Here is a 72,089-nt window from a genome sequence, read left to right on the forward strand (position 1 = left end):
GCCAAGCTTTTGCTCACAGTGGTTGGTTCTCAAGTTTCACTCAGTGATCTCTCAGCCTAGCCCAGAGCCAAGACCATTGAGCAAGGACTCTGGAAACCCAGGTTCCATACTGATACACAGGACTTAACCTCTCAAGACTCAGTTTCCTCAGCAGGACCTCAGCAAGGTCCTTTCTATCTCTAAAGGTATACGAATCCATGATTTACTGTATTTCCTTAATCAGACAACACCAAGAGCAGGGGTTTCCCACCAACATCCAATACACCGGCCGTGCAAGTAGAAACTGCATATTGCCCCAGAAAATGCAAGAGAATCAACTGAAAAAAAGATATCAAAATTCAGAATGATTCTGGGAAACAAGCTTAATATACTCAGCATACCTAACAACCAATGAGAAGAGTTATACTAACATCAAAAAGTGTAAAACACCTAGGAACAAACTTCCCTGGAAACATGCACAAGATCTACATGAAAAAAAGTTTAAAATGTTAATGAGGGACACAGAAAAATATTTAAACAAATGAAAACACACACTTCATCTTGGACAGGAAAACTTAACAAAATAAAGATATTAATTCTCCCTAAGTTAATTTAAATTTTTAATATTATCCTAGTAAAAATACCAATGGGACATTTTGTTAACTGAACAATGGTTCTAAATTTTGTATGGAAAAATAAATAAACAAAAATAGTGATCAAACTCTTATTTTTAAAAAGAAGGCGCTAGCCCTCTCAATACATTGCAAAGTATGATAGTAAAGCAATTTGATATCAAAGCTTGAATAAACAGATTATTGATACAGAAGAGAAAAATCCAGAAATAAACCCAAATATATATAAAAATTTATGTTAAATATATATCCACATAAGAATTTATACAAGAATACATAGACATATGAGAATCTACATTTTTTTAATTCCCATTTTGAATTAGTGGGAGGTAAATAGATTATTCAGGAAATGACACTGGGACAATCAGGTTGCCATTTGGAAAAACATAAGGTTGAATATATGTATACTCTACATATTACAAACAACCAAAAACAAAAATTCCAGGTGAAAACAAAATGTAAACCTTGAAAGCAAAACCACAGAAGTCCTAGAAGAAAACATGGGATTTTTAAAAATAATCTTAACAGTGGAGAAGGTTTTCTCAAATATTATACAAAATTCCAAAATCATAAAAGAAGAGATCGATGAACTGAATTACCTTTAAAAAAAGAAAAGATCATCATGATTTTTTAAAAACATAAAGTCAAATGAAAAACCAGGAATAAATATCTTTAAAGTATATTTCAGACAAAGGGCTAATTTCCTTCATGCAAAGAACTTCTCAAATCAATGAGATAAATAACCCAATAGAAAACGGAAGTAAAAATATGAACAGAAATGGGCAAAGAGTTCACATAAAAGGAACTACACATGGCTCTTATCATAAGAAAAGATGTTCAATCTCAGTCACAATAAGATAAATGCAAAACAATTCTCAGAGATACAGAATTGACAAAAACCAGAATGTTGGATAACAGGCTCATTTGACTAAGGAAAAAAAGGCACTCAAAATTGCCTGTGAGAGTGCAAATAGGAAAATCCTCTAAGAGCAATTTGACAATTTCTATCAAAATTTAAAAAGTAGAGATACCCCTTGACTCAATAATGCCACTTCTAGAAACTCATCTTATAGGTATATTTGTATATGAGTGAAATGACACAGATATGGGATAATAATTGCAACATTGCTTGAATAGCAAAAGATTGGAAACAAATGTTCTTCAGTAGGGCACTGATTAAATAATGAACTACTCAGATATACTAAGTGAAAAATGCAAAGCAATGTGTACTGTACACTACCACGTGTGTTTAAAAAAATATTGAATACTACTTACATATGCTTGTATATGCATGGATAGTCAATGCATATAATCAATACAAAAACTAAGAAGTTTTATCTGGGACAGGAACTGAGTAGCTAGGAAACAGGCATGAGAAGGGCAATTGTTTTTCACTGTACTCGCATTTATAACTTTAAAATTTTGTACTATTCAAGAAATTTCAATTAACGCAAAGGCCCACAAACTGCAGATTCTTCAGCCTTGCACAGGACCTGCAGGATCAGATTCTCTGGGGAAGGAGCCAGGGGCTGCAATTCTAACAAGCACTGTGTGTGATTCTCATGCAGAGAAGTTTGAGAAGCCCCAACAGAGAGCATCATTGGTAATGCAACCGGTAATGCAACTTATCAAAATAATAATAGCAACAGTGATGTAAGCAGTAATGAACACGTATTTAAAAAGATAAAGCCTAAGACACCACTGCCAAAATCTTGCACAAGTTTTCCTGAAAAAAAATGCTCTGGCACAGCCTAGCATAGAAAGAGTTTACACCACGACGAAGTATTCCTTGTTCTCGCTGGTGTTTGGCTTCAACCACTGTTAATCATTTCACTAGCTTTTTATACTTTGCAAAATGCTTTACCCTAATCCTTTGAAATAGGTAAGAGCATACCAAGCCTTACTTGAAGTTACAGGAAAAAGAGATAAGTGAAATGTTCAAAAACAGCACACCTCCAAATTCACTACTTTCCAGCTAACAACTACGAACCCAGCTGCCGTGTTCTAAAGAAACTTACGTCTAGAAGAAACGTATACATTTACTAGGTTTCTTCAATCTAGGCATGGCTTGTGTTACAAATCACAGTTGTGTATTTCTGAGATGCTAGGGGAGAGAGAAAGGGCATAGCCCCAAGTCTCAGACAGCTCTGGCTCCCCCTCTGTGTTCTTCAATTTATTTCCCTGTAAATCAAGGTGAAAAAACAATATGGTGGAGTGATTAAGAGCATGTGCTCTGGAGCTAGAATGCCTGCGCTCAAATCCCAGCTCTGCCACTGTGTAACCTTGAGCAAGTTACTTAATTTCTCTGTGCCTCCACAGACACATCTGTAAAATGGGGATGGTACCACCTCACTCACTTGGTATGGGGATTAGATAAATTAATACATGTGCAGCACTTTGTATAGAAACTGGCACATAGTAAGTGCTAGATAAATATTTGCTATTATTATTTCAGACCAGTCTTGGCATACTAAAGGAAAAGAATTCACAAAAATAATGGTAAACCCAGGGAAGGGGTGGAGAGACAGGGAGGAAAACTCTGTAATGGCTAAAGAGAAGACACAGAAGGCAAACAACAATGAAAAGTTGGTTGTTTCCAAGAAATAAAAAACCAACTACAAGATATTGAAGCAATGGGCCAAGCAAAGCAAAGCTGTTTTTTCCTAGTTCTGTGGACTGCTCGGCAGCCAGACGTTTCCATTTTCCTGTCTGGGTCTGTATCGCTGTATAAGTTTTATGTCAGGAGCCCCAAACCAAGCAGGTTTGGCATTGGGGGTGGCAGCACCTCTTACCAAGCCCCTGTGCTCATAAGTATGACCAGGACTGTCACCCTCACTGTCCCCTAAGGCAACAGAAGGGCTTTGCCTCCACAGAAAAACCCGGGTGGTGAAGGGACTGGAAGAGCTCAAAGGGAATCCCAAACCCACCAGCTTCCTTGGTCATGGACTCAGGGAGCCCAGACCAGACCACAGACCCACCATCACTTCATTGCAGACAATCTGCGCTTGGGACTCTGGGCAGCAAATGCAGATGGAAGGGACCCCTGAGACCACACTGCCTGATTTCTCCATTTTATGGTTGCTGTGGAGACTGAGGTGCAGAAAGAGGAAACGACCTGCCCCAAAGTTCAGTGATACCTAGATAATTATCTTACCACAGGGACCACCGATAACTGAAAGAGAAGCCCTTGTACTAATTATGCATTATTTCATCTTTAATTGCCATATTTTAGCCATTCTTAAAACGTTCATTCTTTAAAAACAAGAAAAAGCCCACTACGTAAAATAAGTATCTCGTGAAAATAGTGACTTCAACTGTGGAACAATCTCTTCCCTGTAACAGCTGCTGAGCAGGAAAAACGGTGAAGTAGCAGCTGTCCCCCTAGTTCTCCAGGGCAGATTTGGGAGATGCTATACAGTGCTTGGAAGTGTTGTCCACTCTGACCTGAATCTCAGAGCTGCACCTCCATCAACCTAGCTTTCATTTCGAAGCTGTTTGGAACTACCAACCATAATTTATTTATCCAAAGTTCCTATGAACTTACTTAGGCTCTTAGCCTAATATCTTAACCAACCGAAAACACCACGATTCCTTTCCTCTATGGGTCCTCACAGCCATCACTTTGTCCCTGACACACCCTTCCTCAGAGGCCACCGCAGAGAGGTCTGCTCAGAACCAACCCCAGCTAAAGAGTCAGCCACACAGAATCCATCCTGGGGTCTCAACTGGACAGAGCTGCAGGTACCAAATTTTTGCCCATGGACTGTGTTTTGAAAGATCTGGCCTAGCAAATTTATTCATTTATTTATTTTTAACATCTTTATTGGAGTATAATTGCTTTACAATGGTGTGTTAGTTTCTGCTTTATAACAAAGTGAATCAGTTATACATATACATATGTTCCCATATCTCCTCCCTCCTGCGTCTCCCTCCCTCCCACCCTCCCTATCCCACCCCTCTAGGTGGTCACAAACCACCTAGCTGATCTCCCTGTGCTATGCGGCTGCTTCCCACTAGCTATCTATTTTACGTTTGGTAGTGTATATATGTCCATGCCACTCTCTCACTTTGTCACAGCTTACCCTTCCCCCTCCGCATATCCTCAAGTCCATGCTCTAGTAGGTCTGTGTCTTTATTGCCGTCTTACCCTTAGGTTCTTCATGACTTTTTTTTTTTTCCTTAGATTCCATATATATGTGTTAGTATATGGTATTTGTTTTACTCTTTCTGACTTACTTCACTCTGTATGACAGACTCTAGGTCCATCCACCTCACTACAAATAACTCAATTTCATTTCTTTTTAGCAAATTTATTAATATTTGTTTCTCCTTTTAGATAATCAAACATATCTGACGGCCCATCGGAGCTTCCAAACAACAGAAGGTAACTCGTTTTGTCATCAAACTGACCTGCTATTTCAACCCAGAAACAAAACGCATTTTAATTAGCCTGAGCTGCCTTATTCTAAATAAATGTTTGATTCCCTGCTCTGCCCTCCCGCCCTCTCTCCACACACCTTCTCAGAGTCACGGGGATCCGAAGACCCCGTGGACGATGCCGGTATATATACTGAAGCCACCACACTGCCTCGAACTGAAAACAGCCTGGAATCTGGCAGAGCCAAAGACTTGCTGTATTGCCCTCCCAGCAGCAAAATTTATCTACAATCTGAAATTACATCAAATTTCCAAGGACTGGCGAAAACATTTCCCATGAGCAAGAAGTTAATTTATTTGCAGGGGGAAATGAATGGTTCCTCTGCTTTCCTGACCCTCCCATAGGCACCGGGAAACAACACGAAGTGACCCTGAGGAGAGACCCCAGACAGAGCCCTCACTTATGTAAGATGACCTAAAATCAGCCAGGGCTGACAGAGGACATAAATTCTGCAACGCACAGTAATGGGTCTGAGGAGTCTTTAAGCCAAGATCCAGACTGGACCTCTATTTAAATGTACTCCCTAGGGCTTGCCTGGTGGTGCAGTGGTTGAGAGTCTGCCTGCCGATGCAGGGGACACGGGTTCGTGCCCCGGTCCAGGAAGATCCCACATGCCGCGGAGTGGCTGCGCCCGTGAGCCATGTCCGCTGAGCCTGCGCGTGCGGAGCCTGTGCTCCGCAAAGGGAGAGGCCACAAGAGTGAGAGGCCCGCGTACCGCAAAAAAAAAAAAATGTACTCCCTAGTGAGAAATAACTTGTTTTTTTGTATGTTATACTTTGGGGGAGGAGTGCTGAAATTGTGTATTTGGAAAAAATTATCAAACTTATGCCTTATACAATTACAGGTAAACAAGTTATTGAAAAGGCCCAGGTTAGTGGAGTTCATTGTGTTAGGACAGGCCACAAGAAGCCCTCTCCCCCTCTTTCTGCCCCTTGTAATTTATTTCACAAATTCCTTCCACTTTGTGTTCAAAAAAAAAAAAAAAGAAGAGGCACTTTAGAACCTAATGGCATCTTAGGATTAGAAGCAGCACTGTTTGCGACCATCCCCAGAAAAAAAAAAAAGATCCTTTGGAAGACCCAATAAGAAAAATTCATTTTCCAATCAAAACATATTAACTCTAACATCTCTCAACCCACCAGAAACCACTCAAAGTAATGAGAACCGTAAGAAGAGGAAGGGGGGGGAAAATGAGTCAGTCGGGGTAATTTCCCTCTGCTGTTGACCATCCCTGTTCTGTTAAAACAATCTGCCAAACTCAGACTAATATCTCTGAAGCAACCTTCTCTACCACCACCTGGACTGGTGGGGATCCCTCATTTCATTCTCCCCAGCTTTGTTCAAAAGTGCAGGTAGGCCAAGGGACATCAGACTCTCATAGGCCATAAACTTCAGATACTCCACATGGAGTAAGACATCCAAACACCCATGTGCTAAGAGCTCACGCCACCCTCCTTCAAAGTCAAGTTAACACTTAGTGCTGGCTATGTGCCCGGCACCATGCTAGGCACTTCACATGGATTATCTCACTTAATCTCATGAGTTATATGCCTTATTTTACAGATGAGGAAAATGAGAGCTGGGTAACTTGCCCAAGGTCACAGAGAGCACAGATTGAAACCTCGTGGGCTGACTCCAGACCCTGCTTTCTTAACCACTGTCCCAGCCCACCATAGGGTGTCAGGGTACAAGCGAGCTTTACCGACTTCCCCAGACACACACGCGCGCGCACACACACACACACACACACACACACACATCCCAGGCCTGAGTCTGGCTTCCAGCACCACCCCACCACAAAGGAAGACTCCCCTTCTCCTGATTCAGACTGGACGCCATAGACCGCTGTAATCAGTACATGAAAAATGAGCCACAGTTAGGGAGCCAAAATGAAATGCCATCATTTTGTGCTGTGAAACAGCCTCCCAATTTCCTGAAATCCATGCAGCAACATAGAAAAAACAAAGGGGCTGTTCAAATCATTTTATATCTTCGGCTGAATGTAAAGACTTTAACTTCAGATGAGCTGAGATATCACAGCACTTTGTAAAAGGGAGGAACTAGAAAGGAAATCATTCTGTTTCTGGGCCACAGAGTATTTTTCATTCAGAGGAAAAGAAACTCTGGCCTTTTTAAATGTTTTTAAGGATTGATCCTAAACAGAAGGCTTATAATCACAGAAATGTCTTATAATACTGGGTCCTTTTCACTTATAAAATTGTCCCCAATGCAAGTTGAAAGTTGATAACTTGACTCCATGTGCCAACTTGAAATGAACCAAGGTATAAAACAGCTCCAAAAGGACAATTCATTGAAAAGAAGGCCGTAAGGCAATTTGCAAACATCACATGCACTTGCTTTATATGAATAGCTATAGCCACATACAGTATCAAAATGAAACTATAAGGGAAGGAATTCACTGTACAGAAGACAAAACAATACCCTTTTTATTTTTAAAACTCTGGTGAAATAGGTTTCCATATGACATCCCATTTTTTAAAAAATTAACGTAAACCAACCTGCCTGTGGGTTAGTCACGCTACAGAGACCTCATCATAGTGTGTACAGATGCCTAGAGTATTTACAAATGTTATCTGTTAGGTAGTAAAGTTTTGTTGCCATTTTTCCAGCACATATTCCACAGTAAAATAAAGGGGAGATATTGGTGTTCTTGTACAAAAATTCTTAACAAATGGATAAGGCAATTTACCTGAGAGAAGATTTGTTCTTGAAATATTTCTCTTTTCACAATTGGAAATATAGAAATGGGATGTAGTTGTAAAAGAAGCATAAGAATGTCTAAGTTTACATTTTTTCTTTTAAATTATTTAAGTACCATTAAGTTAAAATGTTTACATTCATTATAAAAAATGTTGTTAAATCTTATGCAAATGATTTAACACTGATTGCTGCAACGCAAATTGCACTTTTTAAAAAAAATTATTGTATACATGGAAGAAAAATATCTTTTGTTTGCTACCCTGTTTACAAATTCAGACTGACTTCAGGTCAGTCACACAATATGAACTTTGAGAAACGTCAGTCACAGTGTATGTTACAGTTACGATGCAGTCCTGCAAACCGAGTGATATTTTTGACAGGAGACCTCAAGAACCGACTCAGCCTCCAGAGGCGTGTACCAAACGAATGGTCTTCTCCACGAACGCATGTGAAATCTGGGGGCGGAAAAGGTATGAAGAAATTCTGGAATAACCAAAACCGATTAGAAGATGCACAGGAATTGGGGCAATACACATAAAACTTTTGTTTAAAAATCTCTCTCAATATTCCTTAGCAGGCAAGGCCCCGGTTCCTAGTCCAGGTTTCTGGAAGTGGCACACTGGACATCAAATCCCCTGGCCGACCCCGGAAGTGGCCGTGGCCGGGGAGGCTGTGGGCTGCTCTGGCCCTTCTCCCGAGCCGGTCCATCTTCTCCCTGGGTCTTCAAGACAGGGCCAGGGTGCTAAAGGCTGAGCAAGCCTCACGGGAGATACATCTCTTTCAAATAAAGGCATGGAAATCCTGTGTCAGAGGAAGATGTCCAGTCGGCACCCTCAGCCCAGTCCGGACTGCTTGCCAAGAAGATCACGAAGGCGGTCCCGCGGGCCCTGGCCGTGTCCTCCTCCTGTTACCCGCGGCCGCTCAGGCCAGGGCCAGGGCGCACCAGGAATCCTGTCTCACCGACGACGTGACTTCGGCCGGCGAGGCCAGGCTGACGCCGATGTACAGCCCATCTTGACCTGAGTACTTGAGCTCGCTGTTCTCGGGATTAGCGCTCTCCCCGGCTCCAGACATCACTGAGGCGCCTGCCTGATGGAAGAGGGGGATGGAGAGGAGAGAGAGAGGGGGAGAGACAGTTACCAATAAATTGTCAGGCAGCTGGTCCCTGCTAGGTAAACATTCGGGGACAAGTGAGACGGTAGCACAGCTGGCAGAGCTGCTCCCTGGGCGGTACGGTGCCACTGACCTAACTCGGGTGATGTCTGCTCTTAGAAACAGCGTCCTATTCACGCCATTAACTTGCGGCAGGAACCACCAGGCAAGATGCGCAGCTGGACGCAGGTAGGAAAGGGGAACTGGAGGTGGCCTATTTGTAAAAAGTGCCAAACACTCAGATCTCCGACAGTGAAACAAACCACACCACGTAGGTCAACAGGCCTTAAGGATGCCCGCACAATCTAATCACTGCAAAAGAGAAAAGGCAGAGCACGGCGCGTACACACACGCGCGCGCACGCACACACACACACACACACACACACACACACACAGCGGAACCACGAGGCTTAGCAGTTCTATCAAAGTCTGAGAAGGAAAGATACACAGTTCAGCAAGACCTGATAAATGAAATTTTTGAGCACTGACTTCATGGAAAATTAACCCATGCATACACAGGATTTAATTCTTCCCTAAAGCACAGGCCATGTTTGAAGCAGACCATGTGATAAAGAAAATGCTACCATCCTGTATCTGTCATGATCGTGGCAATCATTTCTTGAAGCAAAAGGTCACCTTTCTCTTGTTTCATTCCTTCCTTCCTTCCATCCAAATAAGAAAAGCCAAATAGCAAACATGATATAATTTAGTAAAATCAAACCAAAATAACTAAAATCATGTTTAGACTATGGTTTGAGAAAACAGTTGCATTTGACTTTTTTTTCTTTTAAATCTAGCCATAATCACATACTTGTGAAACATGCTTTCTTTCCTTCTAAAAGCTCTGAAGCCCATTATTTCTTCTGAGCTTTCAGGGTTCCATTCCATAAACTACTGGATACTTGTTTTTTGACACAGGTAGAACATCTTGTACTTTTCAAAGCATTCCTTTTCTACATTCACAATCCCATTAAATCCTAAAACATCCATCTGTCTGGCCAAGTTGACGGTACATCCACTTCAGAGAAATACAGGGCACCAGACACTGAGAGAACTGAATGGAAGGGTCCCAGACCCTCCGTGGCTCCACACAGGAGCCTAGTAGTCAGCGTGGTCCTACCCTCTCCCAGAAAGGATCTGGTTTTCTCTCTGATGCTCACAATAGCTGTATGGGACTGAGAGGTAGGATTTTGGGAAGTGTGACCATGGAACTTCCTGTCCACCCATCCCAATTCCCTCCCAGCTGGACAGACCAAGTGTGGCCCCACCACAGGTAACGAATCCTTCCCTTTCCTAGCAAAAATGAATGTTTGTGCAAATCCAGCAACAGTCCCTACCCCTGCCCCCAAACTTCTTTTTAAATAATACAAACTTAAAGATGTAAACCAAGGGCTTTGGGTGCCTAAAAAAGCAAATTTCACAAACTCACTGAGATGTCTAAAATTTAAAATAGATTCTTGTGAAATAGATGAAATAATCCTGTCAAACAAACTAAAGCTATGGATTTAGTTACACGTACAAATACGGTGATTACTTTTAGCTCAGAACCTCGGCTATAAGCAAACTCAACATAGATCCAGATTTAACCCCCAAAGAAATACACAAAAGGATGCTATTCAATTACAAAAAGAGTCTTCATTTTAGAAAAGAGCTATCATACAACTAGTAGAAAGAGTGAGCTCCCTTATAAATGACTAATGTCATACCCAGCTTGGTATTATCTACCTATTCCCCAAAAAGGCACGTTTGCATTTATCTGACTAAATCTGACTTCACCACAGCAAGTGCTATTTTCTGAAATGGAGGGGGTGCCTCGACTGACCCAGGAAGCAGCGCACCTCAAATGGCCAGAAATGCTGAGACAGCAGAGGGGTCTGCCGTCACCACAAGTCACAACAAGAAACACGAGCAGGGCACCTCGGCCCCGGGGCCGAGAGACAGTCATTCCCAGGTTGTGTGGGGAACTAGGACACGCACGCACTCGAAAGTAAGACCACACAACAGTTATCATGAGTTTATGAGTGTCTGAGACAGGGAGGTAGAACAAGAGGTCAGAGAAGGAATCGCAGAGGGGAAAGGATGCCCGGGGACAGCCGCAGGCAGCCTGCACGGTAGGACCAGCATGGACTTTCAAATTCTACCCTGGTTCAGCCACCCACCTCCTGAGCTTCCTCCTTGGGAAACTGGCCCTACCTCAAGCATGTTTGTGATGATTAAGGGAGCTAATGTGTGCAGGCACGTCAGAATGCCTTGCCATGTTAAATATGCCATGAAGGGAAGCTATTGCTGCGGGTGAAGAAAGGGTGCTCATAATTGGAAGCATGCAGGATGTGGAGAGGTCCGTTCACAAGACAAGACAGCTGAAAGGGAAGGATATTAAGCAATGAGTCAGAAAAGATTCTGTGGGAGAGAGAAACTAGAGGGTCTGACCTAGAACTTTCTGTACCTCAGTTTCCTCACCTAGAAAATGGAAATAAAGAGGCACATATGTCAGAAGGTTGCTGCAAAAGAATTAAATTAGTGTATGTAAAGCCCTCGTGAAAGTGTCTGACAAGAGTCAAGACTACATACGTATGTGCTATTGACACTATGAGAATTTTGTTATTGTAGTGAAGGAGCGTGGACCTCACTGAATCTCCCCAATGTCAGCCTTCACCAGGCAAGGTGCCGCCATCACTGGGTGGGAGCAGCCCTACGAACTCAGCCAGAGCTAAGTGAAAACCACCACAGCCATGACCTTGCTCTAATCATCACTGACGGCTCTGCGCAGAGAGAAAGCAAGGTGCTCCTGCAGCCCTTCCAAAGGCTCATCGGCCCTTTTTCAAATAAGCCGCATTAAAGAAACCTTAATACCCTGAACATTACACTTACACCTGAACAACAGTCCCAAAAGCTGCTGTTGAAGTACATATTTACTGTCTTCTTCGTTCAGACAAAAACGTTAAGCTATATGGCAGGCAAAGCCCAAATTACGTGAGTGATGAGCTCCTGAAAAAAATATCAGCTCATTGGAAATCGAAAGCAACATCTGAGTTTGTCAGAAAAAAATACAACAAGTACTTGTGCCCAAGGTTTGAGAACCTTATTTTTAAATGGGGATATACTATTTAAACACGGAATGCTGCGATGCACAGCGTTTTGTTCTATGTCAGTCATACCTCAGTAAAAAATAACTTGAAATTTCACGTCACAATACATAATGAGATCATCGTGATGAGATCAGCTGGGATGGATAACGCCAGCCCCCTCGTCCCTGGCTGGCGGGGTTATACCCTGGCGCACACCTTAGAAGGTAGTTAGCAAAGCCATCAAGAACTTTATACCCTACTCAGCTCTGTAATTCCACTTCTGGAAATGGATTACAAGGAAAAAATTCAAAGGGACGGAAAGGCTCCCCACAGGAAGACATCCATTGCGGGGTTACTTATAATAGTGGAAACCACGGAAATAATCTAATGTCTCATAATATGAGGATGGTTTGGGAACGAAGGGATATCTGCTTAATGAACTACTGTACAAGTACTAAAAATAATAAGATCATGTAACAAAATCCTGTAATGCCATGTTAAGTGAAAAACAGCAGGATAGAAATTCTAGGTCATAATTACAACTTACCCGTGTGCATGCAAATGTATTTCAAGAGAACCCAGTGTGGGGTGGGAGACTGGGGACCACCTGGGAGGGCCCAACCAGTTAGCCATGTATACCTTCCTTTTGAATATTTTAATTGAGTGGCTTACTGCAGTCTAACTGGGGGAGAGGAACAGAAACATGAGGCACCAGTACTTGAGAAATGAGCCAGCCTGGACAGTCATAAAGCAGCATGAAAAACAGGGGGAATCAGAGTGGAGGGAGGATCAGATGGGCCCCCATGCACCCCTGAGGCCACCTCTGAGCCACCTGGCATAGGCTGGAACCCAGCCAGCCATGCACGTGTGCAACACAGTTCCAGGTACGTGAAAACCCCAAACACAGTACACAGATGGGTGCAACAGTATATAACCTGAGCTCTTGAAACTGGCATTCTAACAGCAGAAGAAGACTAGAATTAGCACAACTCTCCTTAAGAAACCTGGCTTGTCACATTGTCATCTTAAGTGCCTTCCCTTCACTGGGGATATTCAAGAGCTACCTCTCTCAAGAATCAGTTCAATCTGGGGGAAAAAAATCAGAGATAACGTATTAGGACCCTGGACCCAGTACACACACACACACACACACACACACACACACACCCCAATATAAATGCCAATTGGTTAAGGTTTTCCCACGTCTACTTAAACCCCTGAAAGGATCAGATCGCAGACATCTCAACAAGGCCAGAGCAGGCACGTCACTAACCCTAAACCAACCTAATCCCCCGAAAGTTCCTGAACAACAGTAGAGGAGAGTGTACTGAACGCCCACAGCCGAGCCATCCTTCCTTCTTCGGGAGGCAGCTCCGACAGGCGGAGGTCCTGGCTCTTTCTCTGATCAAAGTGCAAGACGAGGGTGGAGCAGAAATCTGTTCTGTGTTATCACTCCCAGCTTATCGGCCTCCACCCTCCCACTGACGACTGAAAATGGAGGCACTTCCTGTTGAAAGAATGTGTTATCAGCACCGACCCAGGCCGGGCTTAGCACTGCAAGCAGGCCGGGTCAGGTGGGGGACCCACAGCAACTGGCCGGACGCCCCCCCCCCTCCTAAAGGAATAAATGACTTCAGGGACAAGTCGCGGCTGCAGACCTGGATGTGGAAAATCTCCACTGGCCCGTGAGGCAGCACAGTGATCTTTGGATCACCCAGATTGTTTTGCTGTGAAAATAAGCCTTCACTCATTTTCGGACACGTATCTAGATGTCAAGGATTTCTGACTTGCTGAGCTCCTCTAGCCGATGCCCAGCAGTGTCTGGCTCACAGCAGGCTCACCAGCCATGAGCCTTGTCACGTCCCATTACAGCCTCCCACAATACCCACGAAGCAGCTCTGGAAAGGTGACACGTCAGAGCAAAGGGAACCCTTAAAGGACACAGCCTTTCCAGAAGGATTACAGAGGTTCTCTGGCTTGTGAATTATAAACAGGAATTTCATTTTTGAGGAAGAAAACCAAAAAGGAGTCCGCTGGGGTGTGCTCTGTCTGCCTGCCATGCTATAATCTCTCCTAACGCTGCCTCACAATCTGGAGAAACAAACCTCGGCACCCCTGGCGGGCTGGGGGGTGCGTGATCATTCCCAGAGCACAGGATTTTGAAGATGATCACACTGCCTCCTCAGTTTGGATTCGGGCTGTCAGCTTCCATGGCCTCTGGTCTGTCCTTCCTACACATCTAAGCAAGTTGTGGTTACAGCTTTTCCTTGTGTGAGGGGAAGCCAGCCACCCCTCACTGCCAAAGCTCTCTTCTCTGCTTTGGTCACCTCTAGGTTAGACTCTGTGGTGTTTGATAGCATCCTTCCTCAAAAGAAAAATTAAAAGCTCTGTCTAAGTTCCTAACAAAGGAGAAACACTTTCAGATAAACCTTAACTTCCACTCTAAAAACCAAGGTCATTTCAGTTTGGATGGAGGGAACAGGACCAGACACAAAAGTGACCCAATAGCTGAGGAGGTAACACTAGGAAGATACACAAACACACACGGGTTCTGTCTCCACCAGGACACGTGAAAACCATCAATCACAACAAAACCCTCTAAGTCTCCCACAAGGGCTCAATAAAGCTCAAGAAGGGAGAGTCACGGTCACCTCAGCCGATGACCCAACTCAGTGTTTAGCAGAATAGTTTATTTTTTTGTAATTTAGCAAACAAATTCCTTACTGAGGAGAGCTCACTGGCTGTCCCCTTGACCCCTCGTGCCCCTTCTGGGCCTGAGCTGGCAGGGTTATATCCATAGCCAGGATGCTTCTCTTTTCAAGGAGGGAAAGAATTATTCTACACACACTCTACTCTGGACAAAGGAGCAAACTGTTTTACGCATCTGTACATACACACAGCAAGCATGTTGTGATAAAGAAAGGCATGGCCCCAAGTTTATAAGTACTCTGGGATTATCAGCAAAACACTGATGTACAAATATAAATTGTAAGAAGAAGGGTTTGTCCCACAACTTGAAGTCACTGGCCTACTAAAGAAAAAGTTTATCTTCAAAAATGAATCAAAATGGACGGCTTTATTCTAGTCAAATTCAGTGGTGAAAGATCCAGAGGTAAGATGTAAAACCCGATGGATTAGGATCTTATTAAAGACTGGCTTTTTAGGAGCTTAGATGAGCATCTTCCTCTGGCCATATCTACGAGACAAAGCAGACCACGGTCCAAGAACCAAGCAGCATTTACAAGAAGGCATTATGAAAGTACTAAGAATCGTAACGAATGAAAAATTGTTGCTATCAGGGAAATAAAAGTGTTTAAACATGGTTACTTTGTGAACACAATAGTTTTACATCTCTAAATTCACCCCATTAAGAAAGGGCATGATATTTATGTCTAATGTCTTGGGATGGAAAAAATTCCATGCAAATAAAGCACATCGCTATTAACTTCCAAGGTTATATTTAAATAGTGCTATTCTTCTTGAGCTTCAAAGTGGTCTGCAGGCATCTCCCACTTGTGCTACACTACACTCCTAAGGACCAGATGGTAGGAATTACTCTTCCCCTTTAGTAGAAGGAGGAAAACCTTGGCAGTTTGCTATAGTCACACAGAGCTGGAGCTAGCGCTTGGTTGCCTGACTGCTTCCTTCCAGCTGCTAATCCGTGAACCCCCAGGATAAACTTCAGACCATATTCAGGCTTCACCATGAATCAAGCGACTAAACATAAGGAGAGCTTTAAATTAAAAGTATTTCGCGTTTAATAGGATAAAAATATGATTCTGGAGCGTGTGCACCAGCTCTGGTGAAACCATGCCATGCTAACACCTACCAAAAGGGGCAGTACACCAAGTAAATTATCATTTAAGTATCATCAGAGGGCTTCCCTGGTGGCGCAGTGGTTGAGAGTCCGCCTGCCGATGCAGGGGACACGGGTTCGTGCCCCGGTCCGGGAAGATCCCACATGCCGCGGAGCGGCTGGGCCCGTGAGCCATGGCCGCTGAGCCTGCGCGTCCGGAGCCTGTGCTCCTCAACGGGAGAGGCCGCAACAGTGAGAGGCCCGCGTACCGCAAAAAAATATAAATAAATAAATATCATCAGATAATGACTTGGAATTGTTCACTCAAAAGACTCCAACATGACATTGAAATCAATACCTGTTATTTGTTCAAAGCTTCCTTAAAATCTGAGGTCAATAAAATAATTTCTTTTTGCTCTGGCTCACAAACTCTTTTGAGTACTGGCCCTGATATGATAGGTAGCTGAATCACGAATGATCACATATGTCAACACCTATCTTTGGAGATGCCTTTTTTAATTATTAAAGTTTCAGAGAAAATTAACAAATAGGTCTAAACACAGAGTTAACAGATTGTATTTAATTCTTATCCATTAGATCTTCATATTGCTAGTAACTCTTTTGGCAGACACCCATGAAATGCATAATAAATTACTTTTTGTTCCAGTAAAGGAATTCATTTTCTTCGAAGATTCATTTAGCAATAACATTTCAGAGTATCCTAAGCCAGATTTCTTAAATTTGGCCGTGTTTTCCATAACATTATTTCATGTTTTGTGACAATTTTTGTATATTCTTATAGAGGCGGGGGGAAAAAAAAACTTCAAGGCATCTGTAATCCGCAAAGAAAAGTTGTGCTCTGAGATGAAGGCTTTTAACTTGAGGCCGTATGAAAAGGCAGCCCACACTTATTCTTTACCTAGTATTCTGGCTTTCAGATTGTGATAATGAGTCAGTTATTAAACAAACCACAGTCCTGTGATAAATTGGGTGGACATATATGTTATAAACTATTTAAAGAGCAATACAGTTTTACTGTTTCCTACTATACATACAGGGACATTGTCATATTAATGTAGTAAGTGTATTTCTAATCACCATCCTCCCCATGACACGCGCACGCGCACAGGCACACAAGGAAAAAAAAAAGAGGGAAGTCTAGAAAAGGCCTTCAGATCAAAGTGAAAGTATGCAAACTCCACATGCTTTCACATTCCCTGCCAGGGTGACGTGTGACTTTCACGGCGAAGGCCAATGTGGTCAGACAGGAACGTGAGTGAATTATTAGAAGGGTCTGTGAAAGAAGAAAAGAAAGGGAGCCTGGCACGTAAGGAGCGTGAAGATAAAATGCCAACAAAATATTTATGTTCATGGCTAGCAGCAAGTGGCGAGTGGGATATTAATAACTGTGATGACTGCCAACTCCCTGGGAGAGGTGGGAGACATCGGCTCCAGCCCCGGCTGCAACGCGGGCTTGTCTTATGACCTTACAGAGTCACTCCGGATCCTGGTTTATAAATGAGGCAATAATAATACCTAAGTGCAACTCTCTCGCCAACCCTCGTGGCAGATTAATGCCTTTTTAACTCTTTTTATTCATTTAGAAAAAAGTATCTTGGACTATAAACTCTGGGGGGGAAATGGACACTTGCCTCTTAAGAAATGCTTTTTTAATGATTTTGTAAAAATTAAATTGAAGGCAATTTGGACATTCTAAAAGTTCCAACTCACTTGGCACTCACTGTGTATGGGTTTAAATCACACCATCAGAAGGATTTTAATACCACGATCTTAAAGTATTTCATATTTTAAGGGAGACTTTTTACCATCACATGCACGTCAACAACAGTAAATTTTACTACTTATTATTTTTTCTATTACCCAACTAACAAAGTCTTAGAATTATAATATATTTTATTGATAAGTATAATGTTTAACAAGAAAACTTATACAATGTGCCTTGTGTATTTGGTCATGAGAAAATCACTTCTCTAGTGCTATTTTCCTAGCTGTACTTGATGCTGAAGTTATAACCAAAATTAGTCAGCTTTCTTTAAGAACATGTTATTTCTTCTCTCTAAAGGCTTCAGCCTATCCCATATTAATCTAGTATGCCATAGGAGTAAAAACACTGACTCTGCCTCTGCCAGACCTGTGTCCAAACCCAAGCCCTGCCTCTTAATCTGATATATAACCTTGGGGCTATTACTGGGTCTCACTCCCCCAAATGGAAAATGTAAATAAAAACACTTCATTTGTAGAGTGATAATTGGGAATAAAAGAGAAAGGGTACATAAAACATCTGGCACTTAAAAGGTACTTGACAGAAGCTAGTTTCCTGCCTTCCTACATCCACAATCTTATGAGAAAGTATAAGAAAGAGAGGAAACTCCCCCAAAGCAACCATACGGTAATTAATCCACTAAGGCCTGGCTCTCAAGTACCCTAAAGGCGAGCGTGGAACATTCAAGGTAAGAGTTAAGCAGGGGGACTTCCCTGGTAGCGCAGTGCTTAGGAATCCGCCTGCCAATGCAGGGGACACAGGTTTGAGCCCTGGTCCGGGAAGATCTCACATGCTGCGGAGCAACCGGGCCCGTGAGCCACAACTACTGATCCTGCGCTCTAGAGCCCGTGAGCCACAACTTCTGAGCCCACGTGCCCCAACTACTGAAGCCCATGCACCTAGAGCCCGTGCTCCACAAGAGAAGCCCGCGCACCGCAACGAAGAGTAGCCCCCACTCGCCGCAACTAGAGAAAACCCGCATTCAGCAACGAAGACCCAATACAGCCAAAAATAAATAAATAAGTAAATAAATAAATTTATTTAAAAAAAAAAAAAGAGTTAAGCAAGAACTTTGGTCCCCACTCCAGCAGCCTCTTGAATCTTCTCTTCCTCACACTCAAGTTACCCTGCGTGAAAGCAACTCATACTGTATGCAGGTCCTTCATGAACGTTCCTTTCAAGTATTTAACTACTACAGAAATAGTTAATAACAATAGAAGCTATTATTTTGTGACCAATCATAGTGCCAAGTAAATCCAAAGTGATTCAGCTACTCAAAGAAAAAGACAGTGGAATATAAACTTGCTAATAAAGAAATAAGCTACGTGACTCAAGCAGTGTTTTCCAATTTTCATCACAGTATGCAAATATTAACATATAAAATAAAATCTATAAAAAGAATATAAAATATTAACCTGCCAAGTACCTAACCTTTCTTCAGAAGGCCTTATAAAGACATCCAGATATCCCAACAAATGTCAGTCCCTAAATCACTGCCCCTCAGCTCCGGAGCACTTAAGCACTTAACTCTTTCAAACCACTTCTAGCATGAGATTTAGCACCATGCAGCTCAGAGGTATTACTTCTGACAAGGTCATTGAATAAAGCTATTACCTAGGACTGACTGCAGTAGGGAAATGGGTCCCACTAGGCATAGTGCATCCCAGAAGGATAAATGAGGCAGGAATGAAGACCTATTCAACACTGAGAAACTGACCAAACGTGGGCAAGGCCCACCCAAAGGCAGAGAAGCAGCCAGAGAGGAATCTGAGATGTGGTCCTTGTTTGAGTATAAGGATGCCTGCCTCTCTCTCTGTGGAAGCTGTCACCAACAACAAACCACAAAGTGAGGAAATGAATTACACTTAGACACACCATCCTTAACACATCTCCATTTGGAAGGGTCACCTGGCAGCTACCCTGAAACCATCCTGCCCCAAGTAGTCCCTCAGGTCAGGACACGTCACCAGCTCCAAGGAGGTAGTTTTCCTTATTAACTGTGAAAGGAAAAGCTGCTTCTAAAATGTACAAACAGGCATGCTAACATTTGTTTACATCAATTATCAAAATGCGCCCAGTTAAGGATATTTTAATTGTTGGAGTATAACAACACATTTTTGGACAGAAACACCACAGTGGGTGTTAGAGAAAGTCCATCATTTAGAAATGAACATAGTGTGGACCCTACTTAAGGCTGACTTAAAATTGACTTGAAACAGTTTTAAATATCTGCCTTCCACCTAATTTATCCACCTCAGCTCCTGCCTTTGCCTTTTTCTAACCTACACTCCAGCCACACTGAATTCCTAAAACTATGTCCCTGAAGCATCATAGTTACCATGTTCTTCTTCCTGGAAACCTCTATCCCGATTTTTCCCCCACAAAAATCCTACACAACTAATTCAAATTTCCTCTCCTCTGAGAAACCATTTCCAACCCTGCGGTCAGAATTCACGGCTCCCTACTTTCGACTCCCAACTTTGTTGCTCATTTAAAACACTTTCAAATCTGACCAGCAGGAAGATCTGTCTATACACACGTGTCCCCACCACGACCACCACGTTACCAACAATCTGATATCCAGGACCTTGTTTTACTACACTGAAAACAGGGCATCCCGTAGCACAATGCTTCTTAAATGGAACAACGACCGTAAGGCAAGGGCTAGTCAGATAGAGTTCATCTCCATTTATTTCCACATTATATGTTTAATGATGACTTCAACATTATATTTGCAGTTTTAATATAAACTTAAGTAGGTTTTAATTTTTGTTAAATAATTATCTACAGAACTACTTGTAGGCAGACAAAATATGTTCAGTGATTTTTTTATCCTCAGCCATTGTCTTATTACTCACTTTATCAAATTAATCCTTCCTGTCCCAAAGAAAATTAAGAGATAACTTTATAAATTGGGGGATGAGTTATAAAGTTTTTGTATATTATAGTTACATACATATATACAATATACATATGCATTTTATATATGTGTGTATATATGTAAAGTATCCTCCAGTTTTACAAATTTTTACTTACAAGTCCTAAGAGGGATAGAATATATAGAGACTACTTATTAAATCTTATTTGGGAATTGCTGAAATAGAATGTTACCATATTTGCCTCCTAATAACAACAAACGTAAAACATAACTCAGTCAATAAATGGAATTCAATGAAAAATTCAAATATTCTTACAATCCACAGAGACTCTAAATGCCAAAGAAAATCTGATGTCTGTTTCGGTCAACTAAATAAACATTTTTCAGTAAATCTAGAAGATTTAGATAAAGAAGATTTCAGACTGAATGAAAAAAAAAACATTTGGAGGAAATTTATCTTTAAGTTCAAAACTCACAAAATTAATCAACTGTATCAAAAATTAAGTTCAACACATTTCTTAACAAACACAAAGAATTCCATACAAGAAACTGATTATAAAATTCTGATAGGACTTCCCTGGTGGGTCCAGTGGTTAGGACTCCGCACTCCGGACGCAGGGGATCACGGGTTCGACCCCTGGTCGGGGAAGATCCCACATGCCACATGGCAAGGCCCCCGAAAAATAAATAATTTAAAAAAAATTTTAAATACAGAGAAAATAAGGGAAAAAGAAAAATGAAAAATAATAAGGTCTAATGAATAGTAAATATCATATAAATGAAAGCAAATAAATCATTTACTGCAATAATTAAAAAAAAACACTCCAAAGGAACAAGACAGTGGCTATTTTAATACCAGGCTGCCAGGCAGCAGCAACGGGTCTTCCTGTTCTCATACAGGAGACAAACTGCCCTCCCTTCACCTCCAAAACTTACACACCACACCTGCACAGCCTGCAACAGAGAAACTGAGTCATAAGGGAGCAGGTCAGCAACCTGATGACTATCAGAAGAAACGAGACAGAGGTCTAGTTAAAACACAAAGGAGCAACACACGTACATAAAGCTAAGACATGCCACAAAGTCAACAAAATGAGGCTTCAGAGCAGTGCAAAAATGATTTTCGTGTGCTCCAGAATACTCAGCTCCAGCCAGGCTTGCTCAGGTGCCAGGTCACGATAGTACCACCACTGAATATGTTTTAACAGGGACATCTGAACTTAAAAGAAGGGACATCTGAACTTAAAAGGGACATCTGAACTTAAAAGAAGTCCTCTAGGAATGCCTCCTGGTGATCTCCTACAGCTGACTTTTCAGCGGGGAATTAAAACAGCAAGTCTCATACAGTCTCTGCAACTGTCTCTGTGCTTTAAATCACAGTCATTAAGGAAAGGTGGAGGAGCGGGTATGTTGCCACTTGTATCTCTAAGTAGAGCGTGTGGCCCCTTTCCTTGTTCCACTGGGAGTATGCCTACGATTGTCCTTTGTTTTGTAGCTTGGCTGTCCCTATTAAATGAGGACAACCCTGCAGGACTGATTTCCACCCCGTCAGTCACAGGGGCCGCTGGAGATCCACGGGGCAGACCCATCATCACTGGAGGTTTTAAACGCCAAGCCGAAGAAGGACCCAACCTTGCTGTGTGGATATAATAACATCCCCCTCACCTACAGCACTCACAAAATCCTATAAAGCAGTCATTCACAACGCCAGCTGCCCTCCAACGTGATACACTGGGACCAAAATGGGAAAATGTCACTTCTTTGTCAACACAGACGCCTTTCACAAATGCTTCTGCCAGTTGCTCACAGATAACGGCTCCAGCGGCCTCTTCACGGCGCCGCCGCTGCCACGCCAGCCACGCACACAAAGAACCAGCCGGCCCAGGAGGGTCTGAAGAGTGTCCAGGGACCAACGGACACACACTGGCACTCCTGGGGAAACCACTGAGTCTGCTACAATTATCCTTGGAGGGGACAGTTTCCCAAGGCAGCCAGTCTACTGGCTTTTGCCGGGTAGTCAACACCCACATCAGGAAGGCACCGATGCTGGGAGACTGACTCCGTGATGGGCTGGCCATCCGGAGAGAAAACTCACGAGCCCAGTGCCAGCCCAGGCCAGGAAGGGCGGGTCCCTGGAGGGAGGAGGGGATGATGGGCAATCCTCTCCCCCCAACACACCCCCCCCACCCTCCCCTCCCCCGCCAAGCCCTGACCTCACCCCACCAGCTTCGGGAAAAGCTGTCAGGAAGCACTTCTGAGGCCACCTGGGCTCGGAGAACTGCCCACCCCCGGCTCTGCAACTCACACCGCTGCTTCCCACAGAGGCTGCCCGGGCTCCGGGAGCGATGGGGAGGGTGCAGCAAAAGACCTTGTACGGAACTGCTCTCCAACTCCCCCAATCTCCGAAGTACTTCTTAAAATATATTTTTTTAATACTAAAATTGCTTTGCCTCCTGGCCTCTGGTAGTAAACTGAGGCTTTCATCCGACGGCACTGGCCGACGAGCCTCCCCTGGCATGCTGGGTCCCAAGTGAGAGACAGATGCAGGGACACCAAAGCTGCCGTGGGACTAGCTGCTGGACTCCCGAGGTCCTTCTTCCAGACAAGTCCGGGCCTGACCCTGTCACTGCCTTTGCGCTGTTCCTCCCCTGGAGGGCAAAATTGATTGGACTTGCAAATAGCCAGTTTTGAAATTTTACATCACAAAACCACAAGGGCAAAACAGACTCCGCCCACTAAGGTTCCAAAGCCCATTGTTGGGCAAAAATCTCTATTTCTGTGCCATTTATCATTCAAATTTAGCTTTTGCCATGCTAAGCTTGGACTGTAGCACCAACAAAAGTGAGTTGGAGCTGGCAGCAATCCACTTTTTAGCCTGGAGAGGCAGATACTGAGGCTGAAACCCTAGCTGATCCCTCAACGCTTCAGAAAACCAGAACATCCTTTCTCCTGATTTAAGCCGCATAATTGCTTCTGAGGACTTAGGCACAATAAAGGGTATTTTAAAATAATATTGACCTTTTCATTTCCTCACAACTTCTATTTACCACTTTAGACCCTTGAAGTTACATCTTGCCCTCCTGTAAAAAAAAAAGTCATTCACCAGAGTTCACCTTTATAAAGGCTAGAAACGTTCTTTAAGAATATGTGTCTGCAACAAACAAAAACAGCAGAAAGGCTTTTTCCCTTTGGAAACTCTGAACAAACTTCTTGTTCATTAAAGAAAAAGAGTCCAAGAGAGTTTGAATTGGAGGAGTCAAAGAAAAATATCAAACATACCTTTAAGCAGTTAACAACTTTTTTTAAAATTTTTGTTTGTTTAAGCCAGTAAAAATACCAGCTCCGTGGTTCCTGGTTCAAAGACAACTCAAGGGCAGTAGTTTCAATTTCACCTGTGGCGGTTGTTCAAAAACACAAATTTCCAAGCCCCACCCCCAGAGACGCTGACTCAGAAAATCCAGGGTGGAGCCCAGGAATCTGTAGTATTTCAAAGTACCCCAAATAAAGCAAAATTAAATGTAGAAAAGAATTACTAAGTAGGAATTTTAATGCTAATGTTTCGCCCTAAACCAGTCTCAGTGTAATCCTCACCCGGGGCTGTGAAATGCTGCCGCACAGGTCGGGCCCTGGATCTCTGAGGACCAGGGTGCGGCCCGGTCATTTTTAAAGGGCATTCCAGGTAAATTTGGGAAACACTAGGGTGGGAAAGTGCTCTTCATTTGAGAAAACCTGAGTTTCAATTACAGCTTTACTGAAACGAAGTCTGTGATCTTCACAAAGACCCAGGCACCCTTGTCCTCAGGGGCGTGAAATCACACACAAACCGAACTGCTCACAGGCTGATCACCAGGCTGAAATAAGCCTGGGTACAATCAAGGTGCATTAGAAGATGGCGAAGCTGCCCAGCCCAGCAGAGGACTGTTAGGTGAAGATCAGGGAACACAGCAGCACATCACATGACTCATTGTGATGAGCTTTGCTCTGGGTAGATGATTTTTTTTTTTAATGTAAAGAAGGAAGAGAAGAAAAAAGGCTGGAGTTGATAAGATAAGCAAAAGCAATTTAAATGCCATGGGCACTGGGATATATAAAACCACTGAGCTGGTACTTTTCCTGATCTACATTAGAAATATATAATACATGTATATACATTTCTACTGTATATACATGTACATATATATATATAAACTCAGATAAAAACCTGGAAATAAAACAATTTAAAGCACTTCAAACCAAAACTTCTTGCCTTTACTTGGGTTAATTTAACCATAAAGAAATGATGTGGCTCTTAATTAAGAGGTTTGTAAAGTACTTAAGTTTGTCATTTTGTTGACATTTAAATGTAATTTCCTCTAAAAACTATTCTTAGGTATCAGCTAACAAAACTGAACTGTTGGTTTAGATTATTGTACTACCAGATAAGATAAAATTTGAGATAATATACCGGGAGAGCAACCCACTAGCTTAGAAGGAGTCTATACTGTTTTAACACTTACCCCTGAGGCTGTCGGTTGTGTCGTAGGGGAAGTATTTTTGCTGCAGTCATCTGAGTTAGAAGAGGTGGAAGTTGGAGTCATGGGAACAGAAGTATTGCTATTACCTGCAACAGTCAAAATTAACCACATAAATATACATATACTCTGCTAAGTTTGGCAAATACCTGACAGTCAAATAGTATTTTGTTATATTTACCGGAGCAAGCTTTTGACTTATTTATGTTCTTAGGTTTTCGTTTCCTCGTTTGAATTCCCTCTTTTTTCATAGCAAGCGGTCGAGGCACCTAAAAATTGTTCACATAGGCCATGAGTTTAATAAATATTATATTGAAGAAAAACCAAACTAACTAAAGACCCAACCTCAGTACTGAAAGCCCTCATTTAAAAGAACTTCGCATAAATGCCAATCCAATTTTTACATACACTTCGAACTGCATAAAGACTACACTTTCCCCATCAAATGCAGAGATTCCTCCAGAAAAAAAAATAGGGAGGGTGATTTGCCAGGGAGAACTTACTCCTTCAACTTAATGTTTATTGTTTTAAACAACTTCAATTACAGAGTAAAACCACTGAATACATTCAGTGTAAAAACACTGAATACATACAAGAAAAATAAATATTTTTATTTCAAAGAGATCATGTATTCTTCTCCCTACATATACCAAGGATAATTTTCTTTTTAAAATTGACATATATCTTGCGCTATCCTTAAAATGTAGAATCTAACTATAGCTATCAAATATAGCTATTCCTCTTTTGTATAAATGTATTTGATTGCATTCACATTTTTTAAGCTATAAACTAGTTAGTGTGAATTTCTAGTTGGTTCCATGCTTTTTTTTCTTTTTAAGTGTACAGTTTTTTAACATATACACACTACTATATACAAAATAGATAACCAACAAGGACCTACTGTATAGCACAGGGAACTATACTCAATATTTTGTAATAACCTATGAGGGAAAAGAATCTGAAAAAGAATACATATATATTATACGTATATAATATATATATTATACACACACATATGTATCATTGAATCACTGTGCTGTACACCTGAAACTAACAAGAACATTATAAATCAACTATACTTTGACTTTACGGCTTTTTTTTTAAAGCTTACTACCATCTTATAAATTCTAAAACGCACTTTCCCACATTTTAGTATTTTTAAAATTGGGATGTCTTACTATGGATTTGTGTGACAGTTTAATTGGCAGTATTTTTTGTTTCTTAAAGTTTCTATTATAATTAACAGGACCCTCGAGTCAGAGGTACATATAGAAAATCAGATTTTTCACTTTTATGCCCTCTCCTTTGCTGATTTTTTAAACTGAAACTATGTACAAACAAGACACTGAACGTGTATACACATGAAAGTAGGTGGCGCACCCCATGGAGTTTCATGTAGAGTCCACAAGCATTGCACACAGGTTCACCCTCGGCGTTTCTGCGCCACAAAGTGGTGGTTGTGGTGTGACAGTTGGCACAGGACAATCCAAGCCGGCGGGAGGAAGGCTAGAAAGCAGCACAAGAATGTAAGTGTACAGATATGTACAGATATGTGATTTTTATGCATATGTTACATACATCAATGTATCACGTCCCTGCCATCAACAAGCATGTACCTGGTTATTATAAATAAGAGGTCCCTTGAGAAAAAAACCTTGACGTGTAATTAGGTTGACCTTCCTGGACCAAAGTGTGCTCCATCCAATACATAAGATTGATTTGCTCCAGCCCATTAGCATAGATTAAAGCAGTCACAATGCTGGCCAATGCCTGCGCTCACTGTTGTCAGACGGCTGAGACACAAGAGTAAAGAAATGAGTTTTTCTGTGCCCCCTCCTCTGGAATTCTGCTCGCACAAGGGAAACGAAGCTTCCTGGACAAGAAATGTTTTCTATCTGTGTGTATTGTCAGAGGCTCTGGCAGACCTGGTCCCAAATGAGGAAATTGTTCATTGAGGAGAAACTTCTAGATTTTTTTCTCTTTTTAAAAGATGTTCTAGGGGACTTCCCTGGTGGCACGGTGGTTAAGAATCCGCTTGCCAGTGCAGGGGACACGGGTTCAAGCCCTGGTCCGGGAAGATCTCACATGCCGCGGAGCAACTAAGCCCGTGTGCCACAGCTAACTGAGCCTGCGCTCTAGAGCCCGCAAGCCACAGCTACTGAAACCCGCGTGCCTAGAGCCCGCGCTCTGCAACAAGAGAAGCCGTTGCAATGAGAAGCCCGCGCCCCGCAACGAAGAGTAGCCCCCGCTCACCACAACTAGAGAAAGCCCGACTGCAGCAACAAAGACCCAATGCAGCCAAAAATAAATAAATAAAATAAATAAATTTGTTAAAAAAAAAAAAGAAATGCAGTCACAAACCACCTGCCAACATGTTAAGTGGCTTTGGGGAGTCTCTGCTTCACCTGAAAACTGAGATATTGATCTATTTCTCAGATATGTGCAAAGGAATAAACCAGAAACTGCAGAAGGGTCTATATATATTCACAGAAATGGATTTTGGAAAATGTACAAAAATTTTGGAAAGAAATATATTTTAATACATCTCATTAATTATCATCATGACTGCCTATTGCATGAATTTTTGTATTAACCATTTTACAAAGGATTAGCAAATTTTACAACATTGTGTTAGTGCTGGCATTGTCTTATATATGGTGATGCTGCTATATTTTATTTAGCCTGTCAATATAGTACTCAACTTTTGTTCATACAAAGGGTTAAATTTATCAGAAGAGGCCAACAGTCTGTCACTCTGATTTCTATGTTCCCTTTTATACCCATAACATCCTTATATGGAATTTATTTCCTCTAAATTATTATGTGTGAATTATAAAGAGGGGCTATTTAAGCTAGTATAAGTTCCTGCCTAGAACGACAAAAATCTAAGTTTGTTTTTAAATTACCTAGATAGGCAACTAAAACCCTGCTGTGATTTCAGTTAAACAAAAAAAAAAAAGCTATGGGGAAAATCCAGGGACCAAAGCAAGCTGAAAGACACAGAATTAGGGAAGTTGGTAACGATGATTAATTTAAGAAAAGAGGTTATAAAGAATGGACAACAAAAACACAGACTGAGCATTCACTGAATATTCAGACTAAAAGACAGAGAGTTCCAAAATCTTCATTGGCAAATTTAAAAGTTAAAATTGTATTTTACTTTTATAACTCACATCCTGTTGTATTGCTGTAGCATACTCTTTACAGACAAGTTGTAAAACCAAAGAGACACTGGGAAACCTTTTAGTACTGCCACCTTTTTAAGAAATCAGTGCTAAGAAAGAATCAATTTGACATTTGGTTGAAATGAATGTTTGGCTAACAGAACTGTTTGAGAAATTGCTTTTAAAATGATGAAAACATAAAATCTTACACATCAGGGCTTTTTTTTTTCTTTACGGTTAAAATAAAATAATTTCCCAGAAGAGCACTCCTTTCTCTTCATAAATGTGAAATCAGTAAACTAGGGACAGGAAGTTTCATTTTATAAACAGGTCATTTATGACAGTTTCCAGTGGAATTTGGAGCCAGTGTGAGGCAAACTTATTATCAGAATTTGCCATTATAACAAAGAACTTTATGACTGTCAACTGCAGATCATAAGTGAAGCCAGTCCCCATAAACATGTGAAATGAAGGTGAGTGGGTTATAAAAGTTCCTGTAACAAGTGATCTCAGCTATATTCATCACTGACAAGGAATTCAAGTTACACCATAAATCTCTTATTTTGCAATGTATTACAAGTTCAAATTCAGTGATTGGTTCTGTACTGCTAGCTAAACAAACCTGGGTTCAACACTCTGAGAACTAACTAGATCCAGCAAAACAATAAATAAGAAGCCCACAAGGAGAACTAATTGATAGACACACCCTTCAATTGGTATCATTTATAACACATTTACCAAGCACATTGGCTGACCTTGGTCACTGCCAAGACACCTGCTACACAGAAGGAAAACTCATAGATTCAGAGATGTTAAAAACTGGGGTTTTTTCCTGTTAACAGTTATTTTTACTGGTAAGTGCACAAAACTAATGCCGCCATCTAAATATGGATGTTACTAGATCAAATTTAAAATGCCACTAGAACCTAAATTCTGCCAGTTTTTTTGCTCAATCTTGAGAAAATGTTACCTTCTGGACTCAGCTCAATGCGCCTTTCCAAAAAAATAATAATCAGTTTCATTGTTCATACATTGGCTAATACATGAAAACAAGGAACTTCCTTGGAATATTTTCCGGCAGTACTTTTTCTTTTTAAATATGATGCATATAAGAAAAATGAAAACCACAGGGAGTCAGGCACTGAAGTTAAGGATGCCCTTTGAAGAAAAGTTTAAGCTGTGGGAGACTGTAACAAGTTTAAGGCACATACACTCATTAAATTAACCTCGGCCACTTTATTTTAAATGCATTAAAAACAAAACAACCATAAAACTAATTGCTTCTCTTTAAGGTGTCAGACTTACATTGTGATGCAATTTCACTCTAATCTATTTAACACAAACAACATGTGTAGCATTTGTTCCTGCTAATTAGAGTATAACAATTAAATAAATTACTTGGATACTTAAGATGTCTGGCATCTAACTGTAAAATATTTTACTTTAAAAGGTATTAGAGTATGAGTGCTTGGCTAAACAAATGTTAGCCTTACGGTGGGGCTTGTGAAAGCTTTCGTTTATTTTCTCCAGTCACTACAGCAGTAAATACCCTTTCCTTCTTAACAACACACAAGACAATAAGAGATTAATCCCTGAAGAAAATCAGAATTCCCACACTTTAATAAAACATAGTGAAATGTGTCGGGATGGTGAAAATCCTCTACTTGCAAAAAACATGCAGACTGCATTTTCTTCTCAAGTTCTATGTAGTTCCCTGAACAGCCACATTTCAAAATAACAAAGGTTAGAGTAAATAAATTTTTCACCCGACTCAAGGACAGTCCAAAAGACGGATGGAATTTGGAGCTAAAACTAGTCTGGCTCCGAGAAGAGGTGGAAGGGGCCCAGAGGTAGAAGGGACAGAGTCAAAGGGGTCCAGGAGGATGAGGCTGTGGGGAGAAAGGGACTGTGGGTTCGCTGTTGTCATATCCATTTGAGGGGGCATGTTACAAAGAAGCATGCTTTTTTTCAAGAATAAACTCCAAACCAGACCAAAGAGTCCACAGTGAAAATAAAAATCTCCTTCCTTCACCTGACCTGGGGCTGTAGCCTCAGTTTTTCTCCCTGGAGGTTACTAACATTACTCATTCCTTGTATCTCCTTCCAAAACTATTTTAGTGCATTTACAAGTACATCTAGAGATTTGTAAATATAGGGAGTTTTGGTACTTTTAAAAGATGGTAGCACACTACACCATTATTTTTTTTTTTTTCCATTTAAGGACGTCAGTCTCCTTTCAGGACCTGCGCTCGTGGGCGCTCAAACGACAGGAGAACCGAGCGTACCGCTGGGGCCGGCACTCGGCCCGCCCCGGGTGCCCCCGCGGGGACAGGTGCGGCCGGGCGGGGCCGGGCGGGAAGACCCCGGCCCCAGGGGAAGAGCGCCGCTTGGGGCCGGGCTGCAGGGGAGGGCGGCGCTCGCACTCACCACGCGCTTCTGCGGCTTGATGAGGGGCCGGCTGAGGCCGTTCATCTTGCTGTAGAGGCCGCAGGCGTTGCACAGGTAGTGGCCGGTGCCGTCCCGCCGCCACAGTGGCGTCTGGATGGAGCCGCAGTTCACGCACTCGCGGCTCTCAGGCAGGTCCTCCAGCAGGTCTGCGGGGACGAGAAGCCGGTGAGGTCCCGCCCGCCCGCCGGTCCGTCCGCCCGTCTCCGCGGGCCTCCCCGACACCCCAGCACCCCGAGCCGCAGTGCCGGCCTTCCCCACCGCTTTCTGCTCGGCGGCCCGGCGGGGAGCCGGCTGTTGATGTCATAGCGATCGACCTGTTGACCAACACTTTGTCCAATACTTCTGCACCCCTGGGCGCACCCAGTGCAAACCCCAGGGCAGTCGGAGACTGAGCTGGAAGCCCGGCCCGAATCATCTGCCTCCTGTCTCCAAGGACCTCAGAGTTGAGCCGTGGGGAGGTTGGTTTGGGTCCTCTGACCCCTTCTTTCCGGCTGTTCCCAAGCTTTTCAAAACTGAAATCCATCATAATTACAATATACCACTTGCCAAACCCCAGCAAGCCTTGCGATATTAACAATGATCACTGACCCCTGCCCTAACCCACAAATATCCCCGGACAAAGTGAGGCTGTCTTCTTTACTTCTATCTCAAGTTAACTTTTTGAAGGTATTTGCTATATCTACTACTCTTCGTTTTCCTCAGTAAAAAATAGACAAGTGAAATTAGAAATACTGTTCTTGGGCACTTTTGCCAATTAATTAGAAATTACTCAGGTCTCCTCAGGGGGCGGGGAAAGCACTAAAAGATTAATAAACACAGAGATAAATGTTAAGCTCGATTTTCATGCCACAAAGACCAAATACTAAAATATTATGATTTCAAAATGGGTCTTATTGCTTCAATCTACAAAACGTCTACAAATGGTTGATGCTTTACCAATTCAGAAAATTACTCGACCTGTCCCAATGCTAAATAAATTTTTTCCTATTTTCCTGCACTAAAAGTTCAACTTAGGTCATCTATTTAAATTATATTTGTCATTTGGCTACTTGGTTAGTTTTCCAGAGTTCACAATTAACCTAAACCTGCTAATTTACTCTAAAGAAGCCTTTAGAGTAAATGGTTTTAACATTTATTACTTCCCCTTGAATCAGTTAAATATGAATAATTATCTAAAATGAGGTTCTTATCAAGCACTTTTTAAATAGACTTTAAAATATCTCCAGTCTAGAGTTACTTATATTATAGAAAATTTAAATGTTACCATTTGGCTTTCTTTAAGGAGCATTTTTGAATCAGTTTTTAAAGTAAATAAACATTACACTTTAAAGTTTATTTGAAGAGTATGCTAGCAAGCCTCTCTATTCTTTGTGTTTCTATTCACGAGCAGCTTACAGCTTGTGTTTACCATCAACTTGTGTAAAGATATTTAAACGGGATTTGGACATACAGAAATCTTTCATTCCATTAATATTATTTACCCTGCAAAACAAGTCTCCTTCCTCCTCAAGAAATAAGTTTAAAAGAAACTAGCCTCCCACATAACTCGAGTTCAAAGTTGTCATGGGGATACTGCAACTTAGAACACATCACAAAGATTTATTCTTCTCCGCCCTAAAAGCTACTATTGACTACGGTAATCAGTAAAATGCTCAGGACTTCAAGGACACTAAAGTTAAACAAGGTATTTGTCTTTGTTGTTGACTTTAAAATGTTACCTATCAGAGCCCCTCTCCGTGGAGAACTGGGGCATTCCCTGGAGAACCCAGCCCTACGCCTGGCCTCCTTCTCCCTGGCTGGGAACAATAAAGACTCCCCGGAGAAGACAGTGTGAACGCCCCAGGTAAATCTCTTTAGTCAGCTGAAAACCCAGAGACAAAACTTAAAGTCTACTTTGGATAAATAAAATTTAGGAAGTTTGCTTATTTTTAACTAAATAAAATCTACAGCTCCCATTGCCTCCACACTTTTCCCCACTCCTCATTCAGCAGCTGCAATCCTATAACGAAAATAAGAAAAAGCTACTTTTTATAAATCATGAAATCTGATTGTGCTGGAAGCTCTCTCACCATTTCCCCCCAATTCATCCTCTGTCTCCTAACCTGGCTGCTTTGGGTGGCCCTGGGCAGTGACAGACTCAGGGGAGAAGGGCAAGGCCAGTGAATGTCATCCCAGGACCGAGAATGGACCCAATTCAGCGGCAGCTTGTGAGGGCACTGGCCTCTGGGGACAGAACTCACCCCAAAACTCCCCACCAGCACCAGGGAGAGGTGAATGGAGCAGGTTCCCAGAGAACAGCCCCCTACTCCACCCCGCACTGTGCAGGTTGAGAAAGCTCAGTGCTCAGGTTTTAGCCCTGCCCATTTGCTCGAAAAAGAGTGCCTCCAAAAATGGTTTGTTTAAAAAAAAAAAAATCAAAGTGGAGAAGCAGAGAATCAGTTAGGAAGCTGGGAGGAGAGGTGCTGGGGGTCGAGGTCTCTCTAGCATGGAAACACCTGTAATGGACAAGCAAAGTTAGGGTCATTCATCTCCCCCACCCTCAGACTGGCTTATTCTCAGCAGCTTCCTGCCTTTAAAGACTCTTTATGCAAAAGCTGGGTGTTCCCAAACCCCTTTCCTTTTTTTTTGAAACATGCTCTGAGTCTACACAAGATTTTTCTAACTTTGCAGTGTTCTACCCAAAAAGGGAAAAAATTAGTGAAAGGATAGGCTAAGTTTAGATTGAAAAACTTACAACCTGTCTGTAATTGCACTCTACCACCTCTAAAAGGATTTTTCTCACAAAACCAATTACTTTAAACATCCAAAGACTCCGATTATGTCTTTTGGACTGCTTCTCTGTCCTGTGTAATGCTGGAAGAGGGCAAAGGGAAACGGAGGTCACGCTAAGGTGCGTCGCCAAGCAGGCAGAGCTGCCTCCTACCCAGCTCAAACAACCTTTCGAATTCCCTGCTGGATCCTTGACTGACAGAAACCTCACAGCCTAACCACCACCCCCTTCCATCCTTTGAAGATCCTTCTCCCTGTCTCTCTGCTCTCGGGAGCCAGATGTGGGTCCCTAATGCAGCAGGAAGGGTGACAGGGCTCTGTGGTCTCAAGTCTCCAAACTTCAACAGGGCCCTCCCCACCGCCCCACTCTACACACAGACCATAAAGATGGTCTCCAGGACCAGCTTTGCAAGGAGAGGAGAGGGGATTTTCAGCCCAATGTTACTGAGAGAGGGCAATTCAAATAAGATCCTTCACACCTTCAGGCCACTAGCATTCCCAGGCTGTCTCTGAACACAAGGCTGTTAGTGCCTCACTTGACCCTCACTACTTAGGGTCCCTAAAAGACTTGCTGTCCCTAAGTGAAGGGCTCTCCCGCAAAGCCCAGACCTGGGGCCTGAGAGCGCCAGGTAGGGTACCTTAGGCTGATGTGCCTCCTTGTCCTTGCCACTTCTTGACTCCCACAGCTCCCCTCAAAGAAACAACGGCCAAAAAAAGCCCATTATTTTGTCTTAGGAGACTGTCAGGTTATATCAAACAGGTTAAATACAAAGAGAGACCTCTGAAAGCACGAAAAAGGACCCAGAATGCTGAAGCTGAGGAAAGAAGCCAACGTGCCACTGTCAGGCCAGACAACAGTTCACACCCTCCCTTGTCATTGAAGAACAGGACAAACACTCTTCAAGATGTGGGGCATTTGCAGGAATTTTGACAATTGTGTTTTCCCAGTTCACTCCAAACTGCCCCCAGACACTGGAATGGAAAGCATGAGTGGGATTGGAAACTGAAAATTTGTTGGCCTGGGTTCCGGAGGAAGAATAGGCGTGAGTGCTCCTGGATCCCTGGTCCCAGCCTGGGGGACGCAGGCGGGAACAACAGCACGACACCCCGCCGGCCTGCTGATGCCAAGCAAAAGGGCCCCGGCACCAGCCTTCCCTCCGGACAGTCACAAGGCTGACCTCTCTTCTTGCCCTCTCACTGAGGGTCAGGGAGATGCCAACTAGGTCCTTTTCCACCATGGACCTCTTTAAACACTCTCGCTGAGGGAAACACACGCAGCTCCCGACCTTGGGAGAGTTGAATTGGGTGTGACTGTGTGTATTGGACGAGAGGGTGAATCGCATGCCCAACACGCTCCTACAGTTACCCTCCAAATGGACTCTCACGCTTCCACCCAGGCAAACTGGAGTCTGCGACCAAGTTCAGGCCCTGTCCGTTCCCTCCTGGGCTCATTTTTTTCCAACTGCCCACTCCAGTCACTATCCATCAAGTCCCTGGACCTCCTCCCAGACACTGAGGCATATCTGCTCATCTAGTCTCTCTCGTTCAAAACAGAAGCACCACAACAACGCGGTCAGACTCCGGGCACCCAGGCAGGAATGCCCTGGAAACAGGGCCCAAGTCAAGTAGCTACTCTACACCCCCTCGCGTCCCGACTCCCATGCCGCGGCGCGACCCTTACCTGCGCTGGGGCCCCGTGGCACAGGGAGCGGGGCTCCGGCGCGGCTCTGCAGGCTGTGAAGCACCGGGGTCTCGAAGGGTCCGGCGGGCCAGGCGGGCGTCAGCGGTGCACCCACGTAGGGCGAGTAGGCGCTCGGGTGGTGGTGATGATGGTGGTGATACGTCCCGTTCAGCGGCCGCGCGGCCGACAGCGAGCCATACTGGTGCTCGCGGCCGCCCATGGCCGCCAGACTGCCGCCTCCACCGCTCACGCCGCCCGCGCCCCCGCCGCCGGCCGCCGCGTAGCCCCCCGGGTCCCGAGCCGCGCCGTTGGCCATGGGCGGGCTGGGCGAGTAGGGGAAGCGCGCCGAAACGTGCGCCGCGGCGGAGCTGGCGCTGCCGGGCCCCGCCGCCCCGCCGGCCGCCGCGCCGCCTCCGCTGCCGTACGGGGGGCTGTCGGCGGAGGCCTGGGGCCAGCCGGGGTGCGCGCCCGCGCCGCCCGCGTGATTGGCTGGCCCGCCGCCCGCCCCCTGGAGGTACGGCAGGCCGGGCAGCATGGAGCCCACGCGCGTAGTGGGAACGTAGACTGGGGAGCTCGCCGCGGCCGCGGCCGCAGCCGCGGCGGCCGCCGAGTGCACGAAGCCGCCGGGCGCGCCGTCGTAAGCGGCGGGCCCCTGGCTGGAGAGGGCGGCGAGGGTCTGGTACATCTCCTCGGGCTGCTCGGGGGCGAAAGGGCTCAGCTTGGCGCCGCGGCTGGACCACAGCAGCTTGCTGGCGGTCGCGGCCTGGTCGAGGTCAGTGAAGAGCAATAGGTCCTCCCAGCTCGACAGGGCGCCCCCGGGGCCAGAGATCCCCGGCGCCGAAGGTCCGTGGGGAGCCCCGAAGGGATGCGAGGCGTAGGGGCTAAGCAGCAGCGAGCGGGCCGTGGGTCCCGCCGCCGCCTCCGTGTCGAGCTGCGGTGTCCTGCAGTTGCTGGCGCCGCCGGGGCCGCGCTCCCCACCGCGAGAGCAGCAGGAGGAAGAAGAGGAGGAGATGGGGGAAGGCGGCGTAGAGGGCTCCCGCGCTGGAAAGGCTCCGGAGTCGCTGGCGTCCGCAGGCGCGGCCCCGAAGCGCTTCGGCAGGCACCAGCCGCCGTCAGTCAAGGCCATCCACGGTCCGGCGCCGCTCCTAGCTGACTTCTAGCTCCTGAGACCGGATGGGGAGGGAGACAGGGTCGGGAGGAGAGATAAAAAAGGAGTTATCCAAAGCGCAGGCTGCACGACATCTTACCTCCACTCGCCTCCCTAGCTAATGAGATTCCTCAGAGATCCCGTTTCTGCCCCGGGCTCAAGGGGTGGGTAAGGAGAGGGGCATGGGGCCTGCGCAGCCGCCACAGGATCTTCCCAGGACCCGGATACAAGCTCTCCCTCACCCGCACGGCTCGGGTCCCTTCGCGCTCCCTTCCCACCCCCTCCGCAGCATCCCTCATCAGCGCGAGCGCCAGACCCCAAGGGTGACTGCGAGGCCGGCCGAGGTTTTCCTTCCGCCCCGAAGTGGCTCCCTCCTGGCTGATGGCACACAAAGGAACTTTTTAAGTAGCCGTGCGTGTCGGCGCTGCCTTATCATTCCTCCGTACGGGGGTCGCTCGCCCGGAATGCCTCAATATGAGAGCTGCCCGCGTGAAAATCATTAGCACAGGGAAGGCAACCTGTTCCCGAAAACGAAACCGCCGCGTTCTCCCATACTGGCTTTCCCAGAGCTTCCCGGACTGCGCTGACGAGACAGAACGCGAGCCCCAGAGAGAAATGCAACCCAGCCCTGGAAGGTGGGGCCGCAGGGCGGAGATCGCAGTCTCGGACCTTCGGGTCACAGGCAGTTCGGGGTGCGTGCGGGGCCGGAGTCTCCTGCCCAACCCGCGTCCCCGCGGCGCCGCACACCTTAAGACACCGCTCGCCTCTGCAGACGCCAGCGCGTGCGCTCACGCCGGCCGCGCCACGCCGGCCAGACCACCCCGGCCCACCCCGCGGTCATCCCCAGCCGCGGAAAGGCCAGACCGTTCCGGAATCGGACGTAGCGGGGTGGAGCGGAGCGCAGAGAAAAGGAGGGGGAAATGTAAGGGGGGACGCGAGACCGCCCCGGAGCCGAGGCCACCCCAAAGGGGAGAGCAGGAAGAATGACAGGGAGACAAGGAGGGGGTGGAGGAGGGAGGCGAAATACAGCCGGACTGGCCTTCTCGGGGCTGCTTTTCCAAATCGCCTGGGCTCATCGGAGATAACCATACTAAAATTAATACCCACACACAGACCGGGACTAGATAGCAGGAAAGAAGTCTCTGCCCGCCTGACTGCCGGCTCCCGCCCCTTTGCGCCAAGATAACTCGGAGATAAGGCTGCGCGCAGATAAGCGCTTCGGGGAGAGGAAAAGACACCATAAGTCGGTCCGCGGTGTCCCGGGAACCTGGGTGCCTGCTGGGAGTGGAGAAGGTAGAAACCCTCGGAGCCGATCGCGGCCCGCAGAGGGCCGGAGAGCCGAGGCCGACGGGCCAGCGACGGGTGGGGGGTGCAGAGGAGGAAAGAGGAGAGATCGTGCAAGAGAGGAAGCAGCCGAACCTCGGGTGGGCGCTGCGCATGGAGAACAGCCGTGGCGGAGGGGGCTCCAGAGCGCTGAGAGAGGCCGAGGGCGCCGGTAGGCGAGCGCGAGTCCGGGGTCTGCGCGGTGTTGCTGGTGAATAAAAAGGAGAGAGGAGGCGCCTCTTACAGCTCTGCCGGAAAACTGCAGCCTGCGCTCCTGATTGGACTCACCGAGCCCTAAACAAACAGCGCTCGCCGAAGGGTGCCAGGCTGTGGGTCGGAACTGCGCTCTGCGAGCAGCTGGGCGCTGGAGGTGAAGAGGAGGAGGAAGAGGAGGAGGAGGGAGCTAGGGGAGGAGAGAAAAGAGGGTGGGGAGGAGACGGCGGACAGCGGGGGGAGGGGAGCGCGCCGCCCGGGCAGACAATGAGCCCCGCGCAGCCTGCGGGTGTGGGCTAAGCCGCGAGCACCGTCCTGGGAGTAGGGGCGAGTCCATCCAGGGGGCGCCGACCCCGGGGACGCCGGGGGAGGGGCGGAGGTGGCAAAACGCCTGACCTGGCTGGCGACCCACACCCATTCCTCCTCCCCCAGTTACACGCGCGCTCAAGGGGGCGGGGGGGGGGGGGCGACGGTGGCGCTGGAGGAGTTGACCGTGCACAGCCCCACGCAGCCACCGCAGCGGGAGAGACGCGCCAGCTCCCTGGTCAGCGCGCCCCCCAGAATAAGGGGGGAAAGTGCTTTCCTCCGCTGGCTTCCCTGCTCCTCCCTGCACATTAAATGAGCTTTTAGCTCCGCAGTTGTGTGTGACCGACCTTAAACTTTCCCAACCTCTCGAGACCCTGAGGCTCAGGTCGTGGTGGCCGTCGGGAGTCTCGTCTCCTGTGATCTAGGAAAAAAGGAACTCGAGTGCCCAGCTCCCTATCTCTGCTCTGCTTTTCAGAAATGTACTAAATTCCTGGGAAGTTTAGGGAGGTTCACGTCAGCCCTCCCCAGCTAAACTACGGGAACTTTGGGGGTCATGGTGTACGTAAAGGTTAGTCCATGAAGTGTGCAGAATGGAAAAGGGTTTCCACGCCGGTCACCCCCGGAGGTGCTCTCCAAGTTTTGGTGTCCCGTTTGCTCTGAGCTTTCCCTGGAGAACTTCAGGTAAGTATCAGATAAGTCGTTGGAAATAGGAGGGGGTCACCTTCCCAGGTCCCAGCGCGAAATACCGCTTCCCCACCCCCATCCTCACATACACACCCCTTCTTCGCTCCCTCCAAATGGTTATCACAACTGTGTACAAACTGATACGGTCCTTAGCCAGCAAAGGGACTGGAAATGAACGTCGCGGGGTTATCAGCGCCGATCTGTCAGCGGGGAGTCGCGCGGCCGCAGGTTCGTCCGCGGCAAGAGCCGTGATATATGTCTCGCTCCCTTTCTCTCACAAAAAGGATTTCTTCCGACAGATGTGACCCCAGAAGACTGTTGAGAGAGAATTTTAACTAGGGCAGGAGCAGTTGTTTTGTGGCAATGGATTTTTACACTCTTTTTTTTTTTTAAGGTAAATCGAAGTAAATGATTTTCTAAAGGTCAGTCTCCCTGAAAGCGTTTGGGCTGTGTGTGTGTGTGTGTGTGTGTGTGTGCGCGCGCGCGCGCGTGTGTGTGTGTGTGTGTGTATGTTTCCAGTTGGGGAAGAGAGAGGAGCCCGAGCAAAGTTGAGCCGGGGTAGGTAGGGCCGTAGTAAAATAGGGTTTCGAGAGATTGTGAGACCTCCTGGCTAAATGTATGTTTCCTCAGTATGTGACTGTGAGCTATGAACCTGTGAATCCTGGGGGACAAGGGGCCAGGGCCTGGCAGAGCGGGGGAGGAAAGAGTGGAATCGAGGAAGTCGGCGATTCTTTTTTTTTTTTCATTCTTCGTAGTAAATTGCTGCTAAACACTTTTGAATTTTAAATGGCTACCGAAAAGGTCCATAAACCGTTCTCATCCAATTTAGTCACTTTTATTACATTCCTCTTTGCCTCCCCCAATCACTGCGGCGGCTCCCAGTTTCAGCGTGGCCGCAATTCCGAAAAGACTGAAGATAGAAAACTCTGGAACGGAGACTGGCGACTGGAGCAGGATCCAGGGGCTTTAAAATTTAACCTGAGTTCGATCGAATGCGTCTACTAAAGTAGATAACCCGGCGTCCGCCGTCCACTTAACTCCTACCAGGGCTTCCAATGCCTTTCTTTTGTTTTTTACGTGAGTTCCGATCAAATTTTTATGTAGACTGAGTTTTGCAGAAGCTCCTTTGTAAGCCGTTACAGAAAGGTTGTGGGCATTTGATTTCCTTTGAGTCCAACTGTTCTTAAATATTTCTGAGGTTTGCTCTCAAAAGCAAAGTTTTCTTTTTAAAAATTCATATCTCAATGAGGTGATTTCTAACGAAGACAAGTTAACAAATAAATAAGTCCTTTGGCTGAGTTGGAGTCCGGGCTGTGAACGGCCTCCAAGCCTGAGCCCCGAGGAGAACGAGCCCCCGGCGCGAACCTGATTCCTGCTGTGTGTGTGTTTCTTATATTTGCAATTACGTGGGTGACCGTGTGAATTTCCTTGGACAATAGTTGACCCCCAGGGACCGGCTTTTCCCGCCAATCCGCAGCAGCGGGGAGAGGGTGCGCTGGCCCCGGCACGGCTGAGACAGAGGTGAGCGGCGGGACGCAGACCAACTCCACAACGTGCGAGTTCTCAGGCTCGAGAAAGGACAAGGCATTTTACCCTCCAGATTCCCAACCAGTTTTGAACATTGCTTAAAACAAAGGTGGGGGCAGGGAAGTCATTGTTTGCTCTTTTGCAGGGTCACAAGTTGTTTTCTGGTTTTTTAGACTGGTCTTCTTTCTCTTGTCAGTTAACAGAGAAATAAAACAAAACTGACCCGTGGAGTTTATTCAGACAGAATGCCAGGTTGCCTGACTGTTCCAGTTTGCAGTTTTCCCAACGCATCGCCTTTGGCCTTGGGGACAACACCCCCGGGGCCCCGGGGAGCGGCACATTTTCAAAGCCACCCCCCAGAGACCCGAGGCCCGGCGCTCTGAGCTTCCTCTGAGCGCCCCAGCTGGTCCGGGAAGGCCGGAGGGATTAGGGGGGCGCAGAGGAAGAAGTGCACCCCAAGAGCTGGCGATGGTTCCCACAGTGCTTCAGGTAGACGGTCATGCTCTTAGAAGTTTTCTTCGTGTTTCCTTTCCTTTCTTTTTTTCCATTTCTTTCCCTAACGCCTCTCTCTTTCTGGTGGATTTGCTAATCTGGAACGAAATCGTTTCTCTCGGGACTGTTGAGACCCAAGAAGTAGCCCCTCCGGAGCGATCCTGCCTCCGCGAGCGGCCCTCCTCACCCTCGGAGGGGGGCGGGGTGCCTCCCGGGCGAGGCCTGTCCCCAGGGCTGATTTATTTGGGCCGCGCGCGCCACCCCGCTCTTCGCGACTCGAATCCAGCCTGAAGCCAGCCGCCAATAGGGCAGGGGGCGGGGGCCTGGCGGCCAAACTGGAAGGGTGTTTGGGAGGCCAGTTGTGCGCCGCTTCTGGACGAGCCGCGAGGCCCCGACGAGGACCCGCGTCTTCCGAGGATCCGCCTTTACGCCCGCAAACTTAAGCTCATCCTCTTATCATTTCACCAAGCTCCTGGGTGCTCCAGCGACGTTTCAGGAAGAAAAAGAATACATACGATTTCTGACTTTAAAGCATAGGTTTTAACTTGAGAGGTTTTTTGTTGTTGTTGTTGTTTTTAACCAGATTTATGGGGCCTTCTCGCTTGTACCATATTTCTTCCCGTCCCGGGGACGCTTTGGCCAAAGGAAACTGGGTCACCTCGGCGTCCTCCACCCCCGCCAGCGCCCGGGCCCACTAGCCGGGTCGGGGCGGCGCGTTCTCCGATTCAACTCGGTGGCTGTCACTCCGACGCAGGCCATCGCCCAGGGCCCTGACAGTTGTTGGAGGGAAGGGGGGGCGTTGTCGTTGTTTTGTTTTTTAATTCTCGAAAATCCCAAAATACTCCTTAGAAATGTCAGGTGGTGACGGCGGAAGCGCGGGACGTGCGCAGCCTAGAGGTCGCCCCAACCGCGTGCCCCGGCTCCCCGCCCCCTGCCCGCCGCTAGTCCCCGGACTCAGGAAGGCGCAGCGCCCATGCCGGACCCCGGCCGGCCGCGATCGTGGCCCCGCAGCCCCGCGCCGACCCCGCGCGCCGCCGGCGGCCGCCAGCGCGGCGCGGAGGTGGGCTCGTGGCGGCGGCGCGCTAAAGGTCACCGCGGTGGCATTCCTCTCCGCGCGCTGTTTACGTGACTTAATGTACTTCATCCGCCGCGGTAAGTTAGGGCCGCGATAAGGGGGCGGCCGGAGGAGGGTCGCTGTAAAAGCCCCACGCTGGGCGCCTTCCAGCCCTCCCCTCATCCATTAACCTTTTTACTTTCTTCTTCCCTCTCTCTTTTAAAGCTTGTTATCTAGGCCACCCAATGACCGACGAAAGATTTTCCCTCCCTGCTTCTCCCAAGGCCGCTTTAAACCAAATAAATTTAGCTATTAAGGGCCAAGATGTCTGACAAAAGATCGAAAGGTGTCTTTCCGTGATCGCTTAAAGAAGCGAAGGAGAAGCTTGTGGCTCTCGGATCCCGATAAGACATTCCACACCGGCGCCGGCCTCCCTCCCCGAGGCCTGCTTGCGTCCCGACACGCTGAGAACCCCACTTGGTGGCCCCGATCTCGGATGGCCGCCAAGTGGGGAGTGCCAAGCCCTGGGGTCCCGGGAGCCGGGGACTCCAGGCCAGAGCTGGACTCCGCAAACAGCCCTCCTGCACTAGGCAGAAAAACTAAACCGAACTCAGTGGGACCCAAATTACCTCCCATTTGGATTATTTTCTGATACTGAATAATACTACAATGCCAAACCATTCCTAACCTCGCGCCCCGCTCCCCGCGGTTTGCCGAGCTAGGGGCAGTGTTACTCCCCATCTCTGGTCGTCCGAAGCAGACCTTTTGAACCCCAGTCAGAACGTGGTATGTGGAAGGAACCTGGCGTCGGGATCATACAGGCTAATGGGGAGGGTGTGGACCCGCAGAATAACAGTGTACAGGTTGGAGGCAGCAGTCCAAATACTCAACCATCCTCAGGTTGAGTTTGGTTATGAAGTATGGTATTTACTATTAGTACTATTAATTACTATGGGCTTCACTACATAAAGCCTCGGGCTGCCAGCTGGGCTGAGGCTCTGACCCTGGAGTAATCCCTTCCCTCTCACTAAAGGCGAAGCAAAAAATAATCCAGTTTCCTGATCCAGGACTGAGAAGTGGGCTTGGGGAGTCAGATGCCATGTTTTCAGTTTCCTGCACAGAGCTGCTGCTTCTCCCCTTAAGTAGATGGAACATCCTCCATACTCCAGGCCCACTTAAGCCTTTTCTACCACTTTGAAATACGGCAGGATAAGAAACTGGGGGTAACAGATGAGACCACTCTTGGCTTCGCTGCAATGGGGCTTCTTCCCACATCTTCTGCCTTTCCCATCTGTTCTTCTCTGGCAACATCAGAGACAGGACTCAGAATCCCAAAAAGCAGTCCAGTATCTTCAGCGTCTGTCTGTCCTCTCATGCAGGGCCCCAGAAGTTAAAAATGTCTTTCTTCTCACTTCTCCCTCCAAATAAGGTGAAGTCCCAAATCATTCACCTTATCTAATCCTAACTTCTTACCCAGCCTCTGGAGGTGAGAGAAATCAGAGCATCAGAGGGAAAGGGACCATTTATGCTCTCAAGAAGGTGAGAGAGATGCAGAAATTTCCATCCCACTAGACAGGCAAAACCTGGGCTTTCTCTGGGCTTTGCAGGTATCACTAAGTGTTTAGGCAATGCCCATTCCAGGGTCAGGGTGCAGATGCCACTGCCCCAGAGCTGTCTCAGCTCAGAGATCTTTGACTGGTTTCCTAGTGGGGCAGGGGGCATTGGGGAAGCAGAAAAAATGAGATGATAGGCTTTAGCTGTTTGCTAAGTGACTAATGTCCTCCTTGAATCAATTAAAGAGAAAAAGTGCCCAAGAAATTAAAAAAAAAAACTTACTGCGTTTGCCACCCAGAAATATGACCTCTCCAGCTGTGTTGCAAATATGCAGAGAATTAAGACCAAAAGGCTGTCTACTCACATGCAGTCCTCCAGTTTCCTGCACTTGCCCGACTGTACTGAGTATGCACTGCACAAAGAAGAACTAGAAGAGGTAGCTACTAGTTTTTTGAAGTGTTTACAGTCTGAAAGGTTTGCAGTTCTGTAGAGCCGGTTAGGCAAAGTACCACAGACAACTTTCAAGATGGAGGGAGATGTCTGAGTCTTTTTTTTTTTTCTCTAGAAAAGTACCCATGCTCAGATTTTCCTCTAGGCTTCACAATGAGCTTATTAAAACGGGAGGGTGGTGTTCTAGCTCAAACACTAGGGAATTCCTAGGAGCCCAGACTCTGGGTCAGCCTTCCTGGGTTTGAATCATGACCCCACCCCTTCCTAGCTGAGTGACCAAGACAAATTGCCTAACCTCTCTGCTTCAGTTTCCTCATCTTTAAAATGGGGTTGATAAAAGTACCTCCCTTACAGGATCATTGAGAGGATTAAAAGATGTCTTATGTATCAAGGGCTAAGAGTAACCAGCATATGGTAAGCACTGTGTAAGCATGACCTGTTTTTACCAATATCTATATTGTAATAGACTCACACCTACTATATCAGATTTCAATTTTTTGGGAGACCCACCTATCCCCCAGAGTTAAATTAACTCCCAGGAAAGAACTTCTTTGAGCACTCATTCAACTTTGAGACCTGCCATTCACCAGAGGTCTTGGGCTTTTTCTATGTACCAGCAGTGAGGACTTTATTTATTGCATTATGGTAGGGAAGGGTGATGCGGGAGACAATCGTAGATCTACTTTTTTTGGTTCCTTTGAAGAGGAAAAATTCCTTGTTCCCTTTGCAAATGCCAGCAGCAGACTACAGGACAAAGATAATAATCTTAAGGCTAGTCCTCTGCTCCGAGAAAAGAACTCCAGTCCTCAGAAGCACCCCCCTCCCTGGAAGCTTCTTTCTGGCAGGAGATAGGAGTGAATGAACAGATGGGGCCATGAAGGAGGGCAACCTTGAGGACTGGCGTTAGATATAAGGGAGAAAAAAGAATTAACTAAATTGACCTGGTCATCTAACTACTCTCATGCTTTTTGCCTTTCAATTTGGCATTGCTGTTTATGCAGGAGACTTATTCTACATTAATCACATTTTGTTAAGGAATTAAAAAATAAATAAATAAAGATCTGTGAGAAGCTAGGGGACCCAATATTGATAGAGGAAAATCTAGACCGTTCCAGATTTTTTCCAATTGATTTTCTTTCTTTCTGTTTTTCTTTTTCTTATAGCATCCCATCTTCTAAAACAAGATCTAAACTGCAATAACGAAAACTTAAAAAAGAATCCATGGGACATAACAAAGAATACTGTTCTCTAGATAAAATGATGGGGAAAGAGCTTTGTTTTTCAAGAGGCAAAGTCTGGAGGGATCATAAAAGTCTCCCACACTGTGCAGGTTTCCAGCCACGTTTGTGCCCAGAGCCTGTTTTTCTCTTTCTCTGACAGTCGTGATCTTCTCTCCATTTGATTTACTGAGTGCTGTCATTTCTCTGCTCTTTACTTTCACAATCACACATTCAAACCTGATAAAGTTCAAGACCCTGAATACTTGCAGCTTTCCCAGATTTACAGTCCTGTTGGCCCCCACCCCAGCCAGTGGTCCCCCGGCTGATTGAATCCTCATGGACAAAAGCCATGGGGGATCAGCAGAAAGCCAGCAGGTCCACGAGGGCTGGATCTCCAGAGAACGATATCCCCCATGTCAACTCTGTTAGTCAAAGCGAACCTTGGTAGCTTCCTCCCCCTAAAAAGGGATGTCAACATTCTCTCATTTTAGTTCCAACTTCCAGTTTGTAACCTGCCTGTGGGCAGGGACAGGCACGGTAACTTGCAAATTTTACAGTTGGTGAGAATTGGTTGTAAAATCCTGGTCAGCTTACAAGATTTTCCTGGATCTACTAAACAGCCTTGTGATCGAGGGCAAGCCACGTAACCTCTCAGTGCCTCAGTTGCTCCATCCATAAAATGGTAGAAGTATTACTTTCTACAAACATTAATCACAAACCAATGACTTGAGTCCTCCTGTCTGTGTGTAGCTCTGTCAGGGCCCCAGTAAGACCACTAACACCTGTCTGATCTGGCTGTTTGGATTCTCCCAGGTTAAATACAAACCTACAAGTTAAGCTAAATACTGTACCAATGGGCTAAACAAAAGGAATGATTCATCTCCAAAGACTGATCAGTTAAATTAGGCTCAAGATTTCAAACCGCTGAAATGTCTTATGATGGAAGATGCTATCTAAATAATCTATTCTTTGCCTATAAATATGTCATAAGTCAACTAAATCACAGAACAGTGACAAAAAGCCATCAGTGACCATGAATATCCTTATTTCCAGTATGGTGACTATATGGGAACTTCATATTTATGACATAAGTGATTATTTTACATGATTTAATGTTTTCATTTATCTTGAACTATCAGAATTTTCTGAGCAAGGTAAGCAGAGATTTAAGTAGGTTTTTTTTTTAAATTACTGTTCCAAATCCATGAATTAAAAAGGTGTGATTTTCCCCCCCCTTTTTCTTTCACATTCTAGAAAGCTAAACTGTCATAATATCTAAGAGGAAAATTGTATTCACCTGTTAGGAAAGAAGCTGAATTATTGCCTACCTTCTTCAGAAGGCACATTTTTAACTTAACCAATCAGGAAACACCGATTAGAGTATATTACGATGTTGCTTTCTTTCCTGACCATAACAATGTTTACTTCTACAGAGGTGAGAAAAAATAGAAACTTGACTTAGTAGATATCAAATAACTTTTTCTGACTCCTCCTGAGCTAGGTGACTACTCTGTTTATAATCCCACAAATTAAAGACCTGCAATTATCCAACAAAAACAGTGGGAATATTACACCATTTTTTAAAAGACTGACTACCACATAGCTGGTGCCCAGCCAGCTCTAGCCAAAAACCACAGTGTGGATCCATAAATAAAGCTGTCAGCCTTTGCATTTCAAAGGCACCTTTCTGTAGAGAGCTCGGCTTGCGGTGAATAGAAAAGGGCCTACACAGTGGTTGAGCTGGTGGGCCAGCAGCAGAATCCGTCCACACCTCAGCACTGTGGCTAGATTAAGCTCTTGCGTGGAGGTTGAGAGCTGGGGGTCTGGGTTCGAATCCCAGCTCTGCAGCTCACTCTCTGCGTCCTTATGCAAGCTACTTAATCCCTCTACTTGTCGTCTTCGTCATCTGTAAAAAAAGGGGTGGTAAGAACAGTAGCCTCCTCAAAGAGTTTTTATGAAGTCTCAAGGAGTTAATATTTATCAAATGCTTAGAAGAGTGTCTGGCTCAACATGAAGACTATTTGAACCATTTGATAAACAAGGAAAAACACAAACTTCTATTTCAGGCTGCCTTCCTAGAGGAAGAGAGATGAGGGGGGAAGGGAGGACGTCCCAAGTCCTCAAAAAAGTTAGGTAGGAAGGCAAAGGCATAAAGAAAAGATATGAGAAGAAGCCTTTAAGAATGTCAGATATTTCCTACTGGGGATTATTTAAGGTCATAAACTCACCCTTTCTGTGTATAAAACCTTCCAACGTGCTGTCTTTACAATGACAAATGTGCCAATATCTTGATCAGTGAATGGAGTCATAAGGTCTTGCCCAGCATATCGTGTTTATATCAGAGGCAAAAGTGAAGGTTGCAGAGGCAATAAAACTCACAGGGTGCAAATATTTTAACACCTCACACATGTAAAGATTCTTCTTTCTGGCACATCGGTAAATTTTCTCACTTGAAGAAGCCCTGCATGATGGCTAGAACTTGGCCCTGGGGTGGCAGCACCAATTCTGTCCTCATGAGCTCCCCAAATGTCCACAGTCACAACTGGTATGACTCTAATGGCCATGAGATCCATCCTAAAACCAACGAAGGCTAACACGTGTTTCTCCACCACACAATGGCCCTCTTCTTTCTTCACTCACCCCACCATGTTCTCGCGATTATGGCTGCCTTCCCGATGCTCAGGCAGCACTGTGGTCACTGGGACATGAGGTGGGTCATAGGTGGGTCATCTTTACTGCGTCCCTGTGCTCCCCTGGTCTGCAACACCTGGGGGCTCGGATCACGTCTTGCTCATCTTTGTATCCTCATGGACACACACAGTGTCTAGCCAGACTCTTGAGTGTGATCATTTTGAAAGTTTTAAGATACCACGCTCCAAGCCCAAACATGAGTTACAACATTATCAGTATCAGACTTTTCTACGCTAGAGATAATGATCTCTTTATTTGAAGTTTTAAAATTCACTCTTTTCTCCTACATCCTCCCAAATAGAATTCTCAACCAGAAGGTTTGAATGTCGACTTTTGGCGGGATTCTATATTGAATAGTGTTGATTATCAAATGATATCTTTATAAGCCACTTTCTGATCCAATAATCCTAATACAAACGAAACCTGACTGTAGCCTGTGGAAATTCGCTAATCCCAAGTACTGTATAGTCGGTCCTTAAAGGAGCTATTGCGAGGCTATTATTGCAGCAGATGTGTTCCTTTACTTCCCAGACTCTGTCTCAGTTTTTATGGACTTTATATTTCACTACGTTCTACTACTTCCGACTTCAAAATACTTTCCACATTTTTCTCTCTTAATTCAGCCACTTGAGAACATTATATTGTCTGTGTTCAGAATTCTATATTGGCCAATAATTTATTAAGCCAATTAGAAAGCACACTTTAAAAGAAGAATGAGGGCTTCCCTGGTAGCACAGTGGTTGAGAGTCCGCCTGCCGATGCAGGGGACGCGGGTTCGTGCCCCGGTCTGGGAAGATCCTGCTATGCCGCGGAGCGGCTGGGCCCGTGAGCCATGGCCGCTGAGCCTGCGCGTCCGGAGCCTGTGCTCCGCAACGGGAGAGGCCACAAGAGTGAGAGGCCCGTGTACCGCCAAAAAAAAAAAAAGAAGAAGAATCAATGGCAAACAGTCAACAGTATCGCCAGCACCATGAACACGAAGCGGAGGTGCAAATTCCATTTTGAGACCTGGCCACATACTCCTCTTTTATTTCCATCATTCTAACGTTAAGGAACAGATGTCAGTCCTGAGAGCAACTGCCTTTTGCCAGTAGGTATAACAAAGGAACAGATTTATAACTGGCACCTACCAAAAATACAATAGGATAAGGTCACGCCAAAAAAAGTTAAACAGCACAAGAGAAACAAGGTCCCTTCTGAAGGATTCATTTGAATACAATGTCAAGTTCCTGTCACTTACATTTTCCACTGTGTGGTCAGGGCAATGCAGATTGCTTTTCAGCTGTGGGGACTTGCCTGGTGTGAGAACGTGTGCCCTATCTGGAGAAAACCAGCCATCAACTGCACCACGGTCCTCGCTCCCTGGAAGCACCCAAATACATGGGAAACAGGGCAAGATGTGCTAAGGACATGCAGCTCAAACATTCTCACACAACACCACAAAATATAGAGCACCTTACAAGAATACCGTCGATAAAGTTCCTGCCCTACAGAATCCTTTTTTAAAGAATTGTCACCATAAGATATCCTACCTAATTAGAAGCACCCCAGTGAGATTCATAGCACAGTCCCAGACCCACATCAGATCAACTCTACTTCTTCTGTAACCATCAAGAGCAAACATCAGTATCATATTTTCTCATATTTCCTTCATCTCTCACACTGATGCAGGGACTGTAGGCTGGCCGTGAGGAAGAGGCCAAAAAAGAATTGTCTCTCTCTTCCTCCCTCCATGTACCAAACCAGGGGTTCACTGAATCCGTATTAGTTCTGGACATAAACCTAAGGAACTCATTCAAGAAAAGCAGCATCCAAACAGCTACTCTTTTCCCTACGGAGCAACTGCCGGGCCGCACACAGGGGTCCTGTTGAGACTTCTTTGTAGGTGATTAAACAATGAGCAACAACAGGGCAGAGAACCGGGATTGGTGTGGAGGGAAGAGCTGTTCCGGTCCACACCCTCTGAACCTCAAGAAGGAAAATGAGATCTATTGAATCGAGATAGATAGGGAAAGCCCAAGGCAACGCTACGAAATACGTCAGATTGTCTTTCAAAGGTCTCTTGTTCCCCTACCCAGTGCTGTGTAGCCAACAGGGACAGTCATCAGTTACCTCACATTCAATCCTTCCCTTCTTCCCTTTCCCAACAGCCCGCCCGAACAGGTAGACACCAGGCTGATCTAAGTAAGGCTACTGGGATAACCAGGCCATCAGAGGTGATACACTCTTGTTTCAGTGGAGACTTTGTACAGTATGGTTTCTAAAAGGTGTGATTGGTGGAATTTCAGACTCCTTGGCAGTCTCGTGGGAGAGATTTTGGGGGACGAATCTCTTAGTAACATTTAATTCAGGTAGACCGTCTCTTGCCATACCTATATGTGAAGTAAGTTTTACCCAATCACGATTCCAAGCATGGATCCTTTCATTTCAAGGCACTCTCTCTGCTTACTTGACCAATTATTTTTCAATCTATAACTTAAGTGTTGAGCCCAAAGTATTACAAACCGTTGCATTTTTGTGTTGAAACCATCTAAAGATGACAGATATCTCTGCTCTTAGAAAAAGTCCCTGCTTTGACTAACCCATGGGTAGAGAAGGAGAAAATTACTATTTGCTTTTGCTTAGAAATATGAGCCTGTTTGGATCTCTCAAGTTTCCATAAATCTGACAACTCAAAAAATGAGTTTACTGTAGGAAATAAGGTTTATAAGTATGCAGAGGCAAGATATGAGCACTGTGCTAGAATTTCAAAAATGGTTAAAATAATGACGGCAAATCCTCAACTGCTGTGAAAACAAACAAGATACAGCTTGCTGAATGGCAAATGAACAATTGGCAGATGTCATATTATTCAAGAATGCTGCCCTGTTACAAGAACTCACTTTTTTTTTAAAAATAAATTTATTTATTTATTTTTGGCTGTATTGGGTCTTCGTTTCTGTGCGAGGGCTTTCTCTAGTTGTGGCAAGCAGGGGCCACTCTTCATCGCAGTGCGCGGGCCTCTCACTGTCGCGGCCTCTCTTGTTGCGGAGCACAGGCTCCAGACGCTCAGGCTCAGTAGTTGTGGCTCACAGGCCCAGTTGCTCCGCAACATGTGGGATCTTCCCAGACCAGGGCTCGAACCCGCATCCCCTGCATTGGCAGGCAGATTCTCAACCACTCCGCCACCAGGGAAGCCCAAGAGTTCACTTTTACTTACTTTCTCACCCTTGTGAGAAACCTGAGACCCAGATGATCCCCAAAAGTTCATTTGTAAGTTGCTTCCAAGAAGTTGGAGCAGATTTTCTTATAGAAATAATGTGATAAATGATGGTTAGAGCTCAAAATACCACCCCTCCCTTCATCATTATACAGTATTGTAGACACGAGCATTGTTTTCTAGTATTGTTCACTGCAAGTATTTACCATTTAATCTACATTCCTGGTTAATATGAGCAATTGGCTGCCATTCATAACATGTCAGAAGGAAGACACAGCCCCTAGAGATGGACCATGTGATGCCTAGATACGAGACACCCCCAACCCTCTGTAAAGGTCCCAAGACGCAGAAACTCTTCTCTAACTGGATTGAGCAGTGAGAACGGTCATGTGTTGATGTAACTGAAGTTCGGAGTCAGTTTAATCCAGGAGCTCCTGCCCCATTTATCTGCCCCTCCCCCTGTATATGTCTCTCCCATTTGTTGACTTTATCTTGAGGTCACTTCTCTCAGGCGGCAAAAGGACTTCTTCTGGCATTCAGCAGAAGAGGAAGAAAGCCCTGGTCACAGGATTCTAAGCAGGAGTCCTGAAATTCACTTTGATTGGTCCCTGTAAGTCATATGCAACCCTGAACCACTGACCTTAGCTGGGGAATGGAATGGGCTGATTGGGTTAAGCCGATCAAGAGTTAAGGTTGAGATCATCTCCCCTCAAAGTACACGGGTGATGATGTAAACGAAAATGAAAACGTGGGCCCACTGAGCTGGTTGAAGGGGAGAAATGGATAGATAACCAACAATATCCACTAAACCATCTTTCCCTGTTGACCCCAGCCCCTGCCACTGAAGGAACGTGTTATATGGCATGGTGGAGCTAAGGAAGCTAGGTTAGCAGGGGCAGGCACACAAGTGTGGGGATCAGAGGAAGGAAATGGACACGTTCTGCTCTGTTCACTCCATCCTAGGGTACCCTCTACCCCCAACCTCCAGGAGCCCCATAGATCCCCACTCTGTCTCAGATCCCAGCTACTAGACCTTCACTCCACCTTAGAACTTTAGGACCAACCACCACCACTAAAAAAGAAGATATCAGTAGAAAAATATATCTTTTCCTGCATCATTTAAAAGTGGCTACATGTCTTCCATCTTCCTCTTCATTCCACTTCCTTGTCGAAGGGAAACTCAGGGGCCCTAGGAATTCGACTCATGCTTTCTCCCCTGACAAAGTGGCTCTGGTACCCACTGACTTCCCAGCATACTTTGAGATGAAACTGTGGTGGCTTTGAATCTACTCTTTAATCGTCTGTCTGTAGTCAATCACTCACTAAACACTGCAAGTTCAACCATGAGGCTGTCTAAAGAAATGTACAAAGAAAGTGGGATTAATACTGCTTTCCCAACTACCTCATATTAATAAAACTACATATACCCAACTTTTGGCAGGGTATCCTCTTTTTGACTAACAGTGGGCACAGTGTTCATCCCTGAGCCATGAAGCTATAAAGTATAATAAACAGGCTTGTGACTGGAAAATAGCCTGGAATTAGATTCACGACAATCAATGAAAACACAGAAGTAAAATAAAGAAGGGGTCAATTACTCAGGCTTCTCAGCAAAGTTGCCCCACATAAAGATTGATTTCAATCTCACTCCCACTATACTCCAAAAATCCCGCTTTCTAAAATGGTGGTTTCCCACTGCAGGACTGGCTCAGAGCCCAGGCCTGTATCTCCAGAGCTTTCCCCAGAGCTCCAAGTAATGCAGCCTTTGCTTGAATGGAAGTGGAACGCTGGAAATAAATTGTCCCATGAAGTGTTAAATGGAAAAGAGTTAAGCTATTGTATTGCGATAATCATAATTTAGCTGTATGTAATGGCTCACGGTCATTTGAAATGCTGACTTAATAAAGAGATGGGCACGTGCTATATTTAGAAACTGACCATACCTGCCGTAGGTCCTGAGCAAAGCTGACACCTGCTCTGCAGTCTCAGAGGCGGAATATGCAGTCGCAGAAAAAGACAAGCACCGGAACGGAATTTTCTTTCTGATAATGGCACATAACTTTTGAAAGATTTGGATTTTATTATATATCATTTTTGAAAATGAGGGTTTTGTTTCCGAATGAAGCAAATATATTCCTCAGAGTAAAAGTAAATTTTTTTTTAAGTATTCTCTCTTTTTGACTGATTCCTCTCCCAAATAGTTTCGCCTTTTCACCAGCATGATTTTATCCTCTGTAAAGAGAAAATCACTTTTAATTTGGGGTCATGAATACAAGGACAACAATCAGTACAACAATATTGGTTGTTTTGTGTTATTATCACTCGATTTGGGGTGTCATTGCCCCTTCGTTTTATTGCACAAGCTTTTTTTAAAAGGGCGAACTCTCTCTCCTCCATTTGGGTTGCGGTTTCCAGGAATGTTTTCCAAATTATCCACTCCCCTGTGATTTACCCTTCTCAGGGGCCCGGAGTTAAGTCTGGAGGAAAAGGTTAGTTCACTCTCATCACATTGGAGGCTGTTTCAATGGAAAGGAGTTTCGAAACCCTCATTTCTCAACTGTCAGCATTTAAAATATACGGGGCAGTCGCAAATGGACTTAAATGGACATAATCTTTTGGAAAGTAACGTGATAATCAGCTTTAATAGCCAGAGAGCTTATTGTGCAACATTGCAACACTCTTGCCAATGGTGGCAAACTGTAAAGAATTTATATGACCCACAACGAGGAAGTGGTTAAACATGGCACATCCACACAATGGACCATTCTATTGTCATTAAAAACATGTTTTTGAAGAATATTTAGTAAATGGGAAAATGTTCATCTTTCTGGCCTAGTCATCTCTGTGGCTAGTGAGATAGGGAAGTCTTTATGTTCTCTTTCGTGCGTGCGTGAGTTTCTCTATTTTACATGTATCTATAATGAGCATGCCTTGTTTTTGAAATAAGAAAAAAATTCCAGGAATTCAGGAAGGCTGAGGCTGGACCCTCATCCTGGGTGTGAAGTCTGGCTGTCACTGGGTCAGTGGATCAGGGAGCAATATTTATCCAGCGCCTACTTTGTACCAGGCACAGGGATGAATACTGGGGATACAAAAATGACAAAAATGAAATTAAACGATGCCAATCAGCTGGAGTGGCTGGGCTGAGGCACTAGGAGTTCACGAGTCTTGATTATGTGAACAAATGTGGATGCTTGGTGTCCCCTTGGTCAACTCTAATTACTGGTACCCTAAGGATAAGAAGCTGGTGTAACAACAGCTGTCTTAGTAACTTTTTAAAATGCAAGATACCAGTACTTCCCTGGCAGTCCAGTGGTTAAGACTCCAAGATCTCACTGTAGGGGCTTCCCTGGTGGCACAGTGGTTGAGAGTCCTCCTGCCAATGCAGGGGACACGGGTTCGTACCCCGGTCCGGGAGCATCCCACATGCCGCAGAGCGGCTGGGCCCGTGAGCCATGGCCGCTGAGCCTGCGCGTCCGGAGCCTGTGCTCCACAATGGGAGAGGCCCCAGCAGAAAGGGACCCGCATACCGCAAAAAAAAAAAAAAAAAAAAAAAAAAGCCACGTGGTAAAGCAAAAAAAAAAAAAAACAAACTCCAAGATACCAATCATCAGAAAGTCCACCTAATCTAAAATTTCTTTCTCCTATATGCTATTTTTAGGAGAAAAAAAAATGATAAGAAAACAAGGTAACATAGGAAGTGAATATTTTTTTAAAAATCAGCTCATCTCCTACCTCCTTTATAATGAATGGGACTGTGCAATAAGAGTTGCCTTTCATATTAATGTAAGATATTGTCTAATTTTTTTTCCAGCCAAATTTTATTCTCTTTTTATTTATAGTAACTTGACTAATCCTGCACATCTAAGGAGTGGCCTAAAATGTGTATTTGATTCTAAAGAATACTTTTCCTACATCTTTGTGTTTGGATTCTTTGAAGAGTGGGAATCCTGCTACGTATAGAAATGTTTAGTTAACTAGAACCTCTTAACCATTCTGGATAAACGGAAGATTTTGTATTGAGAATTTCAGGTCATCATGAAGAATTCAGCTTGAGATAAAAATAAATTTTTTAATTTATGTCTGCAAGAAGCTTCTGCTTAAATAACTACTGTTGCTTGCAAATAATAGGTTGGATTACAATGGGTGAAAATTTACATAATAATTAGCCAAAAGAATGATAGTCTTATTGATAATAATTTTGTTCAAAAGCAATATCTTTTCTTGAAGACATATCATGTTATCAAATACAAATAGAAGTAACGTAATTTTTAGACAGTCCCAGAGAGGAACTAAAAAACTCCAGGCACTGCGGCTATGTGATCGGGGTGGAGTATCAACACTCTTAGGTTTCATTTTTCTCATCTGTAGAGTGGAAGTGGCAATGGCTACTTTCTTATCACTTTACAGCAATTATTTAAGGATAAACCACGTAGTAAAAAGTGCCTGTGATTCCTTCGCAGAACGATCTATAATTAGCTGAAACTCAGAAAATCAGGAGTGGGTGCAGATACATGAAGATACCCCATCATCTCCAAGCTTTTGTCTGGGTACCTCCACCTTTGGCGGTCCCCAGGTGTTTGGGTAACAGGAACAACAGAATAAGCAGTAGGTAAATATTCTCTTTTTTTTGCTTTAACAAAAGTATAATCTAAGGCTGTATAGGTAAAAAAAAAAAAAATATATATATATATATATATATATAAAGCCTGCCCAAGGTAAATCACAGCTAATATTCATAGAAAGAATAATGAAAGTAGAAAATCACCATCTGGAAAACACCACAATAATTGATTCAGGGATGAATCATCACTGAAAGCTAAAATTAGTTAGTGAAAGTATGATAAGAAAGAAGATTTTTACATAGTCTCAAAGTAGATCCCTATAATATTTACTAAGGAAAAAACAGTAACTTTATGGTGGAAAAACCTGACAAAGACCACCTTAACTAGGTAATTAAAGTTATCATTTCTTGTAATGAGACAGATCTACATCACGTGCCTCCCCACATAGATGCTCTGAAAAGGACCCAACATCACTCTGGTGGTACACAAAAATTCATGAGGAAATACAAGACAACTCAAACTGAGGGTCATTCTATTAAATAGTTGGCCAGTACTTTTCAAAAGTGTCAAAGTTGTGAACAACAAAGAAGGATTGAGAAAATGTTCTGGATTAAAGGAGATTAAGGAGATGCAGACAGCTACTGCAACCTGTGATCCCTCATTGGATCTGAGACCAGAAACAAATGGTGAAAGTTGAATCAGGTCTGTAGATTTGATAAGAGTGATGCATCAGGACTTCCCTGGTGGCGCAGTGGTTGAGAGCCCGCCTGCCGATGCAGGGGACACGGGTTCGTGCCCTGGTCCGGGAAAATCCCACATGCCGCGGAGCCGCTGGGCCCGTGAGCCATGGCTGCTGAGCCTGCGCGTCCGGAGCCTGTGCTCCGCAACGGGAGAGGCCACAACAGTGAGAGACCCGCATACGGCAAAAAAAAAAAAAAAAAAAAAGAGTGATGCATCAAAGATAATTTTCCAATTTTGATCATCGTATTATGTAAAATGTTAACTTTGGGGGAATCTGGATGAAAGGGATACAGGAATTCTTTGTTCTAATTTGGTGTTTTTTTCTTCTCTTTTTTTTTTGGTACATCTGGAAAAAAAAACTGTCAAAGATAGGCAACTAGATAGAAATTTCTTAAAATTGTTTTTATGAAAGTGGTACTCAGAAGAAATAAACAGAAATATGACTTGATGGGGGCTTTCCTGATGGTCCAGGGGTTAAGACTCTGGGCTTCCATTGCAGGAGGCACAGGTTCCATCCTTGGTCAGGAAACTAAGATCCCGCATGCCATGTGGTGTGGCCAAAAAAAAAAAGAAAAGAGAAAGACGACTTGATATACCATGTCAGGGTATCTCAAAAGGCCCCTCTTAAGAATTATAGAGGGAGAAGATAATTTGAGAAGTCGTTTTCGTTTCCCTTTGCCAAACATAGAATCATAGAATCTCAGTACTGGAAGGAACCTTAGGGACAATATTGATAAGGAAGAAACTAGCCACAACCTTAACATCCAACAATAGGGGAATCATTTATTATGCTTCACACACTCCATGGACTTCTGCAGCCATTAAAAGTTATCCTTATGAGAAATCATGTAGCAAAATGGGAACATGTTTGTACTAAAATTTTATTCCCTTAAAAATCAGGATGCAAATTATATGCACACTTTCTAAATCTAATACCTGAAGTATACATACATGAAGAAAGGCAAAGGAAATACATGGTGCATTTGGTTAAGATGGTGGGATTGTGGGGAGAATTTTTTTCTTTTCCTATCTTCCAAATTTCCATTTGATATTTTAAACATCAAATGTTTTTAAAAAGAAAAAATCAGGGGCTTCCCTGGTGGTGCAGTGGTTAAGAATCTGCCTGCCAACTCAGGGGACACGGGTTCGAGCCCTGGTCCGGGAAGATCCCACATGCTGCAGAGCAACTAAGCCCGTGCACCACAACTACTGAGCCTGCACCGTAGAGTCCGCAAACCACAACTACTGAGCCCGAATGCCTAGAGCCTGTGCTCTGCAACAAGAGAAGCCACCACAGTGAGAAACCCGCACACCACAACGAAGAGTAGCCCCCTCTCGCAGCAACTAGAGAAAGCCCACGCGCAGCAACAAAGACCCAATGCAGCCACAAATAAATAAGTAAAACAAATTTATTTTTAAAAAAAGAAAAAATGAAAGTTCTCCTAACTTTGAGCCAAAATTTATTCTCCTCTATGATAAATTCTAAATCTTCTTTCACACGACTGCCTTGCCTACACCCACTCAGCCATAGATACTGGAGACTTTCACACACATGCCAACCTGACCCAGACACTGGGCCATTCCCATGGAGGCAACCAGCCTTCTTAAGCTCTTACTGCCCTGGATTTGATGCCAGATCTTTTATGTTTAGGAGATGAGTCCTGGGAAAGCCCGTGAGTGCAGCTTTAACATCGCTGAGTTTGCCCCAATTCACTAGGCTTTACCTTGGTTCCCCTTTTTCACTTTCATTCCCCCGTGGGGTTGAAGTTTCACTCGCCGGCTTGGCGACATCCTGCCTGGTCCTTGCCAGTGCCCCTCCTCCTCTGGGAGCTGAGCTCTAGTCCCGTGTATTGGTTTGCTAGCGCTACTGTAATAAAGCACCACAGGCTGAGTGGCTTAAACAACAGAAATACAGCTCTGGAGGCCGGAAGTCCAAGATCAAGGTGTCGGCAGGGTTGGTTCCTCCTGAGGGCCGTGATGGAGAGCTCTGGTCCAGGCCTCTCTCCCCGGCACCAAATGTCCACCTTTTCTTTTTGTCCTTCACATTGTCTTCCCTCTATGTGTTTCTCTGTGTCCAAATTTCCCTCTTCTTAAAAAGATACTAGTCTTTGGATTAGGGCTCACCCTAATCCAATATGCCCTCATTTGAGCTTGATTACATCTGCGAAGACCTTATTTCCAAATAAGGTCACATCCTGAGGTTCACTGAGGGTTGGACTTTTTTTTTTTAACACATTCTTTTTTTTTAATTAATTAATTTTATTTTATTTATTTTTGGCTGTGTTGGGTCTTAGTTGCTTTGTGTGGGCTTCCTCTAGTTGCAGCGAGTGGGGGCTACTCTTCGTTGTGGTGTGTGGGCTTCCCATTGTGGTGGCTTCTCTTGTTGCGGAGCACGCGCTCTAGGCATGTGAGCTTCAGTAGTTGTGGCTCTTGGGCTCTAGAGCACAGGCTCAGTAGCTGTGGCACACGGGCCTAGTTGCTCCACGGCGTGTGGGATCTTCCTGGACCAGGGCTCGAACCCGTGAACCCTGCAATGGCAGGCGGATTCTTAACCACTGCGCCCCCAGGGAAGCCCCAGGTTGGACTTCTACATAAGAACTTGAGGTAGGGTGGGGAAGAGGGCACAGTTCAACCCATAACATCCCCAGGCACTGAGGGACTATGGCTCTAAATGAGATTAGACCACCTGAGAGCATCAACATGCCTCTGGCCTGGCACTTTCTAGATACTCTCTGATAGCGATTTTTTTTTTGGCTGCAAGGCTGGTGGGATCTTAGTTTCCCAACCAGGGACCAAACCCACACCCTTGGCAGTGAAAGCTGTCCTAACCACTGGACCACAAGGGAATTCCCCACTGATAATGAAATTTTTATCAGACCCCTTTTTAACAGACTCATGATCCTTGGCTACAAGGGGTTATTAACCTGGCTAGCGGGTTTTCCCCATGGGTGAGCTACAAGTGTATCTGTGTAACCCAGATTGGGACTTGAACACACAGTCTTTTAATTGAGATCACACACCTGGTCCCAGGACTTAAGGAAGCTCAGGTTCTTAATGAAGCTCAGGTTCTTTTTTTTTTTTTTTTTGCGGTACGCGGGCCCTCTCACTGTTGTGGCCTCTCCCGTTGCGGAACACAGGCTCCGGACGCGCAGGCTCAGTGGCCATGGCTCACGGGCCCAGCCGCTCCGCGGCATGTGGGATCTTCCCGGACCGGGGCACAAACCCATGTCCCCTGCATCGGCAGGCAGACTCTCAACCACCGCGCCACCAGGGAAGCCCCAAACCACCCACTTTTTGACCTTTATGGTCAGCCTTGGAACTGTCATGGCGCCTGTGGGTGTGTCATTTAGCTGATGTGTTACAATGAGCAATAGTGAGGCTCGAGGTCTGCCATCTTGGACTTATTTGGTTCTAATCAGTTTATGTCATGTCCTCGGGCTATGTCACTGTTTTAAAGGTTGTGTTCTGCCCCTTTCCCTCCTGTTTCATCTGCCCATTGTAAAGAATCTGTCTTGTCACATGAATTTTAACATTATATTTGTCAATGAATAAAAAGGAAGTACTGTTTGATTTTCTATAGTCTCAGTTGTGGAGACTTTTTTTTTTTTTTTTTGCGGTACGCGGGCCTCTCACCGTTGTGGCCTCTCCCGTTGCAGAGCACAGGCTCCGGACGCGCAGGCCCAGCCGCTCCGCGGCATGTGGGACCCCCCCGGACCAGGGCACGAACCCGCGTCCCCTGCACCAGCAGGCGGACTCTCAACCACTGCGCCACCAGGGAAGCCCCGAGACTTTTAAATCTTTAAAATTTTTAAATTTTTAAAAATTTTAAATCTTTATAAAAATATTTAATTTTTAGGGGCAGCTTCCCTGGTGGCGTAGTAGTTAAGAATCCACCTGCCAATGCAGGGGACACAGGTTTGAGCCCTGATCTGGGAAGATCCCACATGCCATGGAGCAACTAAGCCTGTGCACCACAACTATTGATTCTGCGCTCTAGAGCCCGCGTGCGTGCCACAACTACTGAGCCCGTGAGCCACAACTACTGAGCCTGCACTCTAGGGCCCACGAGCCACAACTACTGAAGCCTGCACACCTAGAGCCCGTGCTCCACTAGAGAAGCTACTGCAGTGAGAGGCCCACTCTCTGCGACCAGAGAAAGCCCACCCACAGCAACAAAGACCCAACGCAGCCATAAATAAATTAATTAATAAATAAACAAGCAAATAAATAAATAAAAGAAATGAGGGTCAGATTTTCCATTAAATTTTTTGAAAGAATTTTATCTGAATGTTTTATACAAATTTGCTATTTAATATTTTCCCTATTACCTTCTGGCCAAATGGTGTGTAGTAATTGCTTTAATGCTCTGATCCTCTCCTGCTAAATATTCATCTTTACGCTCTTCCACTTAGTTCCTCTACAAGACACACCAATCTCCTTCCCCACCTCAGAAATATGCTTCTTTTGAATGGGCATAGATTTGATTTCATCACTGTATGTCAGTCTTTGTTTTTTTTGAAAACAGTAATAGTTTCTCTATTTTACCAAAATTAGATCATATTATGTACATCTATTTGTAACTTACTTTGATAATTTAATATGTTTTCATGTTCTATGTAGATGTACAAGGAGTTGTCTCATTTTTTTTAATTAATCTTTTTTTAAAGTTATTTTTTATGTAAGTATAGTTGATTTACAATGTGTTAATTTCTGCTGTACAGCAAAGTATGTATGTCAGTCTTGAGTCTACAAAGTTCCAATGAGATCACCTTGTTTACCCGTGGTGTTACAATCTCAAGTTTACTTTGCTTGTTACCTATGCCCTGTGTGTTTATACATAGACATCTAAGGCCCTAAGTATTGTTTCTGGCCTCCTTCCCAATTGGTTTCTCATGTGAATCACCAGGCACCTCCCTGCCACCTTATTCTTTCTGTATTATGCCTATTACTCTTTAGAGTAACTGGATTCACAGGCTTACCTGGGTGCTTTCCTCCCTTCCCTTACTTATTCTCTTTTCAAGCTCCATGGATAAATGATTATTTATCCAGTAAACTCCTGGTTTAATGATTATTTCCCAATTTTTTGAGATGTCCTCCCTCCCAAATCAAAAGTGCATCGTTTTCATAACATAACTACCCAGAAATAAGATCCATAAACCCAAATACAATAAAACGAAACCATCTTCATGGCCTGCCACTCAAGTCTCAGACCTTCAAACTTACAAACATCACTCGTAAGATACAAGATAAATAACCAGTTGGGCTCCCAAGTCCTAACTTTTATAGTCTCTTAAAAATGCTTCCTTTCTTTGCTGACAAAGTCGTTCATTCCCACAGGAAGCAGAGCGATCATTTTTCAAAGTCCTAGGTATAACCTTCAAGCAACCGATCTCTTCCTCTCACTTCAGCCAATTCATTATCCTGCTCATTCTTCCTCATAAAGGCTTCTTGGATCTGTCGCATTTCTATCTCTACTGTATTGTCCTGTTGGAAACATTGCACTGGTCTCCTTTACAGTTTAGTGTCCACTCTGCTATCAGAGTTAATGCCTGACGCCTCTCAAAAATTGTCAGTAGCTCACATTACTACTACACAGTGAAATTCATCATCTTTGACAATATGGACCCAGCCCTCTTTTCTGGCCTCATCCTTCATTTTGTGCCAATAATCTTATGCAAAGTGAGCAATTTGCAATTCCCTGAATGTATCATGTGCTTCCATGCTTTGGGGCCTTTTCCCATCCACTAGTTACCTATGATTCCATCTTTCAAAACTCATTCAGGGAACCTTCTCTGATTCTCCTCCTTCCCCACACCCTGCCAAAGTTAATCTCTTCTTCCTCTAGTTCCTCTTTTAGATCCGCCACTGTATGTCTGTTGTCTGGCAGACAAGGATTGCATCATAATCTTTTCTCCATCTTCCCCGTACTTGACCCAGAGCCTGGCACATAACAATTGCTTGAATTGTTAAATTTCTCAGAATTTGTGAGCTAGTTGACTTTACTTTGGTTGCTTGAAATTAGCCATAGTGGAAGTATTTACACCATGGAAAACCCTGTGGTAGGACAACACTACAATAGGAATTTTTTTTTTTTTTTTGGAGGGAGTTGCTTCTTTAACACTTACCAGCACACCACTGATTATACAGGTAATACAAGTAAGTTTCAATTGAGTGCAATCAAAATCAATGATCCCCTTTAGTATCTCCCATACTTAATCCTAGTATCCTCCTCAGAACTAAACAGTTTGGTGTATATCTTCCAGAGCCTTTTTCACATGTTTTATATATCGTAGCACTTGCTGCATTTAAGTCTGCTGGCACATCGCCACTCAGCCGTGAAGCTTTCTCAGACTTCCCCTGCCTTCGCTGTTGTGACTTTCCTCTCATCTCCTTCAGCACCCACTACATCTTTTCTAACTTCTGTGTGCCTTGTGGTAGCAAGATTTTAAGTGGTTTGGAGAAAGGTATCATTAAAGGCCTGTATTTTCCACTGAACGGCCAACCCTCATTAAAATGAGTAAGTTCTAGGGATCTAATGTAGAGCCTGGGGGCTATAGTTAACAATACTGTATTGTATACTTGAAAGTTGCTAAGAGAGCAGATCTTAAGTGTTCTCGCCACATAAAAACGCAGTTATATGAGATGATGGTGTTAACTAACCTTATTGCAGTAATTATTTCGCAATACATACGTGTATCAAATCATCACGTTGAACACCTTAAACGTATACACTGCTATATGTCAAATTAATCTCAATAAAGCTGGAAAAAAATTAAAATAGAATAGAATAAAAAGAACAGACCCTCCAGAATGTCAGTGGTTTAATTCTTCGATTCAGAACTTGCTAGGAATCATCCAGTGCTGTCTGAATACAACATTAGATATGAAAGTATGCAAACAATAGGCACTTTGGGGTTTTTTCCTTCATTTTTTTATATAAAGGACAACTTCCTTTTTCTGCACTGCAGTGCCTCAGTTAGGGAATAAAAGACAAGGGATAGTGCTGTGTTTTCATCAGTTAACATGTCTTTAGTTAGGTAAGCTTTCCGTCTCTTCCTCTGTCATCCTGCCAGCCTGGAGCTGCACAGTATAAGAAGGAACCTCTGGCTCTCAGCAGAGATTCTCATGCTAAGTAGCCTTTCCCTGTGGATGCGGAGCTGCCATCTGCCTAGCAAATCTACTCTGCTGTGCTCGGCAAAACACTGTGATACAGCTTGAGGGCCAAAGTGGGACCCCCCTGCCTTGGGTTGCACACCCAAATTTCAGATACAGAGCAGAGGTCGTATCCAGTAAGTCCAGCGCCACTGAATTTCTTTATAACCCCGGAAGCAGAAAGAGTAAGGTTTCTTCCAGCAACCTCTGCCCCACTGTCTGCAACAGTACAATATAAAATTTAGATATCCGAGGAAAGGTGATAGAGGCCACAAATTTTCGTCCTTATGCGTTGTTTTCTTCTGCGTTTCTCGAGTGTTAAATGAAAAAGTTAAAGCAAATAGGGATACGCATGGGAGGACTTAGTCCCCTTGATTCCAATATGAGAAAAGCAGTTAAATCTTCCCTAGAGATGAGAAATCACAGCTATGACTACACTGTACCATCAATCATGTAAGAGTCATTTGGAAAAACTAGGAGATGCTGTTCTCCTTTGAAGGAGAAATGAGTCCTGCATCCTTTTAAAAGTCTTCTTACATTTCAAGTGTCATCCTTCACTTCTATTCAAATAAGTTAGGAGGGTTCATTCCCTTGCATTCAAAACTTAGTTGTAACAACTTAGGGTAATTATACTACAAGGCTCACTTCTGATGGATTCCAGGAAATGGGAAGCAAGTTGTTTCTAGAGGACGGGGCCCCGAGATCTCACTATGGCCAGCATCAGCAGAGCAGGCCCAAGAAACTTCAGGCAGGATTCCTGGCAGACCCCAGCCCTGGGAACCATTTTCTTTTTCTTTCCCCCAAAAAGTAGAGGCAACCTCTTTACTAATTTCAGAAAGCATTTTGGGCTTAAAACTTTTAGAGTGGTCAGCTTCAGTATCTTCCAGAGCTGGCTCTACTCTGCGGATGGATCTTACACTGGTGCCTGGGCTTTTCTCTCTGCTCAGAATCACTTACTCCATCACTGAGATGCAGTTCCCCAAATCTTCCGGGCCTTGTCAAATTCCCATGACTTCAGCCGTGCTGCTCTCTTTACCTGAAATATACTTCCCTGGAACACCACCATGATCAGGCCATATTATAGTTTTTTTGTCTTATGCTCTACCTTGTCCCATACACCATGAGCAGCTTGAGCTCAAGCAAGAGAACTCACTCGTATTTGTTTACACAAAGGCTACCAGAGTGCCAAGCATACAGTGGATGCTCAATAAATGCCAACAGAACAAATCAGCGAGTATAAGTGAAGGATATCATGAGGTCCCTTGTACTGGTCTTTCAACTTTTATATAGGCTTGAAATTTTCCAAGAAAAAAAGGTTGAGGAAAAAAGATGAATTCAAAGGGGTGAGGGTGGGGTCACTAAATTTCTGAGTCATGGTGCCTAGAACATTAAGTTTGATAAATTTAGTTCTTCCTAAAGAGCAGCAGTCCTTCCAGGATCTAAAAGCCTCTGAAACGTTCAAAGGTGGTTCTGTCTGGTGTGAGTGTGCATTGGAGTGGGCAGGAGAGGGATGGGCAGCAGCTACTGGGCAGGGGCATGATTATGGAGTAAAATATCCCAGCTTCCATCAGGGGAGGGGCCCCTCCCCAGTCTGGGGTCTGTCCAAGGAAGGCTTGAATAAGGACATTGTAAGTGGAGCAAAAATCTGAGATGCAGAACTCCAACCACTCCATCCCAAGGACCAACCTCGCTATACACTGCCACAGGTGCAGCAAGACCCGCCCCTGGGAAGTGGCCAACTTGCCTGGCTCCACAGGTCTCCACATCAGGGGTCACCTTCTCAGGTTCAGAGCCCTCAGCTACCAGGCTGTGCCTACTAATCTTAGTAAGTCAAGGTCACCTACAGCCTTAATCTGGCCATTCCACTACCACAACCCTGATTCTCCACTTCAGAGACTGGGAGCACTTGTATTGTTTATCTCTTTAGAAATTAAGAATTCACAGTATCAAAAAAAAAAAAAGAATTCACAGTATATCTCTGCTCACATCTTAGAATTTTTCAGCCCCAAACTCAACCTCCTCTTCTCTTTTACTTAATGTCAAATGGTGGCATTGTCCTGGTGACCTGGCCTTCACAACATCCCTGAGCCCTTCCGAATATAGCTCCCTCCTCTAATAGTGAGCTCTCTGGTCGATGTCGGTAGTAGCCACAGAAGAACACTTGAGAAATCAAAACACTTTCCCTGAGAACTCTTTCCTAGTGAAATGATTAGCTATCATCTATTGAGCTCTAATAGCCTCACATCTGCTAAGCACTAATAATAATAGTATTAGATATGTATTGAGCACTTACTATGTCCCAAGGACCGGTTGGTGCTACCTTAATTTTCTCATTGAATTCTAACATAGGTCCTTTCTGGTGAGTGTTATTCCTATCCTACACATAAGAAAACTGAGACGTAAGGAAGTCAATAAGTCGTAGAACAAGAATTTGAAGGTGGTCATTGTTTCCAAAATCTGTGCCCTTCATGCATTATGCTAAAGTGTCTTTTCCTAAGTAACTTATTTTGAAGTGGAATGAGTAACTTTAGTTCTAAAAGTGTTGAGGGAATTCCCTGGCAGTCCAGTGGTTAGGACTCGGTGCTTTCTCACTTTCACTGCTGTCACCCAGGTTCAATCCTTGGTTGGCGGGAAACTAAGATCTCACATGCCACACAGCACAGCCAAAACACAAAACAAGCAAACAAACAAAAACAGTTTTCCTCTAAGGCTCTGGGCATAAGAATGTCTGAGGCGATGTCAATAATGACTTTAGAATTAACATACAGAAACAATAAAATACTTTGGAATAAATTTAACTAAGGAGGTGAAAGACCTCTAAAAACTACAAGAAATTGATGAAAGAAATCAAAGACAAATAAATGAAAAGGTATCCCCTGTTCATGAACTGGAAGAATTAATATGGTTAAAATGTCAATACTACCAAAAGCCCTTTACAGATTCAATGCAATACCTATTAATATTCAAAGGCATTTTTTACAGGGGTAGAAAAAACACTCCTAAACTTTCTATGGAACCATGAAAGACTCTGAATAGCCAAAGAAATCTTGATAAAGAAGAGCAGAGCAGGAAACACCACATCTCCTGATTTCAAGCTATACTATAAAGGTATAATCATCAAAACAGTATGGTACTCACATAAAACAAAGACAAATGGAACAGAATCATGAGCCCAGAAACAAACCCAAGCATACACAGTCAACTAATATTTGACAAGGGAGTCAAGAATACTCAATGGAGAGAAGACAGTTTTTTTCAATAAATTGTGCTGAGATAAGTGAATATTCACAGGTAAAAAAATAAAACTGAACCCATATCTTACACCACTCACAAAAATTAACTCAAAATAGATTAAAGACTTAGGTGTTAGACTTCAAATCACGTAATTCCTAGAAGAAAACATAGGAATAAAGCTCCTTTACATGGGTGTTGGCAATCATTTTTTGATATGACACCTAAAGCACAATCAACAAAATAAACAATAAATAAGTGGTACTACATCAAACTAAAAAGCTTCTGCACAGCAAAAGAAACCATCAACAAAGTGAAACAAAAACCTGTGGAATGGGGAAAAATTGCAAGCCATCTATCAGATAAGAGGCTAATATCCAAAATCTCATACAACTCAGTAGCAAAAAAAAAAGATGAACAACCCAATTTTAAAAATGGGCAAAAAGACCTGAATAGACGTTTCTCCAAAGAAGATATACAAAAGGCCAATAGATCCATGAGAAGATGCTCAACACCACTAGTCATTAAGAAAATGCAAATTAAAACCACAATGAGATATCACCTCACACCTGTTAGAATGGCCATCATCAAAGGACAAAAGATAATAAATGCTGGTGTGGATGTGGAGAAAAGGGAACACTTGTGCACTGTTGGTGGGATTGTAAGTTGGTGTAGTCACTATGGAAAACAGTGTGGAGGATCCTCAAGAAATTAAAAATAGAACAACCATATAATCCAGCAATTCCACTTTGGGGAATATATCGAAAGGAAACAGAAATACCAACTTGAAAATATATCTGTACCCCCATGTTCATTGCAGCATTATTTATAATAGCCAAGACATGGAAACAACCTAAATGCCCATCAGTGGGTGAATGAATAAAAGAGTTGGATATATAATAGGAAATCCTATCATTTACAAAGAACTGTGCCAATTTACACTCTTATGAGAAGTATATGAGAGTTCCAGTTGCTCCGCATCCTCACCAACACTTGATATTATCAGTCACTTTAACTTTTGTGATTCTGGTAGGTGTGTAGGAGTACATTACTGTGATTTTAACTTGTATATCCCTTATGATTAATGATGTTGGATACTTTTTTATGTGTTCATTGGACGTTTGAACATCATTTTTTAGACATGTACCCATTCAAGTCTTTTGCTCATTTTTTATTGGGTTGTCTTTTTCCTATTAATTTGTAGGAACTCTTCAATATTCTGGATATGAGTCCTTTGTCAGATATTATTGCAAATATCTTTTCCCAAGAATGTCTGTGTCTTGCCTTCTCACTCTCTATATATTATGTCTAGGTTGAATTTTTAGAAAATCATTATATGGAGAAAAGATAGCACAAATGACCTCAAAACACCATTTTAGATCTTTTGATTGTTGGAAATATATGTGACTGTTTTCTCCTTATTTTCACTTCTTAATATTTTCCTAAACTTTTATTTCTCATTATAAATAATAACATTTCTATTTTAAAGCTAATGATATTAGACTCTAATGATGAAATCATGAAATGCTAATGATGACGATAAAGATAAAATAGAAAGAAAAAAAATCCAGGAGACAAATTTGATTTTATCATTTGAAATGAAGAAGGAGTTTCTCTTCTTATTATTAGAAAACAAAAATTTAAATAGAGGATTCCTAAAGTCTACTGGAAAGCCCTCAGGAGATAACACTGTGAATGGAAGAGAGAGTCTCCAAGGCAAAGCAATACTCGTCTAAGCTCCTCAGCTTCCTCCATTTTCCTTGGGTCACCACTCACCTGCCACGACATCCAGATGCTTCAGCAAGCCCAGGAGTCACTGTTTCCTTCTTGGGACCAATAGGACTAAGGCCGGTGGTGGATAGATAGAGGGGCAGGTTGGTGGCTGAGAGTCCTCCTGGTCAAACTTGAAACAGCCAGTCAGGACACTGGATGAACCTATTACTTAACTTGATGTATTAGAGCTTTTGGTTGAACATGATACCATGAGTTTGAAAGAATTTAAAGCAACATCTACTTTAAGTTTTCTTTCCTTAGAAGATCCAATTTTTGAGGAGGAAAGCACTGGAAATGAGAACTATTTGGATGTGTGGTGAGAAGGTGTTCCTTTAGAATTGGTTTTTTTTGCAGTACGCAGGCCTCTCACTGTTGTGGCCTCTCCCGTTGCGGAGCACAGGCTCCGGACACGCAGGCCCAGCGGCCATGGCTCACAGGCCCAGCCGCTCCGCGGCATGTGGGATCTTCCCGGGCCGGGGCACGAACCCGTGTCCCCTGCATCGGCAGGCGGACTCTCAACCACTGCGCCACCAGGGAAGCCCAGAATTGGTTTTTAATCATGCTAATCTCACCCATTTGTGCTTGGACACAAGGCACAGCTTCCTTCCTTTGCCATTCCTAAAGGGTATTTTTATTTCTTCTTTTGAATGGAGTTGTTTTATGGGGATACAATTACTTTCCTACATTACTTCATAAATCTGAGAAATACACTTGTCCTAGAAAGTCTTTTTTTTAAAATATGACATGGAAACTGGAATATTTGGAACATAGAATATTTTGAAACTGCTACTGACTGCTAAGAAACATAGCAATTCTATTTTGTTCTATTCCCCACCCCGCACCTTAAACACTCAAAGAGGCTCATGGATTTCCTTATTTAATATTTCCCAACCATCTAAATCTACAGTTTCCAACTGTAAAACAGGGAGCAAGAGACAACATGGGACGATGGATGAAGATTCTTAAGTCTACCTTCCTTGTGCATCTATGATCACAGTAATACCTTTCTTTAAATTTCCATGTTCAAAAGAGTACAGCAAAGTTTGATTTTTGTCCCCCAAATGTGTTAACTCCTCTTTGAAAGTATTCATTTTGGAATCTGGAAAGTGTTTGAGAAAGATGCAGGGTTCTGGGCAGCTCAAAGGGGTCGCACACATCCTCGAGCATCCTGTCTGGCTCAATTAACAGGATGAAACCCCTCCCAGTAGCACCGTACAGGTGTTTCAGGGATACACAAACTGCACCTGCACCTGGACCTTGTCTTGGGTGCCCCGCTCAGCCTAGGAAGTGTCACCCTCCCCCTCACGTTCCCAGGGCAATGAGCAGCTCCCCCACCCCTTTCCTCTGTTTTCCCCTCCAGCCTGACCAAACCCTTCCTTCCTACCTAAATATTCACAAAGCACCAGCACAGACTTCGGAAGCTGGGAAGTCACATGACCACAGTGCCTTTGCCACCCTTTTATACTTCTTACTGAAGTCCACGCTGAACTTTATTTTGTTTTTGTTTGTTTTGAATTAGTTTTGTTTTTTGCTCTATCTCTAACTGTGACAATATCTAATCTTGTCAATGATCCGGCTCAGCCAGGGTGTGAAACCGTCTTCTTTGTGAATTAAACTAGGTATTCCTAAATGTCCTGCACTTTCAAAGTGATGTGAGTGCTGTTAGCAATTAAGCTAAGCACTCTGTCTCTCGGGTTTCCCTTTACAACATTATCACCAAGACATTTGTCAAACTACAGTTACCTAGAGGGATGACAATAAATATGTTTTCGAGTGAAAAAAAGCACACTGGATTCCCAAACCCATCTGAAAGAGTGTTTCTCCCTATGGGACCTGCTCTACCTTCCCAGGCAGCTAAAGCTCCACTCAAACTAGGCTGCTCAGAAAACCAGTGGCGCGAGGGTTTACATTTCCCTTACGACTCTGTCTTCTTTTAGGGACTAACTGTAACAACAACAAAAGTAATTCCTGGAGTCTCTAGTTCTCTCAAGACCTAATTTTCCCTCCCCTTCTTTTTAACTTACGTTTTACTCTGCAGAAACACAAGCCAAACAGACTTAAAAATCAGCCGTTGAGAAGCGCAACTTCCCCAGCTCTCCTTACTTCTGATTCTCCAGCCATCCGTCCCTGGAGATTCCTTCCCAGCCAGGAGGCAGAGAAAGTTACCCCTCTTCTCTGGAGCACTCCAGGGTTCTTTTTCTTTTGTGGAGAAGCGCAAAATGACATTTAAGCAATCCCACTTCCATCACTGAGATGGCTATACAAGATGGCTATATAAGGGGCAGTTTTCCTGCCCTTGACCTTCCTTCCCACTGAAGTGATTTCTGACAGGTGTGCGGATCTGGAGAGGGGCTGGGTTAGAAATGCTAGCGCTTCAGACCCTGTGAGAGGAGTCTCCAGCTGAGGGAAGGGCTACTCCTGATTCGTCATACCGGGAGAGGCCACAACAGTGAGAGGCCCGCGTATCGCAAAAAATAATAATAATAATAAAAAAAGTGAGGCAACAGTTCATACAAAGTAAGCCATAGCATCGTGTAGGAAATGCTCCCTCAGAGCACTGTGTATCTCAGACATCTGGGGAGGTGCCCAATACATGTATAAAGCAGGTGCCTGCACACAAATACTGCTAAACATCAGGTAATACCAGCCTGGGACCTTTTAATCCTCATTGTAAATAGAAACCATTGAAAATATACACCTGAGGAAAAATCAATTTGATTTATAATGTCAATCCCAGATGTGTATTTAGAAGTATAACAACGGAGCCAACCATATTCGTTTACTTAAAAAGTGCTCAAACTCTACTTTTGTAAAAATATCTTTAAATTTTTTTTTAAATTTCCTTTTATTTATTTATTTATTTAGGCTGTGTTGGGTCTTAGTTGTAGCACATGGGATCGTTCGTTGCGGTGTGCAGGCTTAATTGCCTCATGCGGGATTAGTTTCCCCACGGCATGTGAGATCTTAGTTCCCCGACCAGGAATTGAACTGGTGTCCTCTGCGTTGGAAGCCGGATTCTTAACCACTGGACCACCAGGGAAGTCCCAAAATGTCTTTTTTTTTTTTTTAATTTTATTGAAGTATAGTTGATTTACAATGTTGGATTTAATTTTTGCTGTAGAGCAAAGTGACTCAGTTATACATACATATATTCTGTTTCATATTCTTACACGGGCTTAGTTGCTCCGCGGCATGTGGGATCTTCCCAGACCAGGGCTCGAACCCGTGTCCCCTGCGCTGGCAGGAGGATTCTCAACCACTGCGCCACCAGGGAAGTCCCTGAATGAACACTTTAAATGCAGGTTAGTGTAGTCACGACATTATATTATTTCCTTTCCTATCTGGGCCATGCCCATCTCATCTAATTCTATTATATAATTTTGGATATATACAATGTGGTTCAGTCAACATTTATTGAGGACCTACATAGGCAATACTTTTATATCTTGAAAACAGTTTAAGGAGTATCTAATTTAACCCCATTTGAGGACACTGAGGGCCAGAGAAATGCCTGTGTCCCCATGTCCCCATATACGCCTCAGCTGCCCATGGGTTTTGCTGCTCTTCCTGGTTAGTGGGGCGACAGGAAGGAGGGGCAGAGCTGCTCAGGCCTGAGTTAAAATCCCGCTCTACAGCTCAGCATTGCCATGTAAACCACCTAACCACTTGGAGTCTTGGACCCCTTCATCTGTAAAATGGAGATGGGAAAGCCTGCGTTTCGGGGTTGTTACGAGGCTTAAGTAAGATC

General features: G+C 44.4%; 1 protein-coding gene across 1 annotated transcript; it reads right to left on the reverse strand.

The window, feature by feature from the left end:
* Positions 1-7,464: 7,464 nt before the first annotated feature.
* On the reverse strand, positions 7,465-36,185 carry GATA6 (GATA binding protein 6). The gene is made up of 6 exons (XM_065889749.1): positions 35,023-36,185; positions 30,552-30,718; positions 26,341-26,466; positions 25,142-25,229; positions 24,946-25,049; positions 7,465-8,859 (listed from the first exon to the last, which is right to left on the reverse strand). Exons 1-6 carry the CDS (start codon positions 36,146-36,148, stop codon positions 8,692-8,694), a joined length of 1,779 nt encoding a protein of 592 aa, XP_065745821.1. The 5' UTR covers positions 36,149-36,185; the 3' UTR covers positions 7,465-8,691.
* Between the last annotated feature and the right edge of the window lie 35,904 nt (positions 36,186-72,089).

Source organism: Phocoena phocoena, chromosome 13 (genome assembly GCF_963924675.1).
Source record: "Phocoena phocoena chromosome 13, mPhoPho1.1, whole genome shotgun sequence".
NCBI classification, from domain to species: domain Eukaryota; kingdom Metazoa; phylum Chordata; class Mammalia; order Artiodactyla; family Phocoenidae; genus Phocoena; species Phocoena phocoena.

What these genes read in the sequence shown, in the direction of transcription:
- GATA6 (XM_065889749.1), bottom strand. Translation starts at nt 36,148, where the DNA reads ATGGCCTTGACTGACGGCGGCTGGTGCCTGCCGAAGCGCTTCGGGGCC. An exon ending in GCCACGGGGCCCCAGCGCAG is followed by an intron (nt 30,719 to 35,022) that starts GTAAGGGTCGCG and finishes TCGTCCCCGCAG; the next exon opens with ACCTGCTGGAGGACCTGCCT. An exon ending in CACAACCGACAGCCTCAGGG is followed by an intron (nt 8,860 to 24,945) that starts GTAAGTGTTAAA and finishes CTCTTCCATCAG; the next exon opens with GCAGGCGCCTCAGTGATGTC.